Source organism: Erinaceus europaeus, chromosome 4 (assembly GCF_950295315.1).
Source record: "Erinaceus europaeus chromosome 4, mEriEur2.1, whole genome shotgun sequence".
Lineage (NCBI taxonomy): Eukaryota > Metazoa > Chordata > Mammalia > Eulipotyphla > Erinaceidae > Erinaceus > Erinaceus europaeus.
In genome coordinates, this window is record NC_080165.1 from 18,167,960 (window position 1) to 18,240,048 (window position 72,089).

The window sequence follows — 72,089 nt, forward strand, 5'->3', positions numbered from 1 at the left end:
TATCTTATAATTTTGTAAATTGATACTGTCACTAATAATATTTTTAAAAAAGAAGCACTGTGATTGTCTTTGGGAGGTGGAAGGCTGAGGATACAGAACCTCAGTGGAGGGTGTGGTGTGGAGCTATACCCTGTAATCTTACAATGTTCAACCATTATTAAACTCAAGTAAACAAAATGGCGAAAATTAACAATTACATAAAAATTAATTATAAAATTGATGGGAAAAAATTAAAAATCATGGTCATTTTATGACCTTAAAATGAACAATTAGCCACACTTTTAAAACTGAGAAAACAGACACATACACACATGCAGACACATATATGTACAGATGTAAATTGATTCTTTGTACTAGAGTATTTATGTTTTGAAAAATATTTATGTTGTGAAAAATTCAACTCAATAAACATAAGTGCTGTTCAGACAGACACAAGATCATCTCTTATACCCTTGCTTTTATTTATTTATTTTTTTGCCTCCAGGGTTATTGCTGGGCTTGGTGCCTGAACCATGAATCCACTGCTCCTGGAGGCCATTTTTTCCCCTTTTGTTGCCCTTGTTGTTGTAGCCTTGTTGTGGTTATTATTATTATTGTTAATGTCATTCATTGTTGGATATGACAGAGAGAAATGGAGAGAGGAGGGGAAGACAGAGAGGGGAAGAGAAAGATAGACACCTGCAGACCTGCTTCACTGCCTGTGAAGCGACTCCCCTGTAGGTGGGGAGCCAGGGGCTTGAACCGGGATCCTTACATCGGTCCTTGTGCTTTACACCACGTGTGCTTAACCTGCTGCACTACCACCTGACCCCCAATACCCTTACTTTCAAAGCAGACTTATTTCCTGAAAAGACTACTGTGTTAGCTTACCAGACCACATACAAATCACCACAAACATCGTGACTTTTATATCTGACAGATTCTAGGCCAGAGCCTTGGATCTCCTTCCAAGCTAGCCAGAGCTTTGCAGAGTTCAGTTCCCCATGACTCCAGACTCAGGGCCTCTAATTTTTCACCAGCTGTTGGTCAGGGTTTGCTCCTAGTAACTCGGGCCCCCGTCAGGGTATAGTCAGCCTTCCCCTCAGCCTTACAGACTGACTTCTTGCCTCTTTCGAAGGTCTGCCTAGTTAGGTTAAGTCAACTAAGGCAGCTCTGTTTTGATAGGCTTAGAGCTATCTAGTTAGTAACAAATCCATGGGGAGACATCATATTATCCCACCATATTCAGCTCCTTCCTTCAACACACACACAAGCCAGGGAAATAAACTGATAATCAGAGCATGAATAAAATGGAGGGGCAGAAACCCCTCCATTTTACAAAATGGAGGGGTTTCATCTTGAAATTCTGCCTACAGATTGAGCAGTGGTGTACTGGGTAGGGTACACAGTATTATGAGCAGGGACCTAGGCTGAAGCCCGCACTTCACCTACAGTGGGGGGGAAGGAAGCTGCAGTGCATTCATAGTGCCAACATTGAGCCCCAGGCATAAGCCTGGAGTTAAAAAAAAAAAAAAAAAAGAGGAGAAAGAAGAGGAGGAGGAAGAGGAGGAGGTCGAGAAGGAGAAGGGGAAGAAGGTGCCAGAAGCTAGGACTGATTCTGGAGCTGAGGGGGTGGGGCTGGGGGCATCTGGCCTGCCCTGCCACATTCCCACACCACAGTCCAGACAGCCGGAGAAAACTACCATCGTTCTTTTATTAGTCCTATTTTTACAGCTCCCAGGGCTATCTCTGGAGCTTAGTGTCTGTACAGTAAATCACACTATTCCTGGTGAACTTCTCCCCTCCCCCTTTTAATTAATAGGACGGAGAGAAATTAAGAGAAGAGGTGGAGATAGAGAGGGAGAGAGAGGGATACCTGCAGAGCTGCTTCGCCACTTGTGAAGCATCCCTCCTACAGTTGGAGAGCTGGTGGCCTGAACCCAGACCCTTCTATGGGCCCTTCTGCTTCGTACTGTGTGTTTAACCAGGCATGCCACTGCTACCCCACCCTCAATATTCTGGCATCGTCCATGTCTGGTACATGCCTGACATTCTCCCTGAAGTGGCCTCAAGTTCAATGGTCCCCCCCCCAAGCCAGATTTTCAGCCTCTTCTCTGCCTGTCCTCCTCTTTTCATCCAGGCCTGCAGCCCTGGGAGGAGTGCCCAGGCCAGCAGCCCCAAGTCACAGATGCCAGCACTGGGGCCTCCGTGATGCCTCTCCATCCACATCTATCCCTCCATGGATCCCCACAGGGACATCTGGGGCAGCTAGAATCTGGGGCATTCTTCCCATGGCATAGTATATAGAGAAAGGACCAAACAGTTTGCTCTGTTTTCCTGACATGGATGTACTCTGGCAGATGGACCAGGAACCCCTCTCTGGGCAGGACTGTCACTGACCCCATGCCCAGGGCTGAGACAGGGATAGTTAGTTCTGCAGGGACAGGCCCTTTCGATGCTGAGCTCCACCCTCAGTACATACAGCAGCAGACTTCTCAGGAATCATGGCTCTCACACAGAGACAGAAATTTTATTTCATTTTATAGAGACAGAGAAATAGAGAGGGCAGAAGGAGAAGAGAGGGTGAGAGAAAGAGGGACACCTGCAGACCTGCTTCATCCCTCATGAAGCTTTCTTTCTGCAGGTGGGAACTGGGGGCTTAAACCCGGGTCCTTCCTCATGGTGACAAGTGTGTTCAACCCGGTGTTCACCACTCAACCCCAGGGCATGCTATCTTGACACCACCCTCCCTTCCTGCCCTGCCAGAGGAGTCAAGGCAAGAGGAGCCCTAATGACAGGAGGTGGTCAGTGGTCAGCCTAACCCTGGCTGCTGGGGACCAAGCTGACCCTCCAGAGGAGTCCTGTGTCCCAAGAAGCCCAACTAGTCAGACGCCAGTCCTATTGGACAGGAGCTCCTGGCAAATTGGAACTTTATTTTGAAACTGAAAGCAGATCTCAATAAGCAAGAGAAAATGACCAATTCTTGCTGCCATGGTAACGGAGATTGTTGGGAAGGAGAATGGGGAGGAGTCTAGAAAGACAGAGCAATTATCTCCCACCTTATGTTCCAAGATCCATTACTTGAATGCCCAGACAGATGCCATTACTTGAATGCCCAGTCTGACAGGGTGCGGATGCCACTTCCAAGCCCACTTTCAGTGCTCTCTCAGCATGCAGACACCCCTGCCCCTGCCCATGGACCCTGCTCCAGAAGCCAGCCAACCTGCCACATTCCAGCCCAACCAGAGTTTCTGTACCCCTCTGCCTAAATCCTTTCTCATGCAGACCTGCCTCAGTCCCTCCTTCTTTGTGATACTTCGCTTTTCTACACTAGAGGCTCTGAACCTCAAACTTATCCAAGCATCTATCGTCGTCGTATGTAGCAAAGGACTCATTAGGCTGTAGCACTCCCAGAGCTCCTCACAAGCATTTACTTTTCTCTCTTTTTTTTTTTATTATTATCTTTATTTATTGGATAGAGACGATCAGAAATTGAGAGGGAAAGAGGAGACAGAGAGGAAAAGAAGGGGGGCCAGGTTGTGAGGAGTCAGGTGGTAGTGCAACTGGTGAAGCACTCACATTATAATGTGCAAGGACCAGGGCTCACGCCCCTGGTCCCCATCTGCAGAAAGGAAGCTTCACAAGTGGTGAAGCAGAGCTGCAGGTGTCTCTTTGTCTCATTCCCTCTCTATCTCCTTCTTTATTTAAAAGTTAAAAATAAAAGAGGGGAAGAGGGGCTGGGTATACAGTGGCATACCCAATTAAGGGTATATAGTACTAGCATAATGATCCCCAAAAGGGTCTGGGCTGGATTCAGTGACTCTCCATCTGCAAAGGGGATGCTTCACAAGTGACGAAGTAGGACTTTCTCCCTGTCTATCTCCCTCTCCTCTCTCAATTTGTCTCTCTGTCCTATACAATAAAATAAAATAAAAACCCACCAGGAGCAGTGGGTCTTTAGAGCTGGCACTGAGTCCATGATAACCCTGGAGGCAAAAAAAAAAATGGATGGGGGCAGAGAGAGGAAGGCAGAGCGACACCTGCAACACTGCTTCACCACTTGCACCTGGGCTCCAACCCAGGTCCTTGTGCATTGTAACATGTGCGTTCAACCAGCTGTGCCACCACCAGCACACTGCTTTTGTGGGCACAGATTCCTGCAGAATCCTCCTCCCAGATGCCACCCTAACCCCACGAGAATGAGTTCCTTTCCCAAGGATGGGTGGATTCCTCAGAGAGATCTAACACAGGAGAGGTCAAAAGTGAATCCAAAACTCATAGCCGTATGTCAGCGGCAGGGCTTGAGTGGGGAAGCTCATCCTGACAAGGAAATGGGCATCTCCAGCCAGGGTTCCCCAAACTGAAGCCAGAATGGGAGCAGACAGCACAGGCAAGGTGAGTGCTTGGGGCTAGGGCAAGGGGGTCTTCAGTATAGTGACGGATGAGTTCAGATGAAGGATGATGGCCTCAGAGCTACCCCTTGACACGTGATCCAGAACATTATGGGCAAAACCTAGGACTAAACGCCGAGTGACATGAACTCAACCACAAGTGCTAGAGAGAAGGGTTATCAGTGCACAGAGATGGGTGCACTCCTCCACTGGAGACCAGTTCAGAGACCTATGCTGCCAGAGCTGGCCCCATGAGAACAGAAGGTTCAGGTGACCAGGACAAGGTGTGCCCCTAGGAAGACACTGTGGGAACATCTGAGGCATCTGGAACTCTGTTCTGTTGGGTGGTGTGTGGGTCAGTGCCGGCACACTGGGATGTCATCAGTGTTACCTACAGCCTTTCAGCACATCCTCTGACTTCAAAAACATCACTCCGAGGCACATGCTGGAAGACATGCTCACTCAGAGGTGCATCCGAGAACATGAAGAGCAGTCAGGTCAAGGCCCCAGAACTGGACCACACTTATGGGTGTTTTTTTTTTAATTAATTAATTAATTTATAAAATGGAAACACTGACAAGTCCATAGGATAAGAGGGTTACAATTCCCACCACCAGAAGTCTGTAGCTCATCCCCTCCCCTGATAGCTTTCCTGTTCTTTATCCTTCTGGGAGCATGGACCCAAGGTCATTATGGGGTGCAAAAGGTGGAAGGTCTGGCTTCTGTAATTGCTTCCCCATTGAACATGGGCATTGACAGGTGGGTCCATACTCCCAGCCTGTCTCTCTCTTTCCCTAATGGGGCAGGGTTCTGAGGAAGCGGGGTTCCAGGACATAGTGGTGGGGTTGTCTGCCCAGGGAAGTCCGGTTGGCATCATGCTAGCATCTGGAACCTGGTGGCTGAAAAAAGAGTTAACATATAAAGCCAAACAAATTGTAGCCTAATGATGAACCTAAAGACTGGAATAGTACAGATGAAGATTTTGGGTCTCCATTTTGAAGATAGCTAGTAGGCCTATTTTAGTTATATTCCATAGGGCCCATGACTATACTAGTTTTTTCCTGAGCCTGACCTTTGATATGCAGGTGGACCCAAGCTATTATCTGGGGAGATAATGGCATGGCTAGAAAAAGGGTTAGAAAGTCCTGGAACCTCTAGGGTGGGGCTCACTTTCCTGCATGCTCCTTTCAATTCATACCAAATGATACTGCATCTGCTGATCCCAACTTACTCAATGCAATGAGTACCACCTCGGCATACTTCACTTCAGACTGCGTCCAGAGACGACAGGTGTGGAATGTCAACCCTTCAGCCTCATTACTCAGGTGAGACCTTTCCTTTCTCACAGGATTCTTTAATTGTATTTCAGGTAGTCCACTTCCTAACAAAGCCTCAAAACTTAGATATAGACCAGGGCCCATGAGATAGGGAAGATGTACACATGTATCCATAAATTAGGGCAAAATATATACCTGAAAGAAAAAGTGCACAATAGTTTGCAGTGAGTCAATAAATAAAGCAAGCAAGTAGAAAGACCTAAAAAGACACCATAAAGTACCTAATGAAATAGTTTCTACTTAGACCTAGATACCCTCCTCATCTACTTCCTATTATACTTCAAATGTCTATTTTTAAAACAATCTTTTGGAGGCCAGACAGTGGTACAGTGATTAAGTGCATACATGACTATGCTCAGGGACCTGGATTTGAACCCCTAGCTCCCTACCTGCAGGGAGGAAGCTACATGAGAAGTGAAGCAAGTACTGCAAGCATCTCCCCCACCACCACCCTCTCTCTCTACTACCATCCTTAAATTTCTCTCTGTCTTAACAAATAAATAAAGTGGGGAAAAGGGAAAAATGGCCCCACCAGTAGCTGTGGATTCATCATGCTGGCATGGAGCCCCAGTGATAACTCTCGTAGCAAAGAAAAAAAAAAAAGGGATAAAGAAAGAAGAGAAGGGATTCGGGCGGTAGCGCAGCGGGTTAAGCGCACATGGCGCAGAGCACAAGGAGCGGCATAAGGACTCCTGTTCAAGCCCCCAGCTCCCCACCTGCAGAGGAGTCACTTCACAAGTGATGAAGCAGGTCTGCAAGTATCTATCTTTCTCCTTTGTCCCCCACCCTTGTCTTCCCCTTGTTTCTCCATTTCTCTCTGTCTTATCCAACAACAACAATAATAACTACACCAATAAAAAACAACAAGGGCAACAAAAGGGAATAAATAAATAAATATCAAAAGAGAAGGAAGGAAGGAAGCAAATGGGGGGGGGTGCTGGATGGTGGCGCACCAGGTTGAGGGCACATGTTACAGTGAGCAAGGACCCAGATTCAAGCCCCTGGTCCCCAACTGCAGGGGGAAAGCTGTGTGAATGGTGAAGCAGTATTGCAGGTGTCTCTCTGTCTCTCTCCCTCTCTCTCACCCTCTTCCTTCTTTATTTCTGGCTGTCTCTATCAAATAAAATAAAGATAAGAAAAATGTTAAAAGAGAGAAAGAAAGAGGAAGAAAAAGGAAAAGAAAAGAAAGAGAAGTTAAGAAAGAAGAACAGAAAGGGAAACCCAAAGCAGGACCTGACTGAGTTTGGAGTAGGGCACCAAAGGAAAAGTCTCTGGGTGGAGGGTGAGAGTAGATGCTCAGCTTCAATGGGGTGGGGGGGGGATGAGATGGGACACAGTCTTGGTGGTGGGAATGGTGTTTATAAAAAGAAGAGACAAAAGAAAAAAGACTAAAATGAAGACAAGAGTAAAGAAAAGAAAAGAAAAGAAGATAAAAGGAAAGAAAAGAAAAGAAAAGAAAAGAAAAGAAAAGAAAAGAAAAAAAAAAAAAAAGAAAAGAGAAGAGAAGGAAGCTCTTACCAAGGGAGAAGGAAGGGTGACTGGAAAGACTTCAGTGCCCAAAGAAAACTCAAGTTTCTGGGAGTCGGGCTGTAGCGCAGTGGGTTAAGCGCAGGTGGCGCAAAGCACAAGGACCGGCATAAGGATCCTGGTTCGAACCCCGGCTCCCCACCTGCAGGGGAGTCGCTTCACAGGCGGTGAAGCAGGTCTGCAGGTGTCTGTCTTTCCTCCTCTCTGTCTTCCCCTCCTCTCTCCATTTCTCTCTGTCCTATCCAACAACGACAACAACAATAATAGCTACAACAATAAAACAACAAGGGCAACAAAAGGGAATAAATAAATAAAAAAAAATTAAAAAGAAAAAAAAGAAATCTCAAGTTTCAGGTTGTTGTTAGGTCTCCCTATGGAGGCAGCCTGTTTGCTATGAGCATTACCTAGACAGCATCCTGAACTAGAAAGAGGTGCGTATGTGAGCTGAGACTCATGTGGAAGACCCAGGGTCAGTGTCATTGCCTGAACCAAGCAGCTGGCAAAGGAGGACAGCAAGTAAGGTCTGCATCTAAGAAACTCAGTTCAGAATCCCAGCTCCCAGGTAGCGCTGGCTGACACTCCCACATGTGTAAAATATAGGAATCAGCAAAAGTAAAGGAGTCAGCCTTTCTTCCATGCCAACTGATCTTTTAGAATAGGGCAGAGGGTGAAACAGGGGTGCACTGGTTAAAAGAACAGACATTACCACATGCCAGGACACGGGTTCAACCCCCCTGCTCCCCACCTGCAGGGGCATGCTTCACAAACAGTGAAGCAGTGCTCTGCATGTGTCTCTTTCTCCCTCTCTTTCTCCCCATTGCCTCTCAACTTCTCTCTATTTCAACCCTCCCAAAAATTGGCTGCTAGGAACAGTGGATTCATCATGCAGGCACCAAGTCAGAGTGATAACTCTGACGGTAATGAAAACACTAACACTGAAACAGAAGTAGGGAAAGCTACAGGATAGGCACATGGATATCAGGCTAGGACTTGTGCCACCAGAACATTCTACCAGGAAAAGGAGCAGCGCCCAGAGCCCATAGTGAATGAAGGTGGCTTTGCCCGTGCCAGGTTCATGTGTGGGCAGCTGCAGCAGAAGGCAGGTTCTTCCTGGTCCATCTGCTCCCACCCCCAAAGGGAAAAGCAAGCAGAGTGGTCAGTCAGGTGCTTCCCAGCAGACCTGGGCTAAGGAAGGTGTGGTTACTGGCAGAAGTGCCCTGTTCTGACTCCCCTGTCCTTGCTTCCAAGGGGACATGCTGGCTTTACTTCTTAGGGGGTTGGGCCCTGGGGCAGCCCCTCACTTTTGCTTGAAGTTCCAAGTCCCTTGTCCCTGGGCCTTTTGAAAAACAGACCATTTGAAAGACAAACATCACATTTTGTCAAGTTTCCCCCTGCAGATGGGGATCAGGGACTTGAAGAACCGGATCCTTGCACATGGTAATGTGTGCTCTCTCAACTGTGATCTCACCACCACCCAGTCCTTCTGCCCTATTCTAAAAGATCTATTAGCATGGAAAACAAGCTGGCCACTGGAGTCACAAGGCAATGGCTCCTCCAAAGCATGTGATGGGGGTCAGCAAAATAGCTCATTTGGATGGGTATAAGGCAGGTTCAAGCTTAGCCCCCACTGCATTGAAGATAGCTTTCTCTCTCTCTCTCTCTCTCTCTCTCTCTCTCTCTCTCTCTCTCTCTCTCTCTCTCTCCTCTCTCTCTCTCTCTCTCTGTGTGTGTGTGTGTGTGTGTGTGTGTGTATCTGCTTTCTCTATCTCTAACCAATAAATAAAATAAAGGACTCATGATGGAAGCCAGACAGTGGCACACCTGGTTAAACACATACACTACAGTGTATAAAGACCCAGGTTCAAGCCCCTGGTCCCCACTTGTAGGGGGAAAGCTTCACAAGTGGTAAAGCAGGGCTGCAGGTGTCTCTCTGTCCCTCTTCCTCTCTGTCTCCCCTCCCCCTCTCAATTTATGGCTGTCCCTATCCAATAAATAAATAAAGATTTATTTTTCTTTAAAAAAAAAGGACATATGATGGGCATCCTCGGAGAAGCAGCACTGAAAAGAAAGTCACTGCACTGCACTGCCCCCTTCCCATACAAGGCTGGCCTGGACAAACCCTAATAGACTCTTAATAGCTGTTTTGTTGTTGTTGTTGTTGTTGTTTGTTTATTTTGTTTTGTTACCAGAGCACTGTTCAGCTCTGGCTTATGGTCGTGCGGGGGATTGAACCTGGGACTTTGAAGTCTCAAGCATGAGAGTCTTTTTGCATAACCACTGTGCTATCTACACTCTGCCCACTAGCTGGTTCTTTCATTGCAGGAAAAAAGAAAATTTCCCTCATGGACCTTGGTCCTTGCAGGGGTGACAAGGAGCAAGCAGCACTTCCGAGTCCATGTCTATAGGTCTGTTCTTGGAGCCCTGGGTCCCCAGACTGCGCCCTGGACTCACGTGACAGGGCTGGAAGCAGCAGCAAATGCAGATGTCATGCCGAGCAATGCTAATTACTGACAACGTGCAGGAGCAAATTGAGAAATGATGGATTTAATAAATCCCTATCCTTTTTGTTTACACCAACAGCGATTTGGGTGGGGAGGGCAGGGGACGTGCTCGGCATGTGGAGCTACACCTGCCTCCCTGCCACCGAGCTGCCTGTGGGGGCTGCAGACAGGAGCGCACATAGATAACTGTGCTCTCCTCCCTGCCTGTGGCCTCGGGGAGCGTTTTAAGGAGCAGGCTGTTTCAAATCCTGTTTAACCTCTGAGAGCCACGCAGAGCTGGAGATGGGCAACCCAGTAGCCAATAAATCACATCCTGTTCCAGCCAAGATTGTGGCACCAGCTGGGCCTCTGCTCTACCTGGGTCTGGAGAAGACCCAGGGGAGAAACACAGGCTGTTCAAGATCAAGGCTGGTGGACACCCTGATCCTGGCTGAGTGTGCCCTCCCTCCTGACAAGACCAGGAGATAGTGGACAAGCAGGGAACCCCAAGCCAGGCTCCCTTAGCAAACAAAGAAGCCCAGCTGAGAGTCAGGGGTCTCAGTCTTTGCTCATATTTGAGAAGAACACAGGCAAGGCTGGGCACTGGAGTGAGATCTCAAGTTCAATCCCCTGCTCCCCACCTGCAGGGGGAAGCTTCACAAACAGTGAAGCAGTATCATGCAGGTGTTTCTCTCTTTCCCCTCTATCTCCCTTTTCTGACTCAATTTCTCTCTGTGCTATCAATAAATAATAAATACACTTAGAGAGAGAGAGAGAGGAACCCAGGCTCACAACAGGCATGACGCAGATGGTGAGAGTAGGGAGGTATGGAGGTGGTAAGGTTCAAGGTGTAATCCCCAGAGTTTGCAAAAGCCCTGGGGATGGGTAGGTAAACTGTGGTTGCCTTCAGTGTAAACAAGAAACAAGTCCCTGCTCTGGGGCTTAAGTCCAAGGCTTCATGGGGGAATGGGTCCCAGGCAGCTTATCAGGGAGTCTGGTGGTGACAGGGACAGACAGGTCCCAGGGCAGATGAGGGGGCAGCTCCAGTTTTAGGGCCACTGGGGGGATGCTCCAGTTTCAAGGTCTGGGCCTCTGGGCATCGGGGCCCTGCCGAGGGCAGTCAGAGACTGTGTGTGGCCTGTAATGTGGTGACTGGGGACAGACATCTCCTTGTCCTGTGAGACAGAAATGACCTAATAATGCAATTTGAGAAAGACTAGCATTCCTGCTAGAATTCCTATGACAGGAGTTGTCTGTGAAGCCAGGTTCAGAAGAGACCGGATAAGAGACGTGGCCCCCACCCCCACCACTCCACCTTCCTTTCCAGCCCCAGGTGCAAGAAAACCATGAGCTGTGGACCATTCCCAGTAAATCCCATTCCGCCCTAGAACACAATGAAGAGGAACATGTGTGTCCTTCCTAGGGCGGGGAACAAGGACTAGCCAGTCCAAGGAGAGCTCTGTCACTCTCAACACAGTGACCTTAGAGTGGCACCACCCCACCCCCATTTCTGATTCTGGGGCAACAAGGAGTCCCACCTCTGAGTTGAGAGCCTTAGGCTATATGGTATGTGGGAGTCTCCTAGCAGATAGCAGATGTGGGCTTGCCGTCTGCTGGAGGAGAGTGATTCCACAGAGAGATGGGGTGTGGGAGGTGCCTCTGAATTTGGGAACCTCACCTGGTGCCCCAGGGTATGAGTCCCAGAGGACTCAGCCTTAGCTGAGAAGTCACTCTGGATGGTTAGGGACAAGGTAGGCTGAGGGCCCCTGTCTGAGCCCCATGAGGGGTGCAGTCAAGACCTGGAGTCACAAGGGGTCCCATCATTGCCCATCAGATGTCCACCAGGACCAGCTGTGACCTGAGTCACTCTCTCTGGCATTTGCCATCCCAGTATCCCATGCTCAGACTCCCAGCCTGGATGTCTGGGGCCCCTGGTCTTTCCTCTTGGTCTCACTCCATCCCCAGATCCCTGAATAGGCAAAAACCCTGGTCCCTATATTGTGTGACAGAAGATCAACCCCCAAGTTCCATGGGGCTCATGCATCCCCTCCTCCTAGCCAGTCAGTCCCCTCAGTGTGGGGATTCCCCATAGAGGCCACTTGCCTGACCCCCTTCTCCTTAGCTGAGTGTCGCCAAAGCCCCCGGAAGCAATCCCTGCTGTTGTGCCCTGTGGGGCTTCCCAGATTGGGGATTCTGCTGTGCCCATCAGCTGGGCATAGAGCTGAGCCCTGGGTGTGGCCACAGAAAAGCCTGGTCTGCTCTTTCTCCTACTTCCCAGGCATCAGGGAAGGCAACAAGACATGACACATGGGTCACACAGTGTATCCACAGCACCATTTAATTTATTATTATTATTATTATTATTATTATTATTACTATTATAGATTTATCATAGCTTTATTTCCTGTGATGAGCTTGAACTCAGAGACAGTCAGTTGGGGCTCCATAAGCTTAAACCTGATGTTGGCAGCAAAAAGGACTAAGCACTTGCTGCTCATTCCAGGGATGTGGGCTGCAAAGGCCATTCACTCAGCCCAGACAATGTTCATCCTAATTCCCAAGACCAGCCAAAGGTGCCCCTGAGTTATAGGAACTTTCTAGAACACCTGAGCGCTTGCGAGAGGTCCCTACTTGCTACATTCTGGAAAGCAGGAGGAGTCCAATTGTTCTACTGGCATTAACCACTCAATTCTTATGTGGCCTGGGAGGAAGGGTGCCCAGTCACCTCATGGCGAGTAGAGGAGTTCGTGCTCACACACAGACAGGGATCCCAGAGCCAGTCCTCCTGATAGACCTTAGCCAGTTTCATGGCCCTCTGCAATCCCAGCCAACCAGATCCTGGCACACAGTAGGTCCTCAGAGACAGCAGGATTGTTGCTGGCCAGGGCAGTTCATGCAGTAACAAAAGGACTCTTAGTGCTGAAATGTGAAGCCAACTTGCTCCATTTCTATTTGTGCATGAGTCCTGATTTGGCTGCTTTTGGCACTTGAAGAGCAACAAGTGGGATCAGGAGAGGGGGGACATTTGAGGGGACAGGTGAGGGGGATCAGGTGAGGGGGATCAGTTGAGGGGGCAGGTGTGCACCTGATCATGTGGATCAGCCTGGCCTTTTGCGGAGGACCTAGCTACAAGTGAAATCTTCAGTGTCAGGCTGGTCACACAGGAGGATATTGTAAAGGTATTTTGGGGGGGCATTGGGGGGTTCAGTTGGCCAGTTCATTAGATGAGGGTGAGGGAAGCATATATATATCTGAGGGATATATATATACCAGATGGGGGCTGTCCAAGAGTGGGGAGGAACGCCAAGGAAGTAGAGAAGGGAGAACAGAAAGGGGGGCTCACTGTCTCTGAGGAGGACCCCTTGTGGCAGCCTGGATGCCCTGCCAGGTGTCAGCTGAGGCTCTGCTTGTAGACACAGGCTGAGCCCAGAAGCATGGCTCAGCTGAGGTGGAGTGGGGGATAAGCAGGGGCCGTGTGTCTGGAGCACAGGGTCTCCATGCATGGAGAGGCACTGGACGGTGTCTGGTTCCAGCCACACTCCAGACATATACTCCCATCTGAGCTGGGACAGGTGTAAAAAATGTGAGCACCATATTCAGCATAGAAGCCATTACAGAAGCCAGAACTCCTACCTTCTGTTCCCCCAAAACAACTTAGATCTGTACTCCCAGCAGGAGAGAAGTGATAAGAGGAAGAGAAGAGGGCTCTGCACTCCAGCTCTATCAGCACCCAGAGAGAGAGAAGGAAAAGGAGAGGGACATATAGAGGTAGTAATAGTGTCATGAGTGACTTGGAGGGAAAGAGAGGATTTGGATCAGAAAAAAGGGGGACAATTATGTATAAATGTGAACAGGTAGTTGTAGAGATGATGGTTGGCCCATGTCTACAACCTTAGGGCAACTGTGGTGGCTTGCAGTGGTGAGACTGAAGATTCAGAACTCTGGTGGCAGGAATGGTGTGGAATTATACCCCTGTTGTAATTTTATAAAATAAAAAATAATTAATAAAAAGAAAAAATGGGGCAGGAAGCCATTTGGACATTGACCCATGTTGTGTGAACATCTGACTTCCCCATGTCTGGGTTCACCTGACCAGGTGGCTTCATACTGGACAACTTAAGGTCATCTGCCCACTTCTTGCCCAGGTGAGACAGCCCCCTCTGCCTCCCTGTCCCATACCCTCTCTGGGAGGACCAAAGCCTTATGGAGAGACTGGCCCTGTCTGAGGGACTCTGGGCTTGGGGAAGGGGAGAGTGATACCTGGCCCTACCAAGTCCATACTTCTCAAGTTGGTCTGGGGCTCCAAGGAGAGATCTGACTGGGGACACAGATCACGGAGTCCCTGACACATTATTCTCTTATCCCAATGTCTGGATTTCAGGACACTCAGACTTTGGGCTGATGTCTCAGAACGGTGAGCTAAGGGATCCAGGAATGGGCTCAGGCTGTGAGTTCTGTGCCTCTCAGTCACCAGGAGGCAGCCCCACCCCCACTGTGCCATCCGGAGCAGAGCCGGGCCATCCATCTGAGATTTAATTTGGAAATTAGACAGTGTTCACATTCCATTATGTGGCAGAATTAGTTGCCAGAGCCGGGGGAGCACAGGAGGGAGAGTGATGTATGACTTCATTAATCAGGGGAGACAGAGGGTAGAAACAGGGAGGCCAGCAAGGTCATCTGGGGGGACAGCACAGGGCTGGATAGCACAAGACACCTGAGACCCCCTGAGCTCAGTGTCCAGAAGCCCCATCTGACCTGTGCCCGCTGCCCTGTCTATTCCCACGATCGCCATGGCTATACCTGTCTCCTAGGTGAGCAGATGTTTATTTCCCATGTTCTCTTTCCCTGCCACCTCCCCTCCTGAAGCCCAGTCCCAAGCATCCCATGTGAAGGGTTACCCATGGGTCATTTGTGGGACGCATGCCTCCCAGCAGAGGGCTGGTGACTTCCTGGTGCTGTGGGTGCAGATGAATGGTGCCCAGAGCATGGGCTCACTCAGGTTCAAGTGCAGAACCACCACTACCCCCATCACATGCTCTAAGGTTGAAGCTGCTGACTGGAAGAGCTGAGATGAGTGGCTTTGGGAAAGGAGAAGACGAATGCCATCCGAAGGTGAAAGAAGAGACTAGAGAGACGAAGCCACAGTCCAGGGCACTGAGAGTGCAAGGGAGCTGTTCAAGGACCTCATCGGCTATGAGTCTTTGCCTCAGACTCCAGCTCCCCACCCTGTCCTGGAGAGAAGATATTTCTGATGTTTTCAGGTGCCCATGTACAATAGCAGTTCTTTTTAAAGATTTACTTTTGGGGGAGAGAGAACCACAGCATCATCCTGGCAGGTGCAATGCCTGGGATTTTATCTTCTGAACCACCTCCAAGGCATCAGCACCAAGAAGCGCCTCCTCCACACCCCTAGGAGGCTCTCCTCCCCATTCTGAACTTTGCTCTTGCTGTCAAAAGGTTTCTCTATGCCTGGGAGCAACCTTAGCACCCATTTCACCTCTCACAGCAAGTCCCCCAAAAGGGAGGTGGTTCCTCTCCTCTCTAGACCCAGGAGACATCATGAGTCCTGAACCCAGGACTTTGGAGCTGAGCCTTAGGGAAGCCCTCAGGGCTGGGTGCCTGGGAATGGAGGGAACGCTGCAGAAGGAGCCCTCACCCCCAAAGCCAGGGTCTTATCTAATCATCTGCTTCGGGTCTTAGGCCTGAGGTATTTTAGTCAATCTCTGTGACCAACCCCTAGTCTGTAGTCACTTTACCAAATTCACAAGCCTTAGAGGAGAAACTGGTGGTCCAGGGGTGCCCATCACTGCAGGACAGTGGCCAGAGGGTAATAGGAGGGACTCTCCCTGCAGGGTCACACACTGGGGACAATGAGATGTTCTGGGGGTGCAGGGCCTATAATCCCCACTGCCTTTTCCTCTGGACCCAACGTCTGCTCTTTCCTTTGATAGCAACAATATTGTTGAAAACCCATTAAAGCTCTGGGTGGCATAATGACTGTCCCGGAGATGAGCACACACATCAGGAATGTGCTGAGCATCACTTAACTGCACTCTAAACACGGTGGAAATGGTGAGTGCAATGCAATATCTGTTTTTACCACAAAAAAAAAAAAAAAAAGATGCACTGCAGCCCTCTCTGCATATGGCTAAGTAATAACACGTAAGTGAGAATACCATGCTCCCTGGAGACATCTTCCTCTGAATAACACAGCCCTCAACTCTGTGGGGGCCCTGTGCCTCTCTCTGAGGGCCAGGCACATGGAAGTCCCTGGTCCTACTAGGCTTTGGGGGTGGGAGACACATTCATGATGATTGTGTCTCCTCCTGCTTTTTCTACTGCTCAGCTGAGTCATGGAGCCAGGATGAAGGGGCCAGGGACCGCCAGGCCTAAGACACATTCCAGTTACCCCAGTGCCAGATGGGGGACAGGGTTCCATGGCTTTATTTGTCTCTGGCTACATGCAGAGGTAACAGATCCCCAGACACTGTGCTGTACTGCTCACCACAGGAGCTGTCTGCAGGAACCATGATGGTCTTATCTCCTTCTGGACTTTATGTACCTAAATTTCTCCCTTTTTGCTTTGTGATGGCACATTTCTCCTGATTCTCTATGTGAAGTGGGGGGTGGGGGCTCAAGCGGTAGCACAGCAGGTTAAGCACACATGGTGCAAAGCACAAGGACCGGCATGAGGATGCCGGTTCAAGCCCCCTGCTCCCCACCTGCAGGGGAGTCGCTTCACAGACAGTGAAGCAGGTCTGCAGGTGTCTGTCTTTCTCTCCCCCTCTCTGTCTTCCCCTCCTCTCTCCATTTCTCTCTGTCCTATCCAACAACAACGACATCAATAACAACAATAATAACTACAACAACAAACAACAAAGGTAACAAAAAGGAAATAAATAAATATTTACAAAAGAAAGGGAGAAAGAGAGAGAGAGAGAGGAAGGAAGGAAGGAAGGAAGGAAGGAAGGAAGGAAGGAAGGAAGGAAGGAAGAAGTAAAGGAAAGGAAAATGGCCACTAGAGCAGTGTATTTGCACTATAGGCATTGAGTCCCAACAATAATCCTGGTGACAGTATAAAAAGAAAAATATTGGGGCCAGGTGGTGGCACACTTCGTTAAGCTAATACATGACAGTATGCAAGGACCCTGGTTCAAGCTCTTCATCCTCACCTGCAGGAGGGACACTTCCTAATAGTTGAAACAGGTCTGTAGGTCTCTCTCTCTCTCTCTCTCTCTCTCTCTCATTGCTCCTTCCCTCTCAGCTTCTCTCTCTGCCTCAGTCCAAAATAAATAAATAAATATATTTTTATGAAAATAAAAAACCAAGCTGTTGGTACTCTGGAGACAGTGACCAGGAGACTTTGTCCCCACAGATGAGCAGCTTGCCCAGGGCCTTGGCCAGCCTCCTTCTGGACTCACCAATGACTGTAGCTGAGCATTAGGCAGGAGATATAGTGGAGCATTCATTTCTGGACCTCCCTAGTCCTGTCTAGTCATTGCTTCAGAGGCGGGATGCTTAGAGCTCAGGGTCCCAGGAGGACCCTGGAGCAGTAATCAGAGCCAAGGGTGTAGAGATCTCACTGAAGGGAAATTGGGGTCTCCTTCCTGATGGAACTGGAAGGCACAGTGACACTCTGTTCCTCTGTCTCTTCTCCCTTTCCTTTGCCCTCAGCTTAATGGGAAGGGCAGTGGAACTGAGCAGTACACTTCTGGGAAGGGAGTTTTGAACACTCACAGGGATGGAGGGATCAAGATGGAGCCCCCAACTTTTCAGACACCCCAGCCTAGCCCCAAGACCCTTCCTCGCTCCAGAACCTCACAGGCCAGCACAGAAGACGTCATGTCCAATTATTCTCCAAGAAAAGCCAGAGGCTCCTCACAATTCTACACCCCATTAGCTGATAATTCAGCACAGATTCTCATATAATGTGACTATATTTTATACAAATTATTTCGGACAAGAATTCAGTCCCTAATAACATTGATCTTCATAAAATTGTCGCCAAGCATCTTGTCTCAGGCTCCATACTCAGGCTGGCGGCTACAAATCAAAGTGGGAGACAGGCTTCACCTGGCCTTGGAGCCCAGAGCTGGGGTGAAGGGCCCTGTGGGCTCCACTGCAGCGCCTTCGAGGGGTGTTATGGGGTCCATACCCTGTGAGGACCCCGCAGCCCCAATGCCTCCTGATGCAGAATGGCAGTTCAGCTCCCTTGTCCTCTGCTGCACAGTCTAGGGACCATTTGGCTGCAGGACACTTTGGGGGCAGATGTCTGACCTTCTCCAAAGGCCAGTGGACTCATGACACCCTTCTATGGGTACCCCGGGCATCTGACAGAAGATTTACCGAGAGACTCCACGACACGGCACAGCCACCGCGTTAATATGTTATGGGGCTTGTTGAAATATCAATTTTGCACATGGCTTCACACGGCTGCCCGCGGCCCTGCTCAGGCCTATTACTTAATTCTTCTGTCATTAAGAAATCCAATCTCTGATTCCAGTGGCATTGGAGGGGGCGGGGGGAGGCTCTGGCTAATAGACCTCAAACCATCTGCTAATTGCAGTTCCTCAAGCCCTGGAGTAAAAGAGGAAAAGGAAGGAGGGGAGGCACAGAGAAGCAGGGAGTGGGCCGAGTAGCAGAGCTCAGACTATGTTTCAGGGAGTCTGGGCAGCCAACCCCCCACTTGGGCCAGCCCTACTGGTGGGATACAATTTCCCAGGCAATTTGGGTGCTTGTGGTTGTTAGAGCTTGGATCTCATGTATGTGTTCCACTACTCTGGACCGCTTTTTTTATTCAGCTCGAAGATAGATACATGCTAGATATAGAGAGATGAATAGAGACCACACACAACTGGAGCTTCCTCCAGTGCCATAGCACATTCCATGTAGCACCAGGGCTCAAACTTAAGTTACACAGAGGGTAAGCCACATCTTCTGCCTGGTAAGCTCTCTGTCCATCCTCCCGGGCATGGTTCTGACAGTCCTTCAAGGCTCAATCTGTGTCCCAACAGGGAATTAAATTCAGGCTCTTCCTTCTCAGTGGCTGTGCTTCCCAGCCACTGCACCAAGCCTCTGCACCAAGCTGCTGGGGAGTCAGGGGGTTTCCCCACACACAGAGATCCCTCTGCCTGCTTCCCTCACTCAGGATGCCCTTGGAGTGATGGATGACTTTGCAAAGTTCCTTCCTTCTCCTCCTCCAGAGGGAGGTCTGTTGACAACATTTTCCCTCTCACAAGCCCCTTTGTAATTGAGGACATTAATTTATTTCTCCATCCTGTTAGCTCCATACTAAGCAGGTCCCAGTCCTTACCTAGAAGTTTGTGTTTGCTAACCATTAATCATCTCCATCTCTCTTTCTGAACCCTTTCCAGTAAAGAGACTCATCCGGCATACCTTGAGGAAGTTGTCTGCCATCTCATCAATGCCCATTCACAGTGAAATGAAACATGGGCAGATTTAAAAAATAATAATAAAGAAAGAATAATTCCCCACCTAAATGACCGTAAACAACTAATTTTCTCTGTGATTCAGCACACAGCTCCCACCGCCTCCCTCGCGGGGCCGCTGTGGTCCCTCTTCAGATCCCAGCCAGTCTTTGTTTCCAGCTGCTGCTCATAAGCCACTTGGCCCATGTCCAAGCCCCGTGTACCTGCATTGGCTTCCCATTTTGTACTGCTGGTAGTTTTCAAATAAATGAACCTGAGACAACGAGGAGGAGGCTGACAGCCATGCTGGCCCTGGGGATGGCCATTCCCCTCCAGGGAGTCCTTCTGTCATTATGTGTCTTAATGGGGGCGGGGTGGTGTTTGCTTCTCCTCCCATAGCACTCAGGATGTGTCAGGCTGTTGCTTCTCTGTGTGAGGGGTGTGTGTGTGTGTGTGTGTGTGTGTGTGTGTGTGTGTGTGTGTCTTTAGAATCTCTGAGACACTGCAGGTATGGGGCCCTGGCTCAAAGTCTCGAAGTGCTTCTTTCTGCTGGTGGAGACAACAAGGAGAATGTAGATGTGAACCCTTGGCTCCAGTGGCTGAGCAGACACAACACACAAGTCTATTAGCAGCATCAAGTGTTCTAGAAAAACAAAACAAAAACAAACAAAAAAAGACTGCTTATTGTGAGGCTTAACCAAATGGTATTTCTTTAAGTTTTTTTAAATTTTTTAATTATCTTTGCTTATTTATTGGATAGAGACAGCCAGAAATCAAGATGGAAGGCAGAGACAGAAAGGGAGAGAGACAGAGAGACACCTGCAGCATGGATTCACCACTTGCAAAGCTTTTTCTCTGTAGGTGGGGACCAGGGGTTTGAAGCTGGGTCCTTCCACATTGTAACATGTGTGCTTTACTGGGTGCACCCCCACCCGGCTCCCCAAGTAGTATTTTTTAGGCCAAGATAATTGGAGATAGGGTTTAGAAATGCACCTTCATGGCCAGGTGGTGGCACATCTGGTTGAGCGTACATGTTACAATGCACAAGGACCCAGGTTTGAGCCCTGGGTTCCCACCAGCAAGAGAAAGCTTTGCAAGTGGTGACGCAGTGCTTCAGGTGTCTCTCTGTCTTTCTTTATATCTCCCCCTTCTGTCTCAATTTCTGTCTCCATCCAATAAACAAATAAGTTTTTTTGCCTCCAGGGTTATCGCTGGGACTCGGTGCCTACACTACAAATCCACTGCTCCTGGAGGCCATTTTTCCCTTTTGTTGTTGTTGTTGTTGTTGCCCTTGTTATTGTCAGTTGTTATTGCTGTTACTATTGTTCAATAGGACAGAGAGAAATCAAAAGAGGAGGGGAAAGATAGAGAAAGGGAGAGAAAGACAGACACCTGTAGACCTGATTCATCGCTGGTAAAGCGACCCCCCTGCAGGTGGGGATCCTGGGGCTTGAACCAGGATCTTTACAACGGCCCTTGTGCTTCGCACTGTGTACACTTAACCTGCTGCATTACCTCCCAGGCTCCCCCAGTTTTTCTTAAGTGCACCATCACTGGGTGTGGAAACATGGAACAGAGTATGGAAAATAAGTATGGAAAAGGTGTGTTGCGTGACAGGCCTCCATTCCTCTTGTTCACACTACTACCTCATCCATTCCTCTATTCATCCTTCTGTCTGCCCACCCCACCAACCCCCATTCATCCTTTCATTCAGCCATCCATCATGTATCCATCACACAAGTATCAATCCATGGATCTATCCATCAAACTGCCCAACCATTCATCCATGTATTTCTTTCTTTCCATTTTGGTTCTTCAGTCACCCTGCTGACTTCTAAGTTTTAAGTTTCTGTGGGCATCCCGGAAGCCTGGCTCCATCATCATGGCATCTATTTCTGAATCTTGTTGGGATATTGTGCAAATGTGGTATAACACTGGCAGTGCCCACAAAACATTATATTTCCATGCAAGTTTTATTTACAGATATCCACCACGTTGCCACCTCACGGTATCACCCATTCCCGCGAGAGCTGAAACCCTAGCAACAATTGCTATGGAAGCTGTCTACCTTCCCAGAGTGCCTTGCTTTCTCCACCCCCTTTTCTAGCCAATCCCATCCTGACTTGCCACTTCCGGAATTTCTCCTATAAAAGCCCTCCTGCTTTTGCCTTTCTCTCTCTCGTTTTTTTCCTCTCTTCGGCAACCCAGAGAAGGGCTGCTAGGCATAGTGGGAGGCGGCCATTTTGCTAGCTCCACATGGCTTAAACCACCCTGCTCTAGCCCATTTCTGGGGTGCCCACATAAATAAAGATTTGTGTTCCTGCTCCGCTCAGGTCTCTTCTCTCTCCCTCGCGATGTAACCCGACAGAAGCTGAGGAATAATTTTGACTGCATGACGGACATGTGCTGGAGATTCCACGGGATGATGTATGCAGCATGCCTGATACCCTGTGTGACTGAGCAGGACCCACAATGCCCTTCTGTCATTTATGTCAGAAATCAAGCCCCAGTGTGACACCCTATTCCTGCATCAACAAAGACCTTGTACTGCACAAGATGTTCATGTCACAGGCTCTGAGATCCCAAGTTCAATCCTCCGCACCATCATAAACCAGAACATTCTGGTGAAAAAAAAAAAAAAGCAGAAATCTGGACCTGAAACAACATACTACTGAAAGAACCTATCTCATCTGTGCCCAAAAATCATACTTATCTACCAGGATAATCAGTTTCCACATGGCATCTGAGGGTCTTCAAGATCACCTGTCCCCTAACAGAAAGGAACATCACAGAGGCAACCCCTTATTATTTTTCCCACCTGTCACAGAACATTCCATTCTGAGCTGCATCTGGGGTGATTCCAAAGAGTCATAGGTAGAAGACCCACATGCTCAGATAAACAGAGACATGGCAGTGCATGGGACAGGATTTGAGGTTCTGGGTGGTTGATGACAAGGGCAGAGCTGACACTTGGACATTGTCAATTAAACATTAGGGTAACTCAGCAAGAGAGGTCACCATCTATTATAGGGGCCTGGAACCTCTGAGGTTCATTGCTCAAAGTATAGAATGGGGCTCTGGAATCAGGACTCCCTGACATCAAAGCTTAGGTAGATGTCCAGAACAACAAGGAAACCTGGCTTTCTCAGGTAGTGTCCCAGGCAGGTGATAGCTGGAAGGACATGCAGGCAACATCAACCACTTAGCTGCCAAGCTCTTCTTACTTTATCTGCACATCCTTGCCCCTGGCTATGAGCTGGAGACCTCAGTTATAACAGCAGGACACCAAGTCCCTTCCCAATTGATACTACCTTCCAGGCTCACCATCAAAGGATACTGATCCATGACTAGTGAAGCAGTAACCACTTGGAGGCCAAGCGGTGCACACCCAGTTAAGGACAAATGTTACCATGTGCAAGGACCCAGGTTCAAACCCTAATTTCCATCTTCAGGGGGCATGTTTCACTGGTGATGAAGCAGTGCTACAGGTGCCCTTATCTCTCTCTCTCTATCTCCCCATTCTCTTCACACATTTTCTTTGTCTTATCAAATAAACAAATAGATATTTTTAAAGGATGTCTAATAGTCAGGGGTAGATAACATAATTGTTATGCAAAAAGACTGAGGCTCTGAAGTCCCAGGTACAATTTCTCACTCCACCATAAGCCAGAGCTGAACAAGGGCTCTGGGAAGAAGAGGAGAAGGAAAAGAAAGAAGAAAAAAGAAAAAAGAAAAAAAAAAGATGTCTAAAAAATTGTAAAGAGAAATCAGAACTTTGACTTGGCCAAAGTTTCCAGTCTGAGATCAGCCTGGGCATGCTGGTCATGTCAGGGTTCAGAGGCACAGGATTCACTTCACAAGACAAGCAAAGGGCATCTGAATAATAGCACACAACTCTGTGTTCTGTGTTTAATTCATCAGCAATGGTGGGGGGTGCTCATCTGCTAGACCAACAGGGTCCCCAGGGCACTGGCCACATGCCCTCTAAAGTACAGTTCTCATTGGACACATACATTGAAGAATGTGTCTGTATCAGGGCAGACTATGGCCTCATTTAATTACCCTGTTTTCATCTGTGGTCTTTGACCTTTTTAATTTAAGAAGAGGGACCATTACTTCTTTCACCACTGAGTTTGTCTTAACCATGATGCAGCATCCCTGAAACTTCACAGCTGTAGGACTGTCATTGTCATATAGATAAAAGCCAATTTCTTGCAAGTCTTGCTAGTAACAGATGACAGTGTGTGACTACAGCTCATTCTTGCCAACTTATGAAAGGCAGGAGCTCACACCTCTCTCTCAGCAGAAGCTGCTCCTTGCTTTTTGCCCACTTGGACTTGGGAAGCCTGGGATTTCAGGAGGAGAGGGCAGCCTTTTGGTACTGGCCTGGAAGTTTCTGCAGACTGGGGTGTGTTAGTTGATCAGCCTTTCTCTTCCATTCTCTGTGGTTCCAATCCCCAGGGGATGAGGTCACCTGCCTGAGAATCACAGGTAAAAGAAGAACTCTCTTCCCTACAGACTCCAAGAACAGAGACATGGGATCATGCACAGAGCCCCCAAACATTGCTTGCATCACCCTAGGAATAAAATTTCATAAACTCCTATCTCCAAGGCTAAGACTCACCCAGTCACCTCAGCCTGTGCTTCCTTTTGGGACTCCTGGTGTCTCTCTCTCTTTCTCTCTCTCTCTCTTTCTCTCTATCCCCCAGACGTGCTATGTCTCATTCATCTCTCTCCATGGATAGGCCTTCTCCCTCCTTCTATTTCCACTCCCAGACTGCCCTATTTGTTTTGGGATCATCTGGAGTCTTTCCAATTTTGCTTGTCTCACTGTCTTATCGCTCACCCCAAGTCCTAATCAGACTTGTCCTGTTGTCTTTCCAGTCCAGAGGGACTCAGAAGCTATCATGAGCAATACCTACCTGTTGAATAGACACTGCTTGCAAGATTCACCTGCTTCTGTACAGCCAGCTCTTGGGCCCAGAACCATAATCAGAGTACACTGAACCCTCCCCCTGACACCTAGTCCAATGCCTTTTTATAATAGTACCTAACAGGGACATTTTGGAAGAATAAAACATCCACACACAAATGCAACTGGTAAGCACCTCACCTTAAGGATAGGAGGCCCATGACCACCACCCTCCGAAGGCTGTTCCTCCCAAAAGTGCAGTGTGAAAAGGAAAAAGGAACTCTGCAGAGCTGCCACCTGGCAGACACCTCAGCCAGGTGAGCAAAGTCAACACCACAGTGAAGAATCCAAGCCACCTGTTAACCCTTCCATGATATGAACTTCCCTGGGCTTGTGACCCCAATATGATCAAAAGGGAGACAGACAAACTGCAGTCAAGGTACATCCTACAAAATACCTGCTCAGTCCTCCTCAAAGCTACTAGTGTCAACAACAGTGAAGGAAGTCTGGGAAGCAGTTCAGGGGGAGTGAAGGAGAAGTGGGAAATAGTCGTCCTGTGGAGAGCCTTGGATGGAGCTTGGAAAGAAACAGGACAGAGGGAAGAAGACATTAAGGAGTCCCGAGTCACTCATGGACTTTGGTTAATAGTGATGTGCAAACACTGCTTAGCCGCTTTGGACAGATGTGCAACAATAATGCAGAGCAACAATAGTGGGAAACAGGTGGGGTGTGTGGGGAATCTGTACTGTCACAATGTTTCTGATGAATCTCAAGCTGTTTGGAAATAAAGCCATGAGGAATGTACAGGTCTGTCTACATCACTTGAACATGGGGTGGTTTTTGTTTGTTTAAGACACATAGAAGCAGAAAAGGAGAGAGAGAGAGATGCTCCTGGGAATGCAAACTGGGGCAGCCCCTTTGGGAGACTGTATGGAGAGTTCTTCAACAAATCAAAATGAAATTACTTTATGACCCAGCAATAGCACTATTAGGCATTTTTCCAGTGGACAGCTGAACACTAATTCAAAGGGACATATGCACTTCTATGTTCATAGCTGCAGTATTCTATTCACAATAGCCAAAGAGTGGAAGCAACCTAAATGCCCATCCACAGATGACTGGCTAAAGAAGTTAAGGGATATATATTACACAGACTACTACTCTTCAATAAAAAAAAAAGATGAATTTGTGTCCCTTGGGACAAAATGGAAGGAACTGGAAGTGATCATGCTTAGCGAATTAAGAAATGAAAGACAACTACCAGATGGTTTCACTCATACATGGATCTAAAAATCTGATTTGCATGAACTTTCCAAAAAAAAATCCAAACAAATCAGAAGCAATCAAACTGTAAGACTTGTGAGAACTATGGTGACTATCTATCTATGGGAGGGTAGGGATATAGAACTTTGCTGGTGGGTGTGGTGTGAAAACGGATACTGTACTCTTGTAAATATTCTTGTAACAAACAATTAATAGCAAATGAAAGAATAAGGGCACACTATCCAGATGAGCTATTTTGTGGCCCTGGGGTGCGGTTGAAAAGCCCAAGAAGCTCACACAATGACACACTATGGAATGGTAGGAAAGAACCATTGTAGCTGGAGCTGGAAAAGTAGAATTTCTGAAGTCCTCAAAGAACACCACTACTCCACACATAGGCTGCATCTGCACAGAGGCCTAGAAAGAAACACAGTCACTGTAACCAGAACCATCTCCTGATGCTGGGAGCTTAGGGCTCCCCGGGGACCGTGAATCACTTGCTGAAAACTGAGTGCACATGGTGGGGGGGGGTCAAGGGCACAGGAGGATTGCCTTGGGGGTTGCCTTGGTGAGGATGCCACTTCAGAAGCACGAGGCAAACATCATCTCGCCGCTCTCAGAACTGAGCTGCGAGAGAATCTGTGTTTATTGTGCGTCCAACACTGTAAATCCGCTGGCCTCGTTCTGCTCGCGGGCTGCAGTACACAGTATGAAGGTCCAGGGACCAGAAAGAGAGTGGGGGGGGGCAGACACCCTCTCTTTTGAAGCTCTGCCAGCAGAGAGGCTGGAGCCACAGCAGCCAACAATGGGCTATCACTGTGTCCATCCTATTAGGCGGCGGCAGCCTTCTCTGCTGTGCAGATTAAAATTTTCGGGAGTAAATCCAGGTCTTGTCTGACATGACATTTTGGAAGCGGAAGCTCAGAAACTTTTGTACTCCGTGGTAATAGGATAACATGCTACAGTAGTTACAGTAATTGCCCGGCTCTTCCCTCTCCTGCTCAGCCCTGCTCCCTCTCTGCCTGGAGACACTGGCCCACAAGGCCACAGCTGCCCACCCATCTGCCCACCCCAGGTATGAACCTGGAGTAGCCCAAGGAGACCAGGAGTGGGGCCTCAAGAGCCACCATCATGTGAGGAGAGTTTCGTTATGGTAGAAATGGCATTGTCATTCCTGGTACCTGGGCTAAATGCCATGCCATGCGCAAGCAAAGGGCCCCAGAGGATCAGGTTACAGGTGGCCTTAAATAGGGGCTCTCTCTTTCTGGTGTCTGGGGATGGTGTATGGGAGTGTGTCAGATACAGCAGTCAAAGGATATTAGTGGCAGGGAGGCCTGGCATGGATTCCTGGTCCTTTTTAGAATGTAGAGGCAGAGAAGAATGAAGAAGGGAGATATAAAGAGGAAGGGTGGAGGCAGGGAGAGAGAAAGAGACTTACAGCCCTGCTTCACCACTCATGAAGCTGCCCCCTTGCAGATGGGGATCAGGGGCTTAAACCAGGGGTCTTTCTCCTTGTAGTGTGTGCACTCGACCAGGTGTGCTGCCACCCAGCCCCATGGTCTCCAAGCCTTGCTGTGACTCCATGTGAAGCATCCTGTGGGAAGCCACTTGTTTAAGGTTGTGGCTATCAAGATAGATGTGCAACAGTAATTTCAAACCTGGGCTAGGCTGAAATGAAGTCCAACAGTGGGAACTGAGTACCAATGCTGGGGGCGTGCAGATGCTTGTCTAGAACTGTGTAAGGGGTCAGTCCCTCCCCCTGGACTGCACTGACCTTAACATAACACACAAGGACCTGGTGCTTGTCATGTCAACATCTATAGAGTGTCTAGTGAGTGGGACTCTGAGAATAAATGTTAGAGCTCTCTGAGAGCAAAGAAGATGACTAGGGGCCTTGAAATTCCAGAAATGGTGGGAGGGGGTGGTGGTGGTAATGGTGGTTGTGGTGGTGGTGGTGGTGTGTGTATGTGTGTGTGTGTGTGTGTGTGTGTGTGTGTGTGTGTGTGTTGGTTGGTTGGTTGTTTAAAGGCAGAGTGAAGAGGAAGCTCTGGCTGGGACATGGGTGGGAGGAGAAAATGCCAACTAGAGACCCTATTTTGTCCTAATGAGCTTTGGGCTATATTAGTCACCAAGTGCTGTTCTCAAAAATTGCACACCTATGATCATAGGCCGAGATGGTGCCGCTTGCTGGGTAAAGACCATGTCCATTCTCCTTAGAGCCCTGTCTCATCATTCACCCTGATGCCTTTAACACCATGCCCTTAGAGCACATGAAACACACCAAGGTCTTCACTCAGGTGAAATAAACTCTTCACAGGGGTTGTGGGGCCCAGCCTGGCCCAGCAGCTTTGATGACACTTCTTCCACCTGTGTTGCAAACCCCTTAGGTCTCTTCCTCACCCTCATTCTCTCTCTCTCTCTCTCTCTCTCTCTCTCTCTCTCTTTCTCTGTCCCTCGCCCTTCCCATTCTGTTCTGGGGTTTTTAGATCTACCAGTATTGTCATGTGCTTATCAGGGGCTGGCATTTCATCAGGTGGTCTCTGTTTTCAAATGTTGTAAGGGTTATACATTTAGGGGCCCAGGTGGTGGTGCACTTGGTTGAGTGCACACATTATAGTGCACAGGGCCCCTGGTTAAAGCCACCATTCCCACCTGCAGAGGGGACACTTCATGAGTGGTGAAGCAGTGCTTCAAGTGTTGCTCTGTCTCTCTCCCTCTTTATACCCCCTTCCTATCAATTTCTGGATTTCTCTATCAAATAAGTAAAGATAATCTAAAAAAAAGAGAGAGAGAAAGAAAAATATCAGATGTTGTGAGGGAGAGAGCAGACCTCTTGACCCCATTCCACAGAACCAAGCATGCACACTGCTCAGCAGGACACAGAGCATGCCTGGGCATACACACCTGTGACAGGTGCCTTCCTGGTGATACAAGATAGAGGTTGAGAGATTCACAGAGACTTGGCAACTGACATCCATGGGAACACCACTGACAGCTGTTGTGATTCAATTTAGGCAGCAGCTCCAGAGGAACCCCAGCATGTAGAGAAATAACAGAAATTGTACTCTGTGCAGCTAAGGGAGAAGTCTGGCTTCAGGTGCTCAAACACTCTGATCCTCAGCAAACAGACTAGAGTGCTCTTATCCACCACGACCTTTCCATCCTTGGCTGCACACTTTACAGGATCCTCGCTGAAACCCTGCTCAGTGCATAAGATGTTCCATCATGCCCTCAGTCCATCAGGGATAAGAGCCAACCTCTCATTGTGTTCCTCTACTCCTGGTCCAGGCCCAGGGCACCAAGCATGGTGCCTACACAGCCCCTTCAATAAAATATGGAATTATGAGACCACTGCATCTTTGTCTTCTCACAAACTAAAGCACAGTGTCTATTATCTGTAGACATGAAGATGAGTAGTCCATGCATGGATGGATGGACAGACATACATACACGACACATTTCTACATACAGATTCGAATGGCAGTTAAATCTCTCTAGGCAGATATATAAGTATATTAATAAATATTTGAAAAAATGGGTAAATGTTTGCATTTATCTTCAAAAAATGTTTCAATTATTTTTCTGGATCAAAAAATTGCACAAACTCCAGTGCAGTGATCTCTCCTCTCCTGCGTTGAGATAAGACCTGCCACCATTGCTCTTGAAGTTCCTCACCAGAGCGATTCTGCCACCGACAGGGTCCTTGAGGCCCCTGTAGTCTGGATACAGCTGTGATCCTCCTCAAGCTTGTCAAGGGTCAGTCTGATCCCATAGTGGCTGGGTCTGTTCCGATGAGGCACCCACAAGCCTTCCATCAGGCTGACTCAAGCATGTCCACATGATGGGACAAAGGGAGAGAGTGAACCCAGAGTGCAAGACAGACACAGAGCAGGGCCCTCTGCAGGCCCTCAGGGGGCTATGCCTGCCACATCCCAGTGAGCACAGCAAGCCATGTGACCATGACCAGGACCCGGGGCAGAGCAGGCACAGCCAGGGATGGGGACATGTTAGGGTGTGGCCAGCCCACCTGGTCAGAGGACATTAAGAACTCAAGGAGACCTTGAGGATCAAGCGTAGGCAATGAGGTTATGGATAGTTGGCCAAAAAAAAAAAAAAAAAAGAGTCTGCAGAAGAGTGTCTGCAGTGCCCACAACCACAATACCATGTTTAGCTTCTTGTTTGTTTTTATTGACATCATCGGGGCCACACTTCTCCAGGATGGCTTTTTAGTGTGGAAAAAGATAGAGACAGAGACAGACCATATCACTGGAGCTTTCTCCCATGCAGTGGGGACCAGGTGCAGCTCTGAACCTCCTGCAAGGCGAACAAGTGCACTAGCCAGGTGTCTATCCACACACCAGAGCAGGTAACACACAAACAAACCAAAAGTGAAACTCACTCCCAACTGCCCAGGCCCCATGGGGCCACTACAGGCTCCGAGAATCACCAGTGCCCTGAATCTGCTTGCAGCTTACTGTAATGCACCACTCCTCTCCTCTCAGACCTTATTTTCCACCTGAAACAATCCGCACTCCTGGGCTTTATCCACTTGACTACTACAGCTGAAGATTGGACGTTGCACATTCAGGCTGCTGCACACAGCGAAAAACAAAGAAACACCTGCTGATTTACCCTCTGGGCTCCACCTCTTCCAGTCTGAGGCCCTAGTGGTGAGCAAAGCCTGAGTCTGTGCAGCCCTGTCACTCATCCTTGAGGGTCCCAAGCCTGCACTGCAGGGCTGGGGGCGATGCGGGAGTGGGGGTGCGGGGGACTCCTGGCTCTGGTAGAGGTGCTCTAAAGTTACAGAGTAGCTCTCAGTATGGACACACCAGCTTTCTATCCCCAGGCTCTGCTGGTAAAGCACTTCTGCCTCGGTCTTTAGCCACTCTGGTCAGCTGCTACCATAGACAGAAAGGTTTCCTGTACTCTCTGCTTCCCCTGGTGGCTCCTGGAGGGTGCCTATCGCACAATTACAAGCCACTGGCCGCTCTCTTCTGTGAAGGGTTTACCAAGTGCTTAGCATGTTTCTACTGAGTGGAGATCAATACCTTTTTTGTGCTGAGTTGTGAGACTCCTGTACACTCTAGATTTTTGTTCTTTGCTGGATGTACTTACTGGGGACAGTGGCTCCTCCTCCATGTGGGCTTTTCCTAACGTGTGATGGGGACCAGGCTCACACCGGGTCACATGCACAGCAAAGCAACACTCTACCCAAATGTTTGCTTTGCCAGCCCCCGTACAAACATACCTAGTAGAAAGCATCTTGCTGTGCATGTGACGAGCTGGGAAGAGAAAGATCAGTACCAAATGATCTCCCAAGTGTAACTTAAGAACAAATAACAGTAAGGGAAAACATGAACAGGTTGTAATGAATTTCACCAAAGCAAAAGACTCTTGAGAAGGAGAAGAAAAGACAGGATGAGGATACAAGAGTGTCCTGGTGTGTCTAGGGGAGATAAGAGGCTGTGCCTGTGTGTTAAAGACTATACTGCAAAGCATTAACTCCCTCCAAAAAAAATTAAGAGAGATATATTAAGCTAATCCAAGTTGTCAGATATTTTCACTCAACAATTAGAACTATAAAGTTCCAAATTGTTGGGCCTTAAAGCCAGCCGCTGCCCCCCCCCCCACTGCTCTGCTCCATTGCTGACATTATGGTCTATTTACATAATCATTGTTTTGCCTGAAAGGTCCCCACCAAGTTATCCCCTCAGGGTATTGCTAATTCAATAGTTAAAGCCATCACAACAGTTGCTAAGGATGCTTCCACCTTCCCAGCATGCCTTTTGCCTCTCTCCACCCCTTTTCCTAGCCATTTCCTTCTGCCACTTGCCACTTCCAGTTAAAGAGATATATAAAAAGTGTTGTCTCTGATCAATAAAGGCATTGGGTTGCATTGGATCGACCTTCTCGTGGTGCATCCCGTGAGTACCCATTTATTGGGGAAACTGACGATCCTTCCTAGCCGACTGAATCCACATGGATCCCAGTCACTTTCAAAGCCAGCAACAAGCAGACATCAGGCTCAACCTGACGCTGTTGACTGGCTACGGAAGAAGGGCAAACGCTAGAAGAAGAAGAATAAAGGCATTGTATTGCGTTCCCGGCGGCCATGAGTTCCTGGTCTCTTCTCTCTCTGGCGATGCTATCCTGGCACCAAATCAAGCTCAATGCACTGCAAAGTGGTTGTCCCTTGAAATTATTCTAGTTTCCGTTTTTTTCTGCTTTAATCTGAAATCTCTTCAAGGTGGTCATTGCTCTAGTGCAATGCAAGAGTGGAAACTGTTTCTCCCAGGTGGGTGTTCCCTTCTTTAGAGGTCCTCAAAGGAAAACACAATCTCCGCCCCACTGCTTCTTTGTCACAAACGAGAGTGTTAACCGCCCCCCCCTTTGTGAGTTTCTGGAACCCCTCTTCACTCCCATGGGTCAGGTGGTATGTCTGGACCAAGAACATGTTCTTGCCATGCCCAGGTATTTGTGTGGACAGTGGCAAGGATAATGCCCACCGTCACAAAGCCTCTGCCTCAGTTCCAGAATCTCCTGGACCCCTGAGTTGTCCTTTAGATTATTATTTTTTATCTCTCTCTGTCTCTTTTTCTCTCTTTCATTCTCTCTCTTGTCATCACCAGATTAATTCTTCACTGCTCTGGGATGGCTTTTATTTCCATATAAAAAGAAATAGGGAGGAGAGAGCACCATAGACCCCTATGCCCTACTGCAGTGCAGTGGGGGGGGTTCACTGCACCCTGGATTACACACATAATCAGTCACCCTCCCAAATGAGCCATCTTGTCAGTCCTTCGTGTGGAATTTAGAATCAACTTGTTGGCTCCTGCGAGAAATTACTACACAGATTTCAGGTGTAATTGCATTATTTGTGGGCAAAGTGATGTCCTTAAGGCTCCAACCACAAGTAAACAAATATAATGACTTCCGATGCAGCTGTTTATTCAGTTATGATCGCCCTCCCTCCACCTTTAGATGGTACATTTAATTCTCTTACAAGCAAAGAGAAGTGTGAACAGCATCGTGCAATACAGAGCAGAGAGAGAACAAAGTTTCTTGCCCCAGCAATGCCCCGATGATCAAGTCCCGTGGTTGAGACAGATGGAAGGTGGATGCTCTGGCCTGTTCTCCCAGATCTAGGTGCCCATCAAAGAATGTCTTCGTGGGCTATTCGTTGGGGGAAATAGCTCTGTTTTCTCCACTACAATCCTGACTGTAGTGGGAGCACCCTAGTCTGCTAATGAGGCATTCTCACACCAGGGCACAGGGTTATGGTAACAGGTAAGACTATCCTCAACCAGGGAGAGGCCCCCATGTCTTAACCCCATGCTTATCTACCTATGCCTGTTAGAGTCGGTCTCCGGGCCACAGCCGCATCCAATGCCCTCCAGGCAGCTGGCACCCACAGACTCTCAGTACTCAGAGACAGTTGGAGCACAGCTGACCCTCACTGTCATCACGTAGCTTCCACTTCACACTCCCTGCCCCTCATTATGGTAAAGTAGAGGTAGGACCACACCTCCCTACCACAACAATAACTTCTTTTGAAAAATATTTTATTTATTTACTTATTGACTAGAGACGGAAGTAATTCAAAAGGAAAGGGAAGGGCAGATAAAGAAGGAGAGAAAAACACCTACAACACTGCTCCACCACTTGTGAAACTTCCCCTCCACCATGCAGGTGGGGACTAGGGGCTTGAACCTAGGTCTCTGAGCGTGGCAACACATCAGTTCTTCTGGGTGTGCCACCACCAGGCCTCAATAACTTCTTTCTTAATTGTTACCAGGGTGAATGTTGGGGCTCACTGTCTACTCAATAAATCCACTACTAGTGGCAGCCACTTTTCCCTTCTCTCTCTCTCCCTCTCTCTCTCTCTCGATAGAGAATTCAGAGGTAAGGGAGAAATAAAAAAAGAGAGAGACACCTGCAGTACTGTTTCACTACTCACAAAGCTTCCCCCCTACAAGTGGGGAGCAGGAAGTTTAACTCAGGTCCTTGCACTTGGTAATATGTGTGCTCAATCCACAGAAGTGTCTGATGTCCTGGGAGCATCTCTGCTGGACGTCAGAATGTTTCCTATCAGCTCCTGTGCACTGTGTGGGTCATCACCTTCCACTTCATGGAAAGTACATGTCAATTCTTCTGCTGTTGGGTAAATTATTCAAAGCCCAGCCTTCCATTTCAAAAGTGATCTAAAATGATAAACTCGGTAAGGGAGGGGGGAATGCTGCCAAATGATTTCTTATTAAAAACCATGATGTTTTTTTTTTTTTACAAAAGTGCCATAATATCTTTACAGAGAGCTCAAGTGGTCCTGCTGAGATCTCTGGAGAAATCTCCTTAAAAGGTTTTCAGTAATTCTTGACTTTTATTTGCTATGCATTGAGTTACTTTGGGGACTCAGTGTGGTTTTCCACTTGGGGGTTTTATGAGTTTGTCTAATGCCCACTGTCTAAGTGTTTCAATCCATTAACTTGCCAAGTCCAGGGCACGGTGGCCTATTACCTGCTCTCTGCAGCCCTATCCTCACTGCAGGCACTGCCTCTCCCATCTCTGCAGACTCACAGTGTGCCAGAAGCACCCTTCTGACTTTGTCTCCATTCACTGGATGTGGAAAATGCTACCTCCCAGGGCTTATGGGCTCCCCAGGCAGAGGACAGAAAGCTTCAGACTACAGGCTGTTTCCCAGCCTCAGCCCCGTGATGCCATGGCTGATGTTAAGGACTGTTCCCACTTCTTTGCACATGAACAGCTCTGGGGCCTGGGTCCCTCCCACTCAGTGATTCTCGGGCTCATGCATCCATTGGGGCTTGGTCCCCTTCCCAGGTCACCACCTGGGCTCCCTCGGAGCACGGCCATCTCTGCTACATTGTCCCCAGTTATTTGAGTCTCACTTCTACTTCAACCCACCCCTCCACTTCTGTACCCCTTTTGTACCTAAATGCCTAAAGACTCAAGGCCTGTACCATCTGAGCTCTATCCAGCCACTGATTATTCATGTCCAGATGGCCATGTCATTTCCCTCCTTGGCATTTATGACCTTTAACACCTTCTCTGACTTCCTGCAGCCTCCCATCTCATTCCCTAATCTGGTCACTTTAGTCCAAGGACTTTGTGTTGGTCTTCCAGGGAAAATGGGCAAATGTATGTCTTGATATGGATATAGGCAAAGAGAACTGTGTAAGTATTATATGTGGAGCTATAAATACAGGTAACATCTATAGTTAGAAACATGGATGGAGACATAAATAGGGATATGGAGAGAAACAAGTACGAACGATTTGTCAATGTAAATGCAGACATGAGTGTATATATACAAATACACCTGTGTGTGTGTGTGTATGTGTGTGTGTGTGTGTGTGTGTGTGTGTGTGTGTGTTATTCAAGTGACTGTGGCGTCTGGACAAGTCTAAAGTCTGCAGGTGATAAGCTAGAGACACAGGACAGAGCTAGTGTCATACTCTTAACTGACAGGCACTGCCTCCTTTTTTCTAGAGAACCTCACCCCTTCCTCTCAAGACCATATTGACTCTTGATTTTTAAGTCTTTATTTATGAGAGAGAGGGAGGAAAAGAGGAATAAGAAGAGGAGCAGAAGGAGGAGGAGGAGGAGGAGGAGAAAGAACCAGAGCATCACACACGCAATACCGGGGACCTCAAAATTCAGAGGTATAGGCCTTCAGAATTGAGAGGCAATATTTTATCCTCTGCAGCACTTTCCAGGCTGCAGATTGAGGTAACCTGTGTTACTCAAAGGTCGCTGACTTAAAGGTTATTTTAACTGGAAAACACCTTCACAGCAACATCTAGACTGACACCTGACACTGCGTTCAGTCAAGGTGGCAGGTACAGAAATCACAGACAATCTCTCAGCTGCAGTCCTGGGTTCATCTGTTCCCTCCCATAAAGACAGCGAACTTGTGTCATCCATCTGGTCCAGAATCTGACCACATTTGCTGACCGTGACTGCAGGTGGACAGAGAAACCGCAGAGAGCCCTGTGCTGAGAACGCCAGCACCACTGACCTCTGGAGAAGGCACAGCGTCCTTAGCTTGGCACTGGTCACACAGAAACACACACCAGAGGCTGACTTCTCAGAGGAGGTGAAAATGGTTTGAAAGATTATAATCTTCTTTGTTGGCATCTATCATCAGGGCTCAGGGAGCAGCACACCAACTTCGGCAATGACATCTGTGTTCTATGGGCACCTGCTCACACTCCCACAATACTGGCACATGTGTTGCCAACACTAGTTTCTGGGAGAGACATCCCACCCCCCCATCAAATGCCTCTTCACCCCAAACTCCAGAAAGTGGCTGGTCTCCCAGAGCAGGTCATGAACATAGGTCACAGGTGAGGAGGTAACTTTAATCAGGGTCAGGCTGACATATACAGGGTCACTCTTTTTTTTTAAAATATTTATTTTATTTATTTATTCCCTTTGTTGCCCTTGTTGTTTTATTGTTGTAGTTATTATTATTGTTGTTTTTGTTGTTGGATAGGACAGAGAGAAATGGAGAGAGGAGGGGAAGACAGAGAGGAGGAAGGAGAGAAAGATAGACACCTGCAGACCTGCTTCACCGCCTGTGAAGCGACTCCCCTGCAGGTGGGGAGCCGGGGCTCGAACGGGGATCCTTATGCCGGTCCTTGTGCTTTGCGCCACCTGCGCTTAACCCTCTGCTCTACAGCCCGACTCCCAGGGTCACTCTTTTTGAGCACGGGCATAAGTCATCAAGAAAGTCACTAAAATTTGAAATTGCCCAAGGTAGTGCTTTGCCTTAATCAGCAACCCCCAGAGTGAGGGGTTCTCTGGACCCTGAGGTCTCAGTTGAGAGCTGGTCCACCAGCAACCTCGCTGAGGAGCAAGATGAGGCTGAACACCGACACTGAATTCCAGAGAACACAGAATGAGGACACATTATTTCTAGATGAATTTGAAGCCAAAGTGATTTGTTGTAAACTAAAATAAAAAGTCTAGCTCTGTTCTGTTCTACCATTATTGGTGCCAGTCTCATCAGAAACATGAGAAATGAGCTCTGAGCATAGCATTCATGATGAAGATGACCACCCAAGTTTAATGTCCCATTTATCTGTTTGTCTAAGACATTGGCATTAAGTTGGTAAGGCTCTTGTGGAGTGAGGGAAGGAGGCTAGGGCCAGCAATGGGAAGGTCCAGTTTTGCAGAGGCTTCTTTAGTGCAGGAAAGCTTCTAGCAATCAGGCCTGCACTCAGAGGCCATGCAGGCAGTATGGAGGACCAGGAACCAACCGTGGAAAGAAGGAAGGATTGACACTGAGAGAAACAGACAAGTTGCTCCAGCCCCGTGAACCATTATATTCAATCACAGGGCTTAACCCGTACCACACCTCCAGCCTGCAGGATCAGACTTGGCCTCAAGGGCTGTGCATGACCAGGGCATCCTTACTGTGTCATCCCACCTGCAGGTGTGGTGAGTTATTCCCTCACATGCATGTCACAGGACAGCACTCAGGGACCTCAAAGGAAGATCTGGATGGGAAAGTCACCTGCTTTCCCCCCAGACATTTAATAGTAAAATGCACATGGCAGAATGCAGGCTCCCCCACCCCACTGCTTTCACCTCTCGGTTCCCAGGGCTGCGGGCTGTTGCCGTTTGCTAATGAGGGATTTTCCAGGACAGAAACATCAATGCCTTCGAGGCAACACCAGCCAGCCCAGGTATTCCTGGGTGCAGCTGGAGCAAGAAATTGAGCTGTGAGCGCTGTAAATACTGTAGCCGGAAAAATCCATTTTTAGAGAGCCTTCCAACTTGTGATTTAATGTCTTCCAAAGAACGCCACCTTGTGAATCGTGTGAAGGTCCTTGTCCCAAGCCTGTGTAGCATCAGGAAATGCATTCAGTCAGCTGATGAGGGTGGGGGCACCTCAGGGCTGGCAGGAGGCTGTTGGGTGTCCACAGGATCGCTCAGCGCTAGAGGAGGGGTGTCTCACTCTGTGCAGAAAGAGGTGGGCAGCCTGCTTGACCCCACCAACCTGATGTCCCACATGGAGTCCACCAAATCACATGCCAGGCACACAAACTGATGCTAATATGTCCACACTCTTCAGGGTCCTAGTTTTTAGCCAGATAGTTCAGGATTATCTCCACAGTGAACAAAGCCACAGAGGCCCCAGCCTCACTTTCCTGATGGCAGAAACAGATCAGAGCAAGAAAATGTGCAGACAGGGGAAAGCCTACAATCATGAATGTCTTTGAAAAAAATCCCTCTGAATACATATGAACTTGGAAGGGAAAAAAAATCCTGAAGCAAGCAAACTGGAAGACTGTGAGAACTCTGGTGGTTTTCTTTGGGAGGTGGCAGGGTGGGGATACAGAACTTGGGCGGTGGGTGTGGTGTAGGACTAGACCCTGTAATCTTATAACCTTGTAACCTACTATTAATTAAAAAAACAGAATAATTAAGAGAGAGAGAGAGAGAGAGAGAATCCCTCCAGGTGCTCTTTGTTCCTGGCATCCAAAACAGAAGTAGGAGTGCCTAGTGCTCTCAGACTATGCAATATCTCTAAGTCTCCAGGGAGCCAAGGGCAGAGTGCTGGGCTAGCCCATGGGGGAGAGGGGTATCTCCCCACAGGGTTCAACACCTTCTTTTCCAGAGAGAAGCATACCCTGGGGTCTAGCCAGGACACCTCCACCCAGTGGGTGTGTTTGCACTCAGCAGTCTTCTTTGTTGATCAGTGGCAGGAATGCTTTGAACTGGGCTCTAGATTAAGACAACTCCCACACACAACCAGACACACACACACACACACACACACACACACACACACACACACACACACACACACAGTCCTGCAAACAGCAGGGTTCTGGGAGTTGAAGTCCAAGATCAAAGCCCAGCAGATTCAGTATAGATTCCTGACAGCAGGTGATGCCTTCTCTCTTCTGTCTGAGGGGCACTGGGGGTGGGGGGTAGAGAGACCTCATTTTCTCATCTCTCAGTCCCTCTTCTCATTAGGGCACTGAGCCCATCAGAGAACCCCCAAGATCTCATCTAAACCTACTACTCTCCCAGAGGCTATTTCTCCTACCCCCACTAAAAGGGCCACATCATCCACATATGATTTGGGCTGCAGTGATTACATGTGTCAGAGAAAGCCTGCCTAGAGCCCCAATGCTGGGTGGCACAAGGCATTAACTCATGGGTAGGGAACAGAAGGTGAGAAGGGGATGGGGGGGAGAGCTAGGGACCTGAACACCCCCCTTCTAGTGCTCAGGGATTCACCCAAAGCAGAATGAGTGGGAGGTGGGCATGACTCAACCTTAGCCAGTGGCTTCTGGAATTCCCCTCACGGCTCTGTCACTCCCGCCTTCATGGGACACAAGAACACAGAGAAGGTGCATGGAGCAGGGGGATGAAAGCTCTTTTTCATTTGTTTGTTGTTCACAGAGAGACAGAGTCAAGGAAAGAGAGTGAAAGAGACCAGAGCACCTAAACTTCCTTCAGTGCAGTGGGGGCCAGGCTGAAACCTGGGCCGTGGACATGGCAAAGCAGCACACTGTCCAAGTGAACAATTGTTCATCCCTGGACTAAAATGTTTTATCGTTGTTTTTGTTGTTGTTGTTGTTGTTGTTGCAGATTGTTTTCTGCAGTGAGGCAAAAATGACCACAGGCACTGGACAGTCTGATCAGTCGGAATGAACTATTTTATAGATATCCTGTTCTTTAGCAAAGGCTGGATGTACTGTCAACTCCGTAGCACAGTGGTAGGAAAGGTTACACCACCTAATGACAGGCACAGACATCCATGTTGTACGCACATGTATGCACACACAGGCAGACGCCATACTATCTGCATTTCACACAAGCCACAAAATACCACACAACACAAACTACACAATCACATACATGCATGCACACAAGGACCACACTGGTACACATCTCACACACACACAGAGAGAGAAGGAAATGGGGGAAAGTTGCAGAAGTTACCATGATTCCATCCTGACTTCCCTGGGCAGAGGACCTCACCAATGTGTTCTGGAACCTCAGCTCTCCAGAGCCCCATGCATTAGAGAAAGATAGAAACAGCCTGGTGAGGAGGGGGGATGGGTCCATCTGCCAACCCATATCCAGTGGAGAAGCAATTATAGAAACCAGAACTCCTACCTTCTGCACCCCCAAAATTATTTTGATCCCTATTCCCAGTGGGAGAGAAGTGATAAGAGGAAAAGAACAAGAGGGCTCTGAACTCCAACTCCATCAGGACCCAGAAAGAGAAGAGGGAAAAGAGAGGGGCATTGGGGTTATGAGTATCTTGGAAAGGAAGAGAAGATGGGACCATAGGAAAAAAAAATCAGCAAAGCACAAGGACCGGCTTAAGCATCCCGGTTCGAGCCCGTGGCTCCCCACCTACAGGGGAGTCGCTTCACAGGCTGTGAAGCAGGTCTGCAGGTGTCTATCTTTCTCTCCCTCTCTCTGTCTTCCCCTCCTCTCTCCATTTCTCTTTGTCCTATCCAACAACGACAACAACAATGATAACTACAACAATAAAACAACTAGGGCAACAAAAGGTAATAAATAAATACATTTAAGAAAAAAAGATAGAAGAAAAAAGAGAAAGGGGCCAGGTGGTGGCACACCTGGTTGGGTGCACGTGTTGTAATGTGCAAAAACCTGGGTTTGAGCCCCCAGTCCCTCCCACAGGAGAGAAGCTTTGTGAATAATGAAGCAGTGTTGCAGGTCTCTGTCTTTCTGTCTCTATCACTCCCTTCTCTCTCAACTTTTGCCTATCTCTATCCAATAAATAAATAAAGGTAATTTTTTTAAAAAAAATCTTATAAAAAATGGGCAAATAGATACAAATACAGGTAGTTGTATAAATAAGAGTCAACCCATATCTGCAACCTTAGGAAAACTGCTGTAGCTCATAATAGAGGCCAGGTCTTCACAGCTCTGGTCATAGGGACGGTGTGGAATTATACCCCTATTGATATGTAATTTTGTACATCAATATTAAATCACTCCAAAAATTAAAAGAAGTTAAAAAATATATATATATATCAACAACAACAAAAGAGAGAAACAGGGAGAGAAGGGCGAGAGGCAGAGGCCGAGTGCGCGTGCAGAATGCCAGACCCTCTCCTGGGCCGCCTTCTGAGCCACCTTGCCACCTGACACTCAGAGCCACCTAGTGCCAGCACTCAGCTCACTAACCATGCACATTATAAATAGCAGCGCTAGGTCGTGAGCCAGGGTCAAGGTGTCCGGCAGCTGTGGACATGAGGAGCGGATGTGGCTGGGTCCAGCAGAGAGGCCATCTGGCCTGCGCAGGTGCCTGTATGGCTCTGTGTTGATGGCGCCTGCCCGCTCCTCCGGGACCCGGGTGGCAGCTGTGGTCACTTTGCCTTGTTAACATGTCTGTCCCCTGAGTGCCTGCCATCCAGGTTAGACAAGACACTGGGGACATGGGTCTCACCTTCTGTCTCCCCTCTGAGACCATCTCCAGGGCGCAGGCCTCCCTGCCCTGTCCGTGTGGCACTCAGTTTTCCCAGCTCTCTGGCAGCTTATTTTTCCTCCTGTCAGTGTGAAATGTCTTGCCAAGTCCACACTCCCCTGGAAGCTAAAGGTGCCCCGACATTTCACGCACACAACTCTCCCAGGACCATAGACGTGCCAGTCCCCCAAATGTCTAACTCATTTTCAGGGTGATCCTACATCCTCCAGGACTCCTCCCTTCCTCCACTTCCTAGGCCCTGTGGAAAGAACTGAGCACTGCTCTGCTCTCCCACAAGCCCTAGGTGAGGAAGATAGATGACCTTTGATCTGACATGGCCTGGGGTCTAACATGGTCTGAACTGAAAAGTTGGGTAGGGGAGGCTCACTCCCACCCTGTAAGGTACCTTGGGATGGGGGTCTAATGGGGGGATCTCCTAGTTTTCCAGCTTCTCCAGATACTGACTGATGCCTTTTCTGCATCTGGCCTCACCCAGGACACCTACTCGTGTCCCCAAGCTGTCCGTCCCCACCTGCAGGAGGAAAGCTTTGCAGCGGTGAACACAACCTGCAGGTGTCTCTCTGTCTCTCTCCCTCTCTATCACCCCCTTCCCATTCAGTTTTTGGCTGTTTCTATGTAATAAATAAATAAAGATTTTTAAAAAAAAAGTTTCAAAAATGAGAAGCGAAAGGCAACTCCTGACTCCAGAACCAATGGTAGGGTCTGCAGGGTGTGCAGGGTGGCTCAGGATGGAGGGGTGGGGAGGCTGTGAGTCGCCATGTGGACCTGCTCATCTGGACATTCACTGCCAATTTCTCCCTCTAAACTCCGGGAGTCTAGGACTGTGATTCTAGAACTTTCCAGAGACCCTCCTGGGGATGAGGTGTGTGTGTGTCCAGTCTGGTGAAAAGCAATCAATATATTTGAGTTTCTCTCTCCCCTTCATTTCTCCCTTCTCTCCCTGCTCTCTCTTTCACACACACACACACACACACACACACACACATACACAATCAACTTGGGATACAATTGAACATCTTTCAGTTAGAACTTAACTCAAGTCCTTTCCCTGTTAGCTCTCCCATCCCAAAGCAGATGTGACCATGCACAGAAGAAATGTGACCATCACCTGTCCCCATGATGAATGGAGACTGAGCCAGAGCCAAGAGAAGCTTCAGGGCCATGCATTCCAGTGAGCCAGTGGAGGCTCTACGAAGTTGCCCTTCATGAATCCTCCCAACAAGGAGGCAGGTGAGGATTCCATACTCCTTTTGAAAGGTGACAATATGATAGCAGCAACATTAGGAGTTTTATCCAAATTGCAGGAGCAGGTGTGGGGTGGCAAAGCTGGAATCAGATGTGAGTGTGTCGAATCAGAAGACCTGGACTCCCACCAATGCATCTTGCTTGGGCTCAGAGCAACCGCCACACCCCGCCCCCAACACCATGGCTTCTTCAGACAGTGGGCCTGTGTGGACCCCTATAAACCATGCACCACCCCAGCTCTTTTCTGCCTACAAGGCTTCAGGAGGCCAATCTAGAGCCTGTGGAAGGGGACAGGATGACCACCAGAAACCAAGGACAGCTGGAACAGGAGTGCCCAGTGATGATCACAGAGGTGGGAGGGGACAGGGCTGAGCTGAGGTCCCGCAGGCACGGTCCAGACCAGGAGGGGAACCATCAGAGAGTTCAGAGTTGGACATCCATGTGGACACTGGTCACTCTGGCTTCCACAGAGTGTGAACAGAGACGACAAGGAGGTTCAGGAAGATGTCCATACCCATGAAGGCCATGTGACTGGCATGGCAGGGGTGGGGAATGGAGGCTGGGAAGGAAACCATTCTCTGAAGCTTCCAGGAGAACAGAAATTACTTACCAGTGGGAGACACATTGACTTTACACTCTATTAACTCTTTTTCTTTGCAAAATTCTCCCCTTTTTGTGGTAGTAATAATAAAATAACATTCAGTCCATCTTAGAACACAGAGATGAGGTGAGTCAGAGACGAGGTGAGTCATTCTCCTAAGGCAGGGTCAGTGCAGAGCTGAACACTGTTGCATTCTGCATATCACAAGCTCTAAGCAGGGCTGGCAGGAAAGCTCACCTGGATAGCTCACCTGCTCTGACCCTACATGCAACCCAGGTTTGAGCCTGGCATCCATCGTGTTAAAAGAGGCTTCATTATTGTGGTGTTTCCCCTTTTTCTCTCTGTCTTTCTGTCTGAAAAAAAAAAAATCAGCCTAGAGAGAAGAAACTCCAATAATGGCAAAAGGGGGAAAAGAAGAAAGAGAAAGAGGAGGAAGAGAAGGGAGAAGGAGGAGGAGGAAGGAGACTAAGAAGAAGAAGAGGAAGAGTGGGTAAGAGGAAGAAAAAGAGTGTTTGGGGGGTGGCACAGCAGGTTAAGTGCACATAGTACTAAGCACAAGGACCCACACAAGGATCCTGGTTTGAGTCCTGGCTCCCCACCTGCAGAGGGGTCTCTTCACAAGTGATGAAGCAAGTCTGCAGGTGTCTATCTTTCTTTCCCCTTGTCTGTTGTTCCCTCCTCTCTCAATTTCTCTTTGTCCTATCCAATAGAATAGGGGGGATGACCACTAGGAGCAGTAAACTCTCAGCTGGAACTGAGCCCCAGTAACAACCCTGGAGGCAAAGAAGAAAAATAAAAAAGGAAGGAAGAGAAAGAGGAGGAGGAGGGAAGAGAGAGAGAGAGAGAGAAGAAAGACACCTCAGGAACCTGGCATTTGCTCTACTTCAAACACTGTTTATGTTCTTCCAAAAGCTCCGGTCTGTGGCATTTGAGCTCCCCAGGCTGACATAACAGCCCAGCACAGTCTGGAATCTTCAGGGTCTGGCAGGACATTTGGGCGATTAAGAGAGAAAGTGGATTCTCTCTCCTGCAAGACCCATGCAGGAAAGTGCCTGAAAGCACCCAGTGCAGATGCCCCTCCTTCCCAAAGCCTCCTCCCTCTCCTGCCTGGTGCACAGCATCCATCACCAGCCTCTCGGAGCTCCCTGAAGGAGCAGTTCCTAATTGAGCTGCTGAGCCTGAGATGCCAAGCACGGAGCAGGTAGGATTGTGTGCGTGGTTGACTGCTCCCTTTTCAATCCTGTATTAGGCCAATTTTCTTTATCATTAAATAAAAACGCAAAGCAGAGACAAATGAGGGAAGGAGGTCTCTCATTCATCACCCAGACACAGCCCTCTCTCCCAGCAGAGATGCTCCTCAGGGAGCCAGAGCTGAGAGAACAAACTGGAGAAAGGCACCTGGAAGGAGCGTCATGTGCAAGAATAGGCCTGCGCTGCCCGCCCCCCGGGGGGGGGGGGGCTGTGGTTTGGCAGAACAGGCAGGGATCCAACGAGGTTCCCTGGGGACTGGCAGGCTCGAGCAGAGTAAGCAAAGCATTCTCGATGCTCCATCTCACAGCTGGATAGACTGTAGGTGATCATCTCTGCAGGACCAGAACAGGAGAGAATGAAGAGGTTTGACTCAAATCCCTAGTCACTGGAGGCACTGAGCGAGTCAGGCATCAGGCGCTCGGAGGATGGAAGTGATCAGCCGCAGTAAACAGCAGCGTTCTAACAGACACAGCGAAGGGGAAGCTTTCGCTGCTGCTCAGTGTCCATTGTGGTGATGCAGTGGCAGCCCGAGTTCATCACAGACATGCACACTTGGTGGGCAGTTAGTGCTGATCTGGAAACCTCTTGAAGGAGCTCATGGCTGGGAACATTTTGCTCAGTTATTAATGAGTTATATTGTTCAAGGAGGGGAAAATAAGTTCTTGAATGTGGCAGGGCCTAAAGAAAGTGATTAGATGGGTGGGATTGTCTGGTCTGAATCATTTGATCTGACATGATGGACCAGACAACCGCAGGCAGGACTCATAATTCAATCAGTCTAGAAGCTTTTTTTTTTCCCCACAGCTACAGTAAGTGTTATTTTTCCTAAGTTGATAATTACGTATGGCCAGTGAATTATATTGTTCATATCCAAATGGCCATTGGCAGAAAAAAAAATTTAAAAGCTTCTCCATCTCTGGTTTAGACACAGAAGCACTTTTTGGTTGAGAATACACCCAAAATGCAACAATACTTTGGAGGCCCAGTAATGTTGGCACACGGGTTGAGCACACATGGTACAGTGCACAAGGACCCAGGTTCAAGGCCCTAATTCCCACCTGCAGGAGGAAAGCTCTGTGAGTAGTGAAGCAGGGATGCAGGTGTCTCTCTGTCTCTCTCCTCCATATCCCCCCTTCCTCTCAAATTCTGGTTGTCACTATCAAATAAATAAAGATAATAAATTTTGTAAGGAGAGTACACTACCTCTGCACTTTTTTTTATAGACACTATACTGGTGAGTAGGACCCACCCACTGTATACTCTGATGGGATTGAGGTTTAGAAAACTCAGGATCTACTTGGAGTGTCCTAGGACAAACCTCCCATCAGTCAGGGCCAGGATGGGAGGAAATGCACTCATTCACTCATTACCAAGGCCTCTTTGTTTCTGCATAAATGTCTACTACTGCTGCTCAGAAAACGAGGAATGAGTCAGTGCAATGTGAAGAGGACAAGTGAGCTCTGATCATGGTATAGGAAAAGAAGGAGGAAGGAAAAGTGGGAACGTATCTGAGGTGAACTTTGACCCCTGCCCTGCCCTTGTGCCATACAGAATCAAATCCACCTGTGAACCTCAGTGCTTTTAAGATCTTTCTAAATGTCTGTCTCCTTTGCCAACTGTAGTGCATTCATTCTTCTGTTCATTTACCTATCCTTTGTTCAATAAATATATATTAAACTGGTGCCAATTGTGGGCACCGACTTCCTCACCCTCTTTTTTTTTATTACTTTTTTATTTATAAAAAGGAAACATTGACAAAACCATAGGATAAGAGGGGTACAACTTGGCACAATTCCCACCACCAGAACTCCATATCCCATCCCCTCCCCTGATAGCTTTCCTATTCTTTATCCCTCTGGGAGTATGGACCCAAGGTCATTGTGGGGTGCAGAAGGTGGAAGGTCTGGCTTCTATAATTGCATCCCTGCTGAACATGGCCATTGACAGGTTCATCCATGCTCCCAGCCTGTCTCTCTCTCTCTCTCTCCCTAGAGGGGAAGGGCTCTGGGGAAGCAGAGCTCCAGGACACATTGGTGGGGTTGTCTGCCCAGGGAAGTCTGGTTGGCATCATGCTGGCATCTGGAACCTGGTGGCTGACAAGAGAGTTAACATACAAAGCCAAACAAATTGTTGACCAATCATGGACCTACGGGCTGGAATAGTGCAGATGAAGAGTTGGGGAGGTCCTCCATTTTGTAGATATCTAGTAGGCATATCTTAGTTAAATTCCAAAGCCGTGCCCTCTTAAGAACAATCCCATGTGCCCTTTTCCCTTCTCTCCTGGAGTCTATTCCCAGAGTCTCCCTGGGCTCTGCTCTCTTCCTCTCTGCACAGGAACCCTGTGGAATCCACCTCTTTAAATCAATCTGATAATTTATGCTTTTCAGAAATTGCAGCCATTTATCAAAGGGGCTTTCTCAGTTTATTGGTATGTATTTATAATTGTGAGCAGCTTAAATCTACAAATGTGTAAATTGATATATCTGTTTCCTTAGCTGTATTCTGTCACAACTGTATCTTGGGTCATGTTTATGTTATGTCTAACTTTCTAGCTAGAGTTCCAAGGAATTGAATGTTTTCCATGTTCAAAGGTCACAGCACAATGAATGTTTACAAATGCTACTCTTTTCTATTTAATTTACTCCTTGTTTTCTTATTTTCCAAGACCTTTGCAGGATTTTCTGTTATTTTCTGAGCCTCCTTAGCTGAAAGAATATTAATGTTGTTGTTCTTTTTTCTATTAAGACTGTGACTGTTTTTAGACAAATATAATGTTTTAGACAAATAGCGTGTCTTATGTGTCATTAGGGCAAATGTTTAGGAGTGTTAGACTCTCCATATGCAAGAAATGGCAACTCAACTGCCTTCATCAGTTACTTGAGCGGCCACAGTTGATAGGTCCATGTCCAGATTCCATAGTTCTATGCATTTGCTTACTTAAGATTGTTGTTCAACACTGGGTTAGTTTTACTGTTGGTCGGATACAATGATTGAGCTGTGTTCTGGTGATCTCTGAAGTTTTCTTTTTTTAAAAATATTTATTTACTTTCCCTTTTGTTGCCCTTGTTGTTTTTTATTGTTGTAGTTATTATTGTTGTTATTAGATAGGACAGAGAGAAATGGGGAGAGAAGGGGAAGACAGAGGGGGAGAGAAAGACACCTGCAGACCTGCTTCACCGCCTGTGAAGCGACTCCCCTGCAGATGGGGAGCCGGGGGCTGGAACCAGGATCCTTATGCCGGTCCTTGCACTTCGCGCCACGTACACTTAACCCGTTGCACTACCACCCGACTCCCAATCTCTGAAGTTTTCTTTGTGGCCTGGAATGAGTGACAAATGGTCACCATCCTGTCCTTGTTTGTCATCACTTACTTCTTTGTGGATAGTACAGAAGGAGACTGCGTGTGTGTGTGTGTGTGTATGTGTGTGTGTGTGTGTGTGTGTGTGTGTGTATGTGTGTGTATTCAAACAGATTTACATATTCAAATGCAGTGCGTCTGGAATAATCTATGTGACCTGTTATTGCAATGGTCTGATTCCATACCAGGACCTTTTGCTGTTGTGTGTTCTGTTTGACTAAGATTCCATGACATTTGCTTCCCCAAGTAGCTTTTATAGTTGTTCTGTGTATTTTGATATGTTGTGATATGTCATAGAAATAAATGCTTTTTATTCCTGTAAAATATAGGTCCTGTCTCCTGTTGGTGGGGAAGAATCATTGCCTTGTTTTGTACAACTTGGCTTGAGGTCTTCTTTGTTGTATTCCAGTAGAACCACAGACCTATCACAGGTGACTTTCAAGTATGATCAGTAATGGCATTGTCCTCTGTTCTGGACATGAGCTGTTCCCAGGAGCTCCAGTGGCTCTCAGGTGCCCCTTGGGCTACATGAGTATGTCATCTGCATGTTTGGAATGAGTTACACTTATTCATATATTTCCCTCAACCTGCAGGCCACAGAAAATTTCTCTACTGTGGACTGCATTTTGTCTCCCAAGTTTCCCATAAGGAAATCCTAATTCCAATGTGATGACAATTGGAAGTAAATCTTTTCTGAGGTCATCAGGTCATGTGGGTGGGCCCACAATCAGATGAGTCTTTACATAAGGAGTCTAAGGAATCTCCTGTCCTCACCTCATAGAAAGAGGCTGTTCTCACCATGGAAAATGGCCCCAGAACCCAGTTGTGCTGGTTTCAGATCTCACATGCCTCCAGGCTGTGAGAAATCTGTCTGTTGCTTGGAGTCATCAGGTCTGAGGCCATCTGTTAGGCAACCCAAAACCAAGAGTACTTTCTTCTCTTGAGCCCTGGACTTGTGAGTGACTGTGCCCTGGGTTCACTCCATAGCCCACCAAACATCACCAATTCCAGAGATTTCCCTCTCTTTAATTTCCAAAAGCATGCATGCATGTATTTTTTTTTATTGATGTCATTGTTGTTGGATAGAACATAGAGAAATGGAGAGAGGAGGGGAAGACAGAGAGGGGGAGAGAAAGATAGACACCTGCAGATGCTTCACTGCTTGTGAAGCAACTCCCCTGCAGGTGGGGAGCCGAAGCTCTAACCGGGATCCTTACGCTGATCTTTGCACTTCGCGCCACTAGTGCTTAACCTGCTGCACTACCGCCCAACTCCCTGCATGTATGTTTTCCTGAGAAGTGACAAGAACTGTTTAAAACCTATCATTTAAAACTGCAAATTCAGGTCTGTGCAAGCATCCCTGGAACCTGCCCTCCTCTGATGCCCACAATAGAACTGAACATACACTCAGAAAAGCCTTCTGGGGGTGCTTGCAGAAGATAAGTAAGTCCTTGCCTTAAGATACAAGGTCGGAGTCATTGCTCTGTGAGGAGCCCGTGGGGCCTGCAGTACAGGACCCAGGGGTGGGGAGGGGGCTGGTGACTGCATTGGGCAGCTTCTGCTGGAGGAGCCTGGAACCCTCCACCAGCACTGCAGGCCCCAGGGCCACCGCTCCTGAACTTGTGTTTTATGCTGACTGCTGTTCTTTCTAAAACCTGGGTGCTTCTCCACCACAGGGCAGTTGGAGCACCTCACCACAGGCCTCCAAAATGCTTCTAAAATGAGGCTTCTAAAAATGCAGAGGGAGGAAGGGAGACTTTAATCTAAGATAATAAATCATCATGTGCTGCAGGTTTTACAAGCCGCTGTTGGTTGTCACTGCGATAAAATTTGATCAAACAGTGTCATCCAGTGGGGAAAGGAGTTGGTGATTCCCAGTGGGGGTTGGGGGTGGAGCAGCTGAGATCCAGTGTTCCAGAGCCCTGGAAGATCAGCTCAGTCTAAACTCCAAAGGGGTGGGAGTGCCTTTGTTGACGCCAGGTGTCCCACCCTACAAGCAGGTGGGAGAACACCCCCCTCCCTGCTTCCCTGCCCCTGGGGTTCCTTTCTTTCTACCAACCACTTTCATTTCACCAGAACACAATCTGAATCATTATCAGCTCCTGACAGCTGCTTCAGCCTCTGCTATCTCCCCTCACAAAAGCGACAATATTCAATTCAACCTGCTCAGGTGTCAAAGGGAAAGGCAGGTGATTAAGCTCTGGGGGCCTCATTTACCCAGGCTTGAATGCACACTCCTGCATCTTGTCTTGTTGAGACACACCCAGCGGCTTTCCAGAGGTTCTGAGGAGGAAGTGTGGGAGTTCTGTAAGACAATAAGATGATCCTGAACATGTGGACACCTGACACATGGCGGGGGGATATGTGGGGATCTGGGAGGTGCCCAGTGTCCCTGGCAGAGGTCACCATTGTCACCCCAAATGCCACATATCTGTTCGGCTGTATATCTGTGCAGCCAGGAATGGCATGAAGTCATGAATCAGTCTCTTTAAGGGACCATGCAGAGACAACAGACCTCAAGGACTCCCCAGTGAAGGCAGCCAGCTCTGGAGCAGAGAAGAGAAGGGGAAAGGGGGAGGGGTGCTCCCAGCAGCAGGTGACCTTGGCTACACCGCTGCCCTGGTAGAGACTCAATTTCCTCTTCCGTTCAATGAAGGGGTTGGGCTGGCGACCCCAGGGGCCACCTGCCAGCTTCCGATTTTATTATCTTAATTGTGTGCTATTGACTATGCGTAGGGTGGTTCACCTCTGCGCTGTTTGTGAGCGGCTTTGCATATTGATCGCTACATCACTTCACCCCCTTGTCGAAGCAAACTTTCCAATGTGACTCTTGTTTGGCAGAAAATGAAGTCCAGAGCACCGTATGGTTTGCCACTATTTTCAGACTGCCTTGATGGCAATGTAAAGAATTGTAGAGGACCCCAGCAGATGCCTGGGTGAGAAGATGCCCCTGGAAGCTTCTGCCTCTCTCCCCTGCTCTGACCCTGAAGTCTGGTGCTGGCTGAGTGACACACACATCGCCCTCACACCCTGTGGCATAGTGTATTTCACTGGGTCTTTTTCTTAGGTATGTTCACTGAGAGCTGCCCAGGCTCCATCACTAATTATAGTTACACTGGGCATGAGCCTTCAATGTATGGCTCTGGTGAGAGGATTCACCCCACAGAGAAAAATAGGAATTGGGCTGTTGGGAAATTGTGTGGATGTGGTTGCGCTTGGTAGGGCTTGACTTGAGGGGATATCCATCATCTCGTCTTATCAGACTTATTATCTACATAAACATTGTTTTGCCTGAAAGACCCCCACCCATTCCATTCCTTTGATCTATCTTCTTTCTACCTGCAAGACCCTCCGTGCCTGCAGGATATTATTAATCCTACCTGTTAAAACCCTCGCAACAGTTGTTAAGGAAGTTCCTACCTTTCCAGTTCCCTTTTGCTTTTCTCTGCCCCTTTCCTAGCTATTTCTGTTTCCAACTTGCCACTTCCAGGTCCAACATTTAAAAGCCTTGACTCTCTGATCAATAAAGGATCAAATTGCCTCGCCACCACGAGTCTGTTCCTGAGTCATCTCTCTTGCTTCACTGAGTGAGTAGCAGCCCAGGCTGGCTCTGGTCGCATTCTCTCCAACCCAGAGAGTATGCACCCGGGAAGAGGCACCCCCACACTAGCCCAGCATCAGGCAGATGGTCAGAGTGCACATGTGGAGAACTCTGAGTCAGAAGTGGTCTCAGCACAGAAGAGGCCTGGGCATTGTCCTTGGTGAAGGAGCAGAGGCAGAGGGCATGGAAGATCAGCGTGTAAGAGGAATATTCCTTGGGCTGCATTCAAGGAAGCTTCAGTGCTGTGGACTCTTTCAATCTCTATCTCTGCTTCTCTACCTGTAAATAAGTAAAATGTAAGTATAAGAGAAGAGAAATAGGTCCTAGCTTGTGCAGTAGCTCACCCTGTGTGTGGGAAAATAGCTGTGACCCTGTTCTCACCAACCCATATGCTGACATTCTCACCTCCAGAAACTCATATGTGACTGTCTTTGGAGATGGGTCTTTACAGACGTGGTTGAGGCAAACTTAGGGGAAAGCCCCAAATCATTTGCTTGATGCTTTTATAGCAAGAAGGGGCCAGGTAACAGTCACACATGGAGCCTATAGCATGGGACACACAGAGACGGTGTTGTATGCACACCATGAAGATCCCGCCCTGCTTATCTCTGGATTTTGTACATCTAGCCCCTAAGATGTGAAATGATGGACACCTTCCACATCTTAGGAGATGCCTATCTGTGGCATTTCTCCCATAGCATAAACTCACTGAGACGTCTCCTAGAGGAGGATCAGGCTCTATCTCACTCACCTTAGGATTCCCAGTGTCTCTAGTGGCAGCTGCTCACAGTAGAAACTCAATGGATATCGACTGACCCAGATCTGTTATTACCCTGGTGAAATCCAGAGAATTTTCCCCAAAGATAGTCTCAAACTTCAGTGAGGATTCCTCCTCCAATGGAGAAATTATGAGCATAGTCAGCACCAAGTCAGCCCCCTCTCTGGGGCCTCCCATGTGAGGGGCTCTCAGAATCCATGGTGCTCTGTGAGCTGTGGAAGCACCTGCCTTTTGTGGCATCACCTCTGCCAACTTAACCCAGTCAGATAATACATACTCTGTGTGGAAATATCACACTGGTGTGGAACTAGAGCTCAGTAACAACTATTCTAAAAGGAAGAAGTATGTACTACATGGAAGAGTTCATTAAAAACAGACCACACTGCTAAAGGCTTTCACTATGGATATTGCTATTGTGTTTTTTATTTATTTAAAAAAGGAAACATTAACAAAACCATAGGATAAGAGGGGTACAACTCCACACAATTCCCACCTCCAGATCTCCATATCCTATCCCCTCCCCTGATAGTTTTCCTATTCTTTAACCCTCTGGCAGTATGGACCCAAGGTTATTGTGGGATGCAGAAGGTTGAAGGTCTGGCTTCTGTAATTGCTTCACTGCTGAACATGGGCGTTGACTGGTTGATCCATACTTTGAGCCTGCCTCTCTCTTTCCCTATTGGGATGGGGCTCTGGGAAAGCTGAGCTCCAGGACACATTGGTGGGTCATCTATCCAGGGAAGTATGGTTGGCATCATGCTAGCATCTGTAACCTGGTGGTTGACAAGAGAGTTAACATACAAAGCCAAACTAATTGTTGACCAATCATGGACCTAAGGGCTTGAATAGTGCAGATGAAGAGTTGGGGGACCCTCCATTTTGTAGATAGCTAGTAGGCATATTTATTATTCAAAAAACTATACAAGTTTTTCTTTTTTTTTTTTTTCTTCTGATATGCAGGTGGGCCCAAGTTATTGTCTGGAAAGGTAATGTTATGGAAGTAAAAGGGACAGAAAGCTGGATCAGGGAAGAGAGTAGCTCCCTAATATGAGGAAGGGAGCTACTCAAATATTGTTGACTGTGAACCCCATTGATTTGATTTGGTCTGGAGCCCATATTCAGCTTAGGAGTCTATGTGACTTCTGAATCCCTGTAGATCTGAGCTCACAATCTGTGGTCATGAGTAGGAACATTCCAAGCTGTCCCAATCTCAGAACCCATCTTCCTCAGGTGTAGCATAGAGTACGTTGTCTAACCTCCCTTCAGAGGATGGAACATCTCTACAGTTGTTGATCCAGGTTGAGGGCAAGGACCTATATGGGGCCCACAAAGTGGTCTATTTGTTCCTGATAGAGATGACCAGTAACAACAGAGAGAGGGATTTATTTGAGGTCTAGGGCCATCAAGTCTGTTTGAGAATCTCAGGACTCCCCGAATAGGGCCCCAGCTGATGGGGTGGCCTAATAGTGACTAAAGAGTCATCATTAAAGTATGCCAGTCTCTTGCCCTTATTCAGCTTTCTCAGTCCTTGCTTTGATAAGGTTAGCTTTGGAGTGAGTGAGAGAACTGTAATAGGAAGTAGGTGAGGAGGGTATCTTAGTCTAATTAGATACTATTTCATTAGGAACTTTATACTGACTCACTGCAGACTATTGTGTACTTTTGCTTTCAGGTATATATTCAGCCCTAGTTTATGAATAGGTATGAAAATAAGCTATATCTAATGGGACCTGGTCTATATCTAGGTTTTGGGACTTTGTTAGAAAGTGAACCACCTAGAATGGAAATAGAGAATACTATAAAATGAAAGGTCTCATCCGAGTAGTGAAGCAGAAGGGTTGTCATTCCACACCTGAAATCTCTGGACACAGTCTGAAGCAAAGCATGCTGAGGTGGTACTCACTGAATTGATTAGGTTGGGATTGGAGTATGCAATATTATTTGGTATGAATTCAGAGAAGCATGCAGGAGAATTTCCCCCACCCTAGAGATGTTGGGTAGTATGCCACCTCCCCCTGGCTTCTGCTTAACCATATGCCTATATAGGGATTTACTGATTCAAAGCTTTGGTCTATTTACATAAATCACTTCTACATTAAGCATTCCAGGGCATTGGTGGTTCAGTGATAGGATTCTCGCCTGTTCTGCCCCCTCCTTGTCACACTCTGATTTTCACCAGTCACTTTTCTCTCCACCCTCTCTATATCACATCCTGTTTCCACCCTACTTGGAGAGTATAAAAACAGCTGCTCTTCTGATTAAAGACACCTGGAAATTGCTTTCCGGCTCCGAGAGTTCCAGAGTGTATCTCCTGCGGAAGTTAGTGCGGCACGAGTTCCTGATCCCTCTCCCACGCAGCAGCCTAGATCGGCTCCAGTTGAGTTCTCTCCAACCCAGAGAGCACTAGCTCGGGAAGAAGTACCCTCAGGCTATCCTGGCATCTGGCGCCCAAACAGGGACACATAAGCAGCAGATTTTCAAGAAGACATCTTAGATAAGTACACACCTTTTGGGTATCTGCAATATTGTTTTAAGGCACTGTGATTTTTTTCTTTCTTATTGTTTTCCTGAGATCTCTCCACCATGGAAAATCTTTTCCAAATCCTGCATTCTTTTTCCAGTATACAATTTTTATATATCTGGGACATTTTTCTCGGGGCTTCACCTTATATCCTGTTGATCATCATAGCAGCTTTTAAGGGATATATAGGGCAACCTCTCAAAAGGCTTAAGGACCTAGAGGCTGAGGTCCAAGAGATAAAGTAAGTAATCATAGAACTTAACCAGCACCTTAAAAACAAGAAGAAGCAAAGGCCTGTCGTGATCTTGACCCACCCTAATTCCTCTGCATCTTGCCCTGAGGCCCCTATTTTGGCATCTTGCCCTGAGGCCCCTATTTTGGCAGACACGTGTCCGGAACCTCCTGCTGCCTCCACGGCTGCTTCTTCGCCCACCCCTGTTTTGATAGACACATGTCCGAATTCTCCTGTAGCCTCCAAAACCACTTCTTCGGCCACTTGTCCAGAAGCTTTCACTTCGGTGACTCCTCCTACCGCTACACACTTATCAGAGCAAGTCCACACATATCCGGTCAATATTGCCCCCAATAGACAAAAACCTCAGGCCTGGTATCCATATTCCACCACATACCTGAAGGAACTACGCCAGGCTATCAAAGATGACGGTATTCATGTGCCATGGACCAGGTCCATTTTACAAGGCCTGCTTCAGAACCTTAATACCCCCCAAGATTGGAGAGATTTGACTCGTGCTACGCTCCCAGGCCCCCTCTTCCTGCAATGGGAGGCATTCTTTCGCGACGAATGTTTACAACAATCGCGGAAAAATATTCAAAATCAGCCAGAGGGTAATTTTGATGCATTGTTTGGAACAGGCCAATTAGAAACATGGATTCAACAGGCGGAAGCCAAGTTTCCACCAGGGTATTTTGATCAAGTACGCCTGTGTGCATTAAAAGCATGGGAGCGATTAACACCACCCATGGGAGCAGCCTCAGCCCCCATTCTCTCCCTGCAACAAGAACCTGATGAATCCCTCGCTAAATTCATTGCCAGGGTCCAGTCGAGTTTGGAAAGGAAGATTTATAATCCTGACGCTCGTTTTCTCCTCCTGCGATCCATAGTCTGGGATGGAATGCTTCCGCATTTTCAACAGGCCTGTATCACTCTTAAAAACGAATACCCAGATACTTGGATTCTAGCTACACAGGATCTCAGATCAAGCTATTTTCAAGGACCTATGTTACAGGCCTATGCAGCTACCTTACATAAGCAAAAAGGGGCTTGCTTTCAGTGCGGTCGCCAAGGGCATTGGCGTAACCAATGTCCAGAAAATAGACCGCGACACTGCCTCCAGTCAGGGCGACCCCACCTCCAGTCAGGGCAACCCCGCCTCCAGACAGGGAATCAGAGACCACGAATGCCTTGTCCCAGATGCCAGAAAGGATTTCACTGGAGGAGAGATTGTTGGTCAAGGTTCCATAGGAACAGCACGCCTCTGCCAAATGTAAACAGGGATTTAAACTAGGTATGGGGCTTCCCTTAGCCCTGCCCCCAAGAGGGAAGGAAGCAGGTCGCCCGCTTGGTGCTGTGCCCTTCTTCCACAAACAGAAGCCCAGTTTGGGACCCAATCCGTCGCTATACCCACCACACCAAGTAACAATAACAGAGGGTGAGCAGAAGGAGGAACCCACGGTATGTGGGAACTTCCAGCATAGAAATAACCGGCTGGAGCAAGAGAACAGCTCGAATTCGGAGCCTGAGATTTTATGGACCACCCCTGTTTTAGAAAGGGGTCACCCAACTATGACAGTAAAGATTGGTAATATTCCTTTTAAGTGTTTGATTGACATGGGAGCAGATAAGACAATATTAAGACAAGCAGAGGTTCCCCAGAGTTGGGAACTCCTCCCAGGACCACGCTTACATGGTGTTGGAGGATTGACTCAGGCATTCCGCACACGGGATTCCCTTGTGTGGGAAGATCCAGAAGGGACTACCGGACGCTTTCAGTCTTTAATAGCTGATATAAGCACCAATTTATTGGGAAGAGACTTGCTGGAATCTTTAGATGTAGTGATATCCTCAGACACCTCTGCAGGACACCACACTCACTCCTGTGAGACTGCTAGACTCAACCAGCACCCCCAATACTAACTGCCACTGTTCGTAACAGAACTCCCCGCTTAGATTGGCTTTCTAATGAGCCTGTCTGGGTGGAACAGTGGCCTTTGCCTAGGGAGAAGCTAGAAAATTTAAAAGAACTCGTCCAAGAGCAGTTATCTTTGGGACACATTCGTCATTCTCGGAGCCCATGGAATACTCCAGTCTTTGTAATTAAAAAGCACTCAGGAAAATGGTGCCTCCTCCAAGATCTTCGTGCAGTTAATAAAACCATGCAGGTTTGGGGCTCCCCCCAAAGGGGTTTGCCTCTTGCTTCCGCAATTCCCACAGGAATTCCAATCATAGCTATTGATATACAGGATTGTTTTTTCTCTATTCCCTTACACCCACAAGATTGTAAACGTTTTGCTTTCTCTGTTCCTTCTATTAATAATGCCAGCCCTGCCGATAGATTTGAATGGGTGGTACTGCCCCAGGGCATGGCTAATAGTCCTACTATTTGTCAAGAGGTTGTTAAATCTGCCCTTTTTCCATATATTCATAAGGGCCTTAAGGTTTTTCATTATATGGATGACGTGTTAATATGGGGAGAATTAGATACAGATCTCTCCGCCCTACGTGATTTTCTAATCCCTGCCTTAAAGAGAAGTGGACTTAATGTAGCTCCTGAGAAGATACAGCTAATCCCTCCAATATCTTTCTTAGGCTCAGAGATTTCCCTAACGCAGATTCGTCCTTTAAAACCTTGTGTTACTTTTCCTTCTAATCTCACTCTTGCTTCTTTACAAAGTTTTCTTGGAAATTTGAATTGGCTTAGGCAGTATCTTTATCTGCCTACGAGCTGCCTGCAACCACTGTTCGATCTGTTAAAAGGAAACAAACAGCCCTCCTCAAAACGTATGTTAACCCCTGAAGCCTCCTTGGCTCTGGAAAAAGTTAACCAGGCTCTCCAGGACATGCACCTCGTTCGGTTCTCCCCCTCCTCTCCAGTAAATCTTCTAATCGTTAACTCCACCCCCACGGTAGTGGGGGCATTGTGGCAGAAACATGGCGTTCTCGAATGGCTTCATACGCCAGTAGGTGGAGCTCCAAGACTCCTTACCGAGATTGATGCCTTAGCATTTATGGTTCGCCAAGGATGAAACAGATCGGTTCAGGTCTTAGGAAGGGAACCAGATTCAATCATTCTTCCCTTTTCTCTCACTGATACAGAATGGCTCACACGCCACCATTCTCATTTTGCCATAAGTTTAATGGGTTTTCCAGGACAATTAGATAATCATTTTCCCTCTAATAATTTGATAGCTTCTTTACCTCTGTTGCCTCTACTAGTACCTAAACTTTTCTCTCGAGATCCCATCCCCTCTGCTCCTACAGTGTTCACTGATGGTGGAAAAAAGGGAGCTGCTGCCCTTATATATTATCCAGACTAGCAATACCCCAAACCTCTCTTTACTGAACTTCCTGATAATTCCCCTCAGTACAAAGAACTTTATGCTGTTTTCCTTGCATTAAAAGCTGTACCAGAATCCTTCAACCTTTTTTCTGACAGTGTGTATACTGTTAACTTACTTCCATGGCTTGCTCGATCTTATGTAAGAATTGATGACAACCCACTTTCTCCTCTTTTAATTCAAATTGCCTCTATGCTCTGTTCTCGAACCCATCCACTGTATGTTCAGCACCTACGTTCCCACAGCCCTCTTCCTGGTCCCCTGTCCGAAGGGAATGCTGCAGCTGACCGCCTTGCCTCCACAGGAATTCTCCTAGCCTCTGTCTCTAATCCTGCTGACTTTCATTCCCTAACCCATGTTAATCTTAAAGGTCTTCGAGCTCGATTTCCTGATATTCCTCTGCCACAGTTAAAACATATTCTTGCTACATATTCCTCCTGTGCAGGTCTAATCAAAACACCTGCTATTCAGACTCTGGGGGTTAATCCTCGAGGTTTAAAAGCCAACGCTCTTTGGCAAATTGATGTTACCCACATACCTAACTTTGGCAAACAAAAATATGTGTTCGTCTCAATTGATACCTTCTCTAAGTTTATGTGGGCTACAGCTCAGACTGGAGAAAACTCAAAAAAGCTTATAAGCCATATGCTATCCTGTTTTGCTATAATGGGCTTACATCTTCAACTTAAAACAGATAATGGAACTGCTTTTACCAGCAAACAATTTAAAGATTTTTGTTCCCTCTGGAACATTACTCATACTACAGGCATTCCGTATAATCCACAGGGACAAGGTATTGTTGAGAGGTCCCATCAAACTCTTAAGGCTCAATTAAATAAAGAAAAAGGGGAAATGTACCCCCCTAATATCCAGCTGGCAAAAGCCTTAACTACATTAAATCTCTTTAATATTTACAAAAACTCAGACCAACCTCCTATAATTCTTCATTGGCAAACACCACCCACCCTCCCAGCTATTAAAGTCAAATGGAAAGACCCACTTGATAAAATTTGGAAAGGACCTGACCCCCTGTTGACTATGGGGAGGGGTTTCGCATGTATTTTTCCACAAAATTACTCCAAGCCTGTTTGGGTTCCTGCCCGCCATGTTCGGCAATACCCACATGATGGCACTGATATCCCTGAAGAACAAGAAACACTGCAAGAAGACTGGCTGCAAGAGGACTGGCTACAGGATGCACCCCAGGATCCATAATACAGCATGGCAGAATCAAAAAAAAAATCTGATTCACAGAACTCTCCCCCCCCCGCGAATGAATGTCTTATGCTATTACTGGCCAGTTGTGTTTTGTGAGTGAGTGAGTGAGTGAAAAAAAAAAATTGAGTGAGTTGAGTGACCAAAATTTTTGTATGACCCATTGTGCTCAGAGTACTCTGAAAGTTAACTGACTTTATATAAAACGGCTGGACGCAGTCATGGTTTCTGGAGACGTCCAGAAACAGTCCAAAAATTGTTCATTCCCCCTTTTGATTTCTTTTTTAAGTCTTGATATCAATATGAAATGTTTAGTCTTAAACTGTGTGAGTAAAGATGGTTCAACTATGACAGTAGATCTAAATTCACATTTGAAATGATATATCTTATTTACAAGTTTTTCTCCTCCTGTGTGTTATAAACTATATGTTTAATATGTGTGTTTCAAGTTTGGTAAACATTAACTTAACAATTAAATTGTAACTTCGAAGCTACATTTTTACAAGAAGAGGTAAAATCAATTCATTTAAGTAACTGAGTGTTTAAGGTAAAACTCTAAATATTCAATGTGACAATTCATCATCTCCTAAGTTAAAATACAAATTCTCTATACAGGACATTTTTGGAGGGCCCCCAAAAATGTCCTGTAAGCTATCTTGTGGAAATTAATCCACAACAAATTTGGCATCAATCCGATATTGTAAATGTACCAAAAAAAAATTGTCACTAAAATGTGTTAACTCTAGTAACCTGAGTTTGCTTAAAAACCCAATGTAAAAATAGTTAAGAATCAATATAAGTGACTTAAATTCGGTATGAAAACTTTGCTATATAAAGACTGCTACATGAGGTCACGTAAGATGACCTTTACATGAAATTATAAAGATACCTAAACCAATTATAATCATTGAGTTATCAATTGTAGTAAACTTCTAATTTGTTACAAAGTTTTTTCATAAGTAATTGACTACAGCTATGACAAGCCTTCGCATAAAGAAGCATCTGCTCATATAGAATCCCCAGAAATCCATCTTGGACCCCTGACCTCTGACATCACCCACAATTACAGCCATCCCCCAAAACCCATGATGTGACCTGACACGATCTGGAGAACCTGATTCACAGACTCCAAAGGACAAGACTTTCCTACTGCCTTTCTCTCAACCATCGGTGTCTGCTCTTCCTGCTTCTGTTTCGCCCACCATGTTTTGGCGGTTCCAGGTCACTCTCTGTAGAGAAGAAAAGTTCCAGTGGCCGTCCTCCTCCATCAAGATAGACGTGTGGCATTTATTTCCTGGCCTTTGACATTGGACTGATGCTTCTATAGAACTTGCTGGACACTCCTTTTATACTGCTGGACTTCTTGAAGAATGACTGTAGCAGTTCATAGAACTTACCGCCAGCTGACTCGGGATTTTGCAATGCCAGATCACCCCTCTAGCCCCTCGGCTTATCAGGCCCCCACTCCTCCACCCATCAGGCTCACTCTGTCTCTTGCTACTCTTACTTATCCCTCCCTGTCTTGTGCTAGTTCTTTTTGAAGACACTTACACACTATCATTCTGCTTTCTTCCCAACAGGTTTCCGTTCACCCCTACACTGCTATTCCCCTGACAGAGATGAAGCCTTTTACAGACATTGACCCAGTTATATATGGCCATTAAGTAAGAGGAAGATGTTGGGGAATTGTGAGGATATGGTTGAGCTTGGAAGGGCTTGAGCCTGAGGGGTGTGTCAATCCTGTTAGTCTCTCTCTCCACGGAGAGGTTGAGCAAGGAGGGACAGTAGAACCCCCAAAAAGGTGTGCCTCTTATCAGTCTCCCTGCCTCACAAAGTGCCCCGCACTCCTGATACTATGGCAAATAGTTAAAAAGAAAGGGGGAGATGTTGGGTAGTATGCCACCTCCCCCCTGGCTTCTGCTTAACCATATGCCTATATAGGGATTTACTGATCCAAAGCTTTGGTCTATTTACATAAATCACTTCTACATAAAGCACTGCAGGGCATTGGTGGTTCAGTGATAGGATTCTCGCCTGTTCTGCCCCCTCCTTGTCACACTCTGATTTTCACCAGTCACTTTTCTCTCCACCCTCTCTATATCACATCCTGTTTCCACCCTACTTGGAGAGTATAAAAACAGCTGCTCTTCTGATTAAAGACACCTGGAAATTGCTTTCCAGCTCCGAGAGTTCCAGAGTGTATCTCCTGCAGAAGTTAATGCGGCACGAGTTCCTGATCCCTCTCCCACGCAGCAGCCTAGATCGGCTCCAGTTGAGTTCTCTCCAACCCAGAGAGCACTAGCTCGGGAAGAAGTACCCTCAGGCTATCCCGGCATAGAGGTTGCAGGAATGGGGAAAATACAGGATCTATAGTGGAAATGTGAGTTTCCTGCTGTCTTAGGGTTCAAGAAGACAATAGACAGTTATTGTTATAATCTCATTATTTGGTATTTGGGTTAGCTTTGAAAAATCCCTTTGTTAGAATTTGCTGTATAATACCCAACATCACCATAATTTGTGTCCTTTGATATTATTTGTATATCTGTGCCACCAGTTGCTTCTGTTCTCCCTCATCTAGGCTTTTGAGAGAGTCAACATATCAAAGACTCAGCCTATGTATTAAAAAGACTCAGTCTGTGTTTTAAAAAGATTGAGACATACAATCAATTCCCCCCTCATATTAATTAAATAGTGATTTATATGACTACAAATTTAGAGTGTACAAATTAGAAGTGTACATAAACAACATTACCACCACCAAAAGACTGTGTCCCATACCACCCAATCTGCCACTCCCCACCCCTGATGGCCCAGAAAGCTGAAAATCCACCCTCACCCTCACCCCAGTGTTTTTACTTTGGTGCCCTACTCCAGATTTAGTCAAATCCTGCATTTAGTTTCCCTTTCTGCTCTTCTTTCTCAGCTTCTCTTGATGACAAGGATCATCCCATACTCATCTTTATCTTTTTGACGTAGCTCACTTAACATAATTCCTTCTAGCTCCATGCAAGATAGGTCAGAGAAAGTGGGTTCATTGTACTTAATAGCTGCATAGTATTCATTGTGTATATATACCACAGCTTTCTCAGTCACTCATCTGTTGTTGGGCACTTGGGCTGCTTCCAGGTTTTAGCTATTATGAATTGTGCTGCTGGGAACATAGGTGTACACATATCTTTTTGTTTGGGTATTATGGTGTTCTTAGGGTATATACCCAAGACAGGAATTACTGGGTCATATGGTAGGTCCATGTCTAGCCTTGTGAGAGATCTCCAGACTGCCCTCCACAGAGATTGAACCAATTTACATTCCTACCAGCAGTGCAGGAGGGTTCTTCTGTCCCCACATTTGTTGCTGCTGTCCTTTTTGATGTATGCCATTCCCACAGGAGTGAGGTGGTATCTCAGTGTTGTCTTTATTTGCATTTCTCTGACAATCAGCGACCTGGAGCAATTTTTCATGTGTTTGTTAGCCTTTTGGATCTCCTCTGTAGTTAATGTTCTGTTCATATCCTCTGCCCATTTTTGATGGGGTCATTTGATTTTTTGTTGCTATGTTTGCTGAGCTTGTTGTATATATTGGTGATTAGTCTCTTGTCTGATGTATGGCATGTGAAGATCTTCCATTTTGTGAGGGGTCTCTTTGTTTGCCTGTGCAGAAGCTTTTCAATTTGATGTAGTCCCATTGATTTGTTTCTGCTTTAGTCTTCCTTGTAATTGGGTTTGTTTCATCAAAGATGTCCTTGAGGTTTAGGTGGCAGAGTGTTCCACCAATGTTTTCCTCTATGTATTTGATAGTTTCTGGTCTAACATCCAGGTCCTTCATCCATTTGGAGTTGATTTTTGTTTCTGGTGAGATAAGGTGGTTCAGCTTCATTCTTCTGCATCATTCAACCCAGTTTTCTGAGCACCATTTATTGAAGAGAGCCTTCTTCCTCCATTTAATATTTTGGGCCCCCTTTACCAAAGATTAGATGTCCGTAGGTGTGGGGATTTAATTCTGAACTTTCAATTCTGTTCCACCACTCTGTGTGCCTATTTTTGCTCCAGTACCAGGCTGTTTTGATGATGATGGCATATTATAATATAGTTTGAGATCTGGGAGTGTGATGCCTCCATTTCGGTTTCTTTTCTTCAGGATTGTTTTGGCAATTCTGGGTGTTTTCTGGTTCCATATAAATTATTACAGTTTATGTTCTATTCTCTTGAAGTAGCTTGGTGGAACTTGGATGGGTATCACGTTAACTTGTTATATGGCTCTGGGGACAATATTCATTTTGATTATATTTATTCTTTCAATCCATGAGCATGGGATGTCTTTTCATATCTTGGTATCATTTTCTATTTCCTTGAATAGTGACTCATAGTTTTCAGTAAGCAAGTCTTTTACTTCCATGGTCAGCTTTATTCCTAGGTATTTTATTGATTTTGCTGCAATAGTGGAAGGGAGTGATTAATGACATCTACTTCTTCAGATTTAGTGTTTGCATAAAGAAATACCACTGATTTTTGTACATTGGTTTTGTAGCCTGACACCTTGCTATATTGCCTAATAACTTCCAGTAGTTTTCTGCTGGATTTTTTAGGTTTTTCTATGTATACTATCATATCATCTGCAAATAGTGAGAGCCTGACTTCTTCCCTTCCAATCTGCATTTCTTTGATTTCATTCTGTTGCCTGATTGCTATTGCAAGAACTTCCAATACTACGTTGAAGAGTAATGGTGATAGAGGACAGCCCTGTCTAGTCCCTGATCTGAGGGGGAATGTTTTCAGCTCCTGTCCACTGAGTCTGATGTTGGCTGTATGTTTGCTATATATGGACTCCACTATCTTGAGGAATTCCCCATCCATTCCCATTTTTTGTAGTGTTTTGAGCATGAATGGGTATAGGATTTTGTCAAAGGCTTTCTCTACATCTATTTAGATAATCATGTAGTTTTTGGTTTTGCTTTTATTGATGTGGTGAATGGCATTGATTGACTTACATAGGTTGAACCAGCCTTGAATTCCTGGGATAAATCCCACCTGGTCGTGTTGAACAATCCTTTTAAGATACTGCTGTACACAGTTGGCCAGGATCTTGTTTACTACTTTGGCATTTATGTTCACCAGAGATTTTGGCCTGTGTTTTCCTTTTTTGTTGTGTCCCTATCTGCTTTTGGTATCAAGGTGATGTTGGCTTCATAGAAGGTGGAAGGGAGTATTCCTGTTTCTTCGATCTTGTGGAAGAGCTTTAGAATTATAAGTATTAGCTGTTTCCTGAAAGTTTTGTAGAATTCATTTGTGAAGCCATCTGGTCCAGGACTTTTGTTGTTCGGAAGATTCTTAATAACTGTTGTGATTTCTTTGTCTGTAATTGGTGCATTTAGGCTTTATAGTTCTTCATGGTTCAGTTTTGGAAGGGAAGATGTTCCCAGGAATTCTTCCATTTCTTCCAGATTCTCTAGCTTCATGTCATATAGTTCTTCACAGAAGTCTTACATGATTTTCTGGGTTTCTGTAGTGTCAGTTGTGATATCTCTTCTATTGTTTGCAATTCTATTTATTTGGGTCTTCTCTCTCTCTGTGTCTCTCTCTCTCTCTCTCTTTTTTTTTTTGGTGAGTCTTCTAGGAGTTTGTCAATCTTGCTTAATTTTTCAAGGAACCATCATTTGGCTTCATTGATCTTTTGTATGGTTCTCTTATTTTTGATGTTGTTTATTTCTGCTCTAATTTTAGTTATTTCCATCCTTCAGGTTGCTTTATTGTCCCGTTGTTCCTCTTCCTCTAAGTCCTTAAGGCATACAGTAAGGTCATTTATTTAAGCATTTTCTTGTTCTCTAATATGTAATTGTATGGCTATGAGTTTCCCTCTCAATACTGCTTTAGCTGTATCCCAAATATTTTGATAACTTGTGTCTTCGTTTTCATTTGTTTCCAGAAATATTTGAATTTCTTGCTTGAGTGCCTCTCTGACCAAGCGATTCTTAAGCAGTATGTTGTTGAGTTTCCAAATTCTGTGACTTTTAGTAATTTTCTGTCTGTAGTTGAATGTTAGCTTTACTCCACTGTAGTCTGAGAAGATACTTGGGATGATTTCAATGCTCTTTAATTTGTTGATACTGTCTTTGTGGCTTAACATATGGTCTATCCTTGAGGATATGCTGTGTGGATTTGAAAAGAATGTGTATTCCCATTTTTTCAGGTGAATGACTCTGAAGATGTCCAGGATGTCTAGTCTGTCCATCTCTTCATTTAATTTTCTTGTTTCTTTGTTAATTCTCTGCTTCATAGATCTGTCCAAGTGTGAGAGTGGAATGTTCAAGTCTCCCCCTATTATTGTATTACTATTGATGTATTTTTGTAGTTCTTTCAGTAGGTGTTTGATGTACTTAAAAGGCCCCTAATTGGGTGCATAGATATTAATAATTGTTAAAGCTTCTTGGTTGATTGATGCTCTAATCATTATGTAAGGCCTTGCCTATCTTTATTACTTTATTTAATTTAAAGTCTATGGTGTCAGAGATGATAATGGCTGTTCCTGTCCATTTTTGTTGTCCATTAGTGTGTATGACAGTTTTCCACCCTTTCATTTTAAGTCTATGTTTATTTTGTTGGCTCAGGTGGGATTCTTGCAAGCAGTATATGATTAGCTTGTGTTTTCTGATCCATCCTCCCACTCTGTGCCTTTTAATGGGTGATTTTAATCCACTGACATTTATTGTTATTATGGATTGAATGTATTGTAGTGCCATTATTCAACTATTCTTTATTTGCTCTGATATATGGCAAGTATTATAGTGATGTTCTTGTTTATAATTGGTCTTTATTACTTCTTTCAGGGCAGGCTTGTTAAGGATTACCTCCTTTAACTGTTGTCTGTCTGAGAAGGTTTTGATCCCTCCATCTAGTCTGAATGAAAGTCTAGGAGGATATATTATCCTTGGTTGAAACCCTTTTTCAATCAGTGCTCGATAGATATCTTCCCATTCTTTTCTGGATTTTAGAGTATGAGTGAAGAAGTCTGCTTAAAGTCTTATGGGTTTTCCCCTATATATGACTTTGTTTTTCTCTTGCAGCCTTTAGATCCTTTCTTTATCCTTGCTTCTTTTCATTCTAACTATGATGCGCCTTGGTGTCTTCAGGTATAGGTTGACTTTCTTTGGTACTCTCTGGGCCTCTTGATTCTTAATGTCCTTTCTGTTGTTTAGGTCTGAGAAGTTTTCTTCTATCATTTCCTGTAGGATGTTTACTTCTCCATCCTCTCTTTCTCCCTCTGGTAAGCCAATTATAAGAATGTTACTTCTTTTGAGACCATCCCTTATGTCTCTGTTGTTGTTATCAGTGTCTCTCAATCTCTTTTTGAGCCCTTTTACCTCTTTCTTTGTTTTCTCTAGCTCATCCTCTGGCTAATTCTATTTTCTTCTTCTGTTAATCTGCTTTCCCTTCCCTCGGCTTCTTTCTTCAGTTCAGTTATAGTATTAGCTTGTCTTGCTAATTGATCTTCTATCTCAGCTTTCAGTTCTCTAACTACCTTGAGGTAGATTGTGTTTTCTTTGAGGTTCTCCTCTGTTCTTTCCCTAGTTCTGATAGCCCTTTCCTCCATAGTTGTCTTCATTTCTGTGATTTATAGGTTTACTATTGCCTGCATAATTTTCTTATCTATGGTTACTTATGACTGATTTGGAGTTTCTTCTGGGATCTTGTCCCAATTCATTGTGGTATCAGTTTTATTTTCTCTTGATTTAACTGTTTTCTTTTTATTGATGTGTTTTTTATTTTTCAGTTTCTCATTCTTCAGTTGTGTTTTGAGTACAAGCCATGCTATACTAAAGATCTTTATGATAATTGCAGTCACCAACCCCAGATATTACAACAATAGTAACTGAAGCAAGGATTGGTGTAAACCAATACCACTTAGCCAAACAGCTCCTCCAGTCCAAGAAAAAATAGCAACCAAACAAAAGAAAAAGAAGGAAACAGGAAAAAAGGGAAAGCAAGAATAGACAACTAAGCAAATCTACTGTCCACTATAAATTCTAGGAATAGAAAGGGGAGAAAGGGAAGTATAGAAAACACACACACTTAGAGTCCACTCTGACACATATTTCTTCCCCAAAATAATTCACAAGTGAATATCAGTGAATTCAGAAAACAAAAGAATGAGGAAGGGAGAAAAGAATAAAAAAAGAAAGAAGAAAGAAAAAACGAAGAACAGTGAAAGGAAAGAGTTTTTGTTTTTTAATTAGCTATGAGGAGAGAAAAAGGAGAGTGGAGAGAAGAGGTAGAGAAAAACAAGTTCCTCTCACAATGGATAGGACACCCAGTCACCCAGCAATGGAAAAAATAACAACAGTTAATATTGGTTAACCTGAAGAAGGTAGATAGAAAAGTGACAGGTGTATATAATAATAGTAGTACTAAAGTAAAATAAAATAAAATAGAGTAGAAAACCCCTAATAGTCAGTCTGCAGCTTGGACCGCTCATTTGGCTACAGGCAAAAATAGCCAATTGTAAGAAGTATCAAAAAAAAAAAAAAAAAAACCTCCAGGTAGTCTTTCCCAGGCAGGGATGATGCTCTGATTGGTCAGGTATTTTGTCACTCAAATAGAGATCCAGCCACTTAAAAAAAAAGAGAAGTTAAATGAAGAGGCTTGGAATGGCACCCCTGGTGAGCCAGGAATCTTGGTAAAGAAAATAGCTCAGCGAGGAGCCTATTATGAGTGGCTGCACTGCCCCTGTGGGTTGGTACTGGGGTGGGTGGGTGAGCTCAGACATAATCAAAGGATTTTTTTTCTTTGTCCCCCTGACCTTCATTTGTCAGCCCAAGACAGAGTTATGGGACTATATTTTGATGTCACTCTGACCAGCCCGTGTTCACCCTCCTACAGACATCCCAGTATCCTACCCTATCCAGCAGATCCCAGGTTGCAAGCTGCTGTCTCTTGGAGCTCAAGGCAGTTAGGGCTCCAAAGTCCCCATCTTGGCTCTGCCCCCGTGCTATTGTGTGTTTATGAAAGCCTGGATCCCTTTTCCTCCTTTCTGCTTTGGAATCTCCTCTACAAGAAGAATGGATCAAAGGCAGTAATGGAATCTGCAAGGGCAGACATTATAAATCTGCTAATAAAGACTAAGACTAACCAAAGGTATCCCTAGCATTGTCTAAGAAGTCTGCATACAATGCACTAGGATATAGGCAAGAAAGTACCTGGAACAACCCAGATAATAGCCATTATTCTTAGAGAGAAGTCCCAGATCCTGGGAAGACGTGTCTCTTCATGCCCTGGAAAGGTTTTGCTTTGCTCTTCTTGTAGTAGCTTGGAGGAAATGTGGGTGACAACACTAGGGCAGCCCCATAGACATAAATGGTTAAGGGCTGAAAACAGGAGTATAATCTACAGAGCCAAGAGTGCATTCTGTGTTTGTGGCAAGTGACTCTTAAGGATGCACTCCACGTGGCCAGCCCTCTTACATTCTCCTCTACTCCTCTCTTGTTCCATGATGGTCCTCTTCTGTTCCCATATAGGTTTCAGTTCATACAGTCCAATTTTGTCTAGAGACAAAAGAGTCCAACTTCTCTCAGCTTCCCTCAGAAGCACTGTTTTTATTAGTATCACTGCTAGAGGACAAGAGGAAAAGTGTTCTTTCTCCCCAATAATTGCAGCTCTATCATGTAAATTGTGGCTTTTCCTTGCTTTTAACAGTTGATACCCCTCACAGATTATCCCTTTCTCTTCCCGAGAGAGTAGGAGAGAGTAAAAGGAAAAGGTTAAGTTGGCAAATGGTCCCTTACAAAGGCATAGTCACAAGGCTAGGTGGTAGCTCACCTGGTTAGTACACACTCTACAGTGCACAAGGATGCAGGTTCAATCCCCTGGTCCCACACCTACAGGGGGGAAACGTTCCTGAGTGATGAACACTGCTGTAGGTGACTCTCTCTCTCTCCCTCTCTGTCTCCCCTACCCTCTCAATTTAACCCTGTCTCTATCCAATAATAAATATATATAATATAATAAGCAAAGTCATAGTCACTGTGTCACAGTCTATGGACCTTAAGGTACCTGTTGCTTGGGAACTTCTGCTGTCTTATTGCTGATGCTTACACTAATAGTCAGGCTCTGGATCACTTACCTTTGAATTCTCAGATTCCACCACTGCTGTAGTTGGACCCTGGCACCTCTGCCCTCCTTCCCTAGCACTTTATCTCTCTAGTGCTGTTTCAAGGGTCTGGTTTAATTCAAGGTCCTCAAGTCCTTGGAAAAGCAGCTCTTTGGGGATTAATCAGCATGTGGTGATGTAGGAAAGCAGCATTATTATCTGATAAATTTATCATGTTTGGTATTGTACTTGTTGGTTATGAAAAATCAGTGGTTGCCTAGTTACAAAAATCGCCTGTCAGGTCCCAAAGCTCCAAGGCTGCGCAGCCAGGCTCCTTTGCTTCTTCAGGCCATAACTGAGACTTTTGGACAAAACCAAGTAGGTCCAGGGGTGCCAGGAATGTAGGTGTTAGAGACATATTTAATCCCTTGTTCAAAATTGTCTCATCCAGAGAAAGAATTAGGTAAGCGTCTACGTCAGGTGTTTACAGGTGCACTCGGCTTCAGAAGATAAAGAAAGAGGAAGGATCATGGTGAGAAACCCTATATGAACTAGTCAGAGACATCATCACAGCCACCATCTAATGCTCTAGAGAGTATTCCAGGTCTGTTCTGGGTGCCCAGGACCCTGGATTTTACCACGGTAGTCAAGCTCATTGCTGGGCTCAGAAATAAATCCAGACCTTGAGTGCCAACTGAAACTACTCTTTCTCCTCTCTAATGCTTCTCTGTGTTACTGAACCTCAGGATTTTGGTCCTCAAAGGGGTATATGTGCCAACCCAAAGGGCTTGTCACATTGGAAAAGTCTCAAAAGCTGAAATTTCAATTAAGGGAGAAAGGAGAAAGGAGCATGGGAATGTGATTGACCAGGATGATTGACTCAGGGATGCAATCTCTGTTCCTCTCCCAGCCCTACTGCCTTTTCACTAGCTCCTTTTCTTCTTCCGAGCCCTGAAACTCCTCCTCTTGCCCCTACCCTATTCCCTATCTCCTGCCTTCAGTGGGAAGATCTCGGGGAACTGGGATAGGAGATGTGACTCTTGCAGGGGGCTTTTGGATAAATGAGTGTCCTTGGAAGCCCCTGTCTTTGCATCACCCTGATTCAAGACAGTGGGGATTTTGGGGTGATGGAGGTGCAGATGTCATTTTGAAAGTTGTTGTATATCTTCCAAATTTGTTACAAAAATAGCATTAATCCCTCCCAAACATTTGTTTTCTCCTCTATTTAAGATATTTATGAAACGGAGTATCCCCATAAAGTGCATATGTAAATACCTGCTACCCAGGGAAGCAGAATTTGCTGCCTAGAGCTGTAAGTTCTGATGAGCTTAGGGTCATAAAAGAGACTGTTGTAAAGAGAAACAAAAACATGAAGGCTTCTACTTTCTGTCTTTTGGAAAGTCAGTAAATGGATAGCTGAGCTCAGGCAGACCAAGGGTTATCTGTGTTCTGAAGCACAATGGAATACAACATATGGAGTAGAGAATTCAGCACAGAGCCCATGGCTGCCTGTGTCTGGGCAGGAGCATCCTGCTTTGCCCATCTGCTTGACTTTCATCGTCATGCATTTCACTTGCACATGCATCAATTCATCAGCTCACTCGTTAAAACCATCCTTCATTTTTGCAAGTCCTGCACAATTTCAGTTCCCAAGCTTCCAGGAGAACTGACACATCCACCTTACTCTTTACCACAGGTACCATCAAGTTGTGTTCCTTTCTCCATGGCCTTCATGTTGACAGAGAGGAGAATGGATTCTTGTGTCCAATATGTGGAGTCCAATCTGGGTTTCCCCAATTTCATGAGTGAGACATTGGTGATGTCATCAGAACACTTTCACTCAGTTTCTTCACTGGCATAGTACAATTCCATAAGATGGCTGTGGCGGTTAAGTAATAGACACAAAACTATGTTTGTCACATTCTAAGTGTGTTATATATACAATTGCTCTGATTTTATTATACCTCCAATAGATATGAACATATCCCAGATCTCCCAGCACTGAGCAGTTATATGGGATCCTTTATTCTTGTCTCTGCAGTCCAGCATCCCCATCTATGATACTTTACTCACTTCATAATGATTTATCTACTCCCTTCCCACTAAAATGCAAGTCCCATCAGGCCTGAGACCATGGATATCTCATCGTGGATCCTTGTCCCCAGAACAGCATCACACACACACACACACACACACACACACACACACACACACACACACACACACACACACAAGATCTCAGAGAACAGCTGGGAAATGAATCATAGACCCTTATGGTTACACCCTCACTTCTGCATATACCCTTCTTGCTGGAGCTTATGTGAGGTGATTTCCAGCAAGGAAGGCAAATGACCAGTTCTCCCTTGCTCATTCAAGAGACAACATGATATAGGAAGAGACACCGGAGAGAATTGGGACACTCTCATTTAATGCCAGATGGACATGAGTTTAAATAGAGATTGAGACAAAGAACATTTTTCAAATATGTCAGAAATTACAGGTTTCTTAAAGGTCAGCTTGCCCCTATGGTAGCGGGCTGGTATGACAGGAATTGATGAGATACATAAAAGTCAAGACAATTATTCCCCATGATGCAAGAAACTTAATTATCCAAAGGTATTTGAGAGAAACATAGGGGTTAAACCAGCAGGGTGAGATAGAGAGAAGATAAACAGAGGATGGTAGTTATCAAAGCTATAAGGAAATAAAGTTTGGAGTTTCACTGACTGATGTCAGAGAGGTGTTTGGTGGAGTATGCTTTCTCTAGTGATCAAAAGTGAGGTGATTGTGTGAACTCTGAGTGACTATGTGAACTTTGAATGAACCTTAAGGCAGGCAGATATGTGGCCTGCAGTTAATGGGGAGAGGCAGTGAGGTCTTTGTGGGCTTGAGAGTCTAAAAGGGAGAACTGAGTCTGAGAGACTGTTTTTCCCCTTTTCTCATCTCAGTGAGAGAGAATAACAAGGGGGTGTCTTCTCAGACCTCCATCCAAGGATGGGAAGAGTTTTCTCTAAGCTCTACCAAGCTTACACATAGCCCCACAC